Source organism: Lepisma saccharinum, chromosome 15 (assembly GCF_977018435.1).
Source record: "Lepisma saccharinum chromosome 15, izLepSacc3.1, whole genome shotgun sequence".
Classification (NCBI taxonomy): Eukaryota; Metazoa; Arthropoda; class Insecta; order Zygentoma; family Lepismatidae; genus Lepisma; species Lepisma saccharinum.
Genome location: NC_139243.1, coordinates 8,148,378 through 8,200,310, shown reverse-complemented (window position 1 = coordinate 8,200,310; position 51,933 = coordinate 8,148,378). Strand labels below are relative to the sequence as shown.

General features: G+C 41.0%; 1 protein-coding gene across 1 annotated transcript; it reads left to right on the top strand.

The window, feature by feature from the left end:
- The first annotated feature begins 17,949 nt into the window (after window positions 1–17,949).
- LOC145999558 (endochitinase-like) lies at window positions 17,950–50,563 on the top strand. The gene is made up of 9 exons (XM_083136565.1): window positions 17,950–18,052; window positions 20,874–21,046; window positions 41,619–41,796; window positions 42,801–43,023; window positions 43,801–43,927; window positions 44,710–44,871; window positions 48,055–48,133; window positions 49,081–49,280; window positions 50,436–50,563. The coding sequence occupies exons 1-9, from the start codon at window positions 17,980–17,982 to the stop codon at window positions 50,442–50,444; spliced, it is 1,224 nt and encodes a 407-aa protein (XP_082992691.1). The 5' UTR covers window positions 17,950–17,979; the 3' UTR covers window positions 50,445–50,563.
- Window positions 50,564–51,933: the final 1,370 nt, after the last annotated feature.

The following is a 51,933-nucleotide window of genomic DNA, read 5'->3' as shown; positions in this document are numbered from 1 at the left end:
TTTTAAAAAAATATATATTATCTATATACGATATCAGATGATGCCAATCCACTCCAGATCATGGGCTGGGGAAAGGGATAAAACCTCCACCCCTAGGGATGCATTTTTAATTATTTGGCAAAATCGAGTTGCGCGTTAACATCATACGAGGGGAGATCAAGAACTATGTGACTGGAGATTTATCGACCCAGTTTAAGGAAATCATTACGCATACGTATAGACCTACATATAAACACACACACACACACACCCTACTGAAGAATTTTGGTGAAAATGCCTATGACTATTATCTATCTTCTTTGCTACTGCTACTGAATACTCCTATCTTCTTGTAGTTAAGAATCTTGCAACCCAAAAGAAATAGAATTTCATCGTGCACGTAAAACCTGACAATCGTGAAATTCACTAACTTCATCGTGGCATCTGTAAATTGGTAGTCACAGTAACGCTTTCGTAAGAAACGAAGCTGTCCTTTCACAATAATCAACATAAACGTGCAAGCTAATTGTTCAAAATACTGGTACGTATAATGTGATCCACCGTGACCGTGCGGTCTCGACCTGTGTATAGAACCAGTGGTAACCCACCATCATGAGGAAATTGGGGAGCTACGAATGAGCAGCGTAAATCAGTCGTGCTGACCACACTTGGATGATCTTCCACCTCGGATGAGTGAGTAGGATCAGGTGGGAGTGAGATCGGCAGTCGGTAGGTAGGCCTTGGTTCTCAATGGGTCGTTGCGCCACGGGTTATTATTATTATTAATTGGAAAGTAACAGTGCAGCGTGGTTGCATACATTCAGGATGAGGGAGCAAACACAAACATATTATCAAGAAAGCTGTTTGCTTTAATGAATGGATGGATGTTTGTGCGATGGACAATCAAAGTGGAGATGAAATCGAGTACACTGGTCTCGAGTCACCTTCGCGTCATGCTTGTCTTATAAGGTGGTGCAGAATATTTCTTGAACATCCAGGTTTCAATGTCAAACATTGCTTGGTCCAACCGTGTCACGAGAGGGTCCAGGACATTTTCCACATATACTTTTGCACGGCTTTTAAGCCATTTTCTAAAAAATGAGGCCTGGTGGAACTCTCATAGCTCACCCCCCTGCCCCACCAAACCATGACTGAGGACGGCTGGTGGCATCTCTAATTTTTGGGAACTCTCTCACAAACTTCTCGAGAGTTTGAAGCATACACCCTTTCATTTGGGCGGTTTTAACTTTATTCAGTTATGAACAATTTGTTATCAGTGAAGAGAATCCTGCAATGCCCATTGGCAACGTACCGCTGCAGGAGCCGTCTCGATTTCAGTTCCCTCTGCTTCTTCACTTATGTCGTCAGGAAATTTCCAGTACTCCACCAGTAAGCTCCAATTCCAAGGTCTTTATTAAGTATCCTGAACGTTGATTGTTGTGAAATGTTCAGCTTCTGTGCCATTATCACTTGCTTCCGGCGGATGCGAGCCACCACTTCTTTAACAGCCGCCGCTGTTCATATGATGTGAACTCGACCAACTCTTGGGCGATCTTTCATGCTACCAGTCTCCGTGAATCTCTGGATTGCCTGATACACAAACCTTTTGCTGATCTTCTGGATTTTTAGGGGCTGGAAAATCTCAGTGAGTGACTTCCCAAGCATATGCAGAGCAATTACGGTTACTCTGTTTTCATATTCGCCCCGCTCCATGCTAAGCACAAGAAGATATACGCTTGATCTTTTACAGCTGAACACACACTGGTCACGAGTGAACTTCAGCACAAGCATGGTTCATGAGCCTTACTACCGGATGTATAGTCCAAGCCGAAAGTTTGTAACAGTATTTATAGCCAGACTAGGTATAATTTATGTCGTATCCCTTTGTTACATTTTTTGTATGTAACTACAATTTAATTAATACTGCATGTCGTTAATAGTAAAAATAGTAATACAGATTTTTTTCATTCTTAATAAACGGTATGGTGGCGGCAAAGCTTGTTTGGCCTAGGGGCGGCAAAGAGGTAAATCCGGTCCTGCTAACCACTCCGCCACGGGGATCGACATGTAACTTTGAAAATCACATTCATTGATAGCATTCTCAATCATATTCTACATTTTACACAAAATTACATGTATTTAACAACACCGAAGTAGCGATTAAAATCCATTATATTTTACAAATATCCACGCATTTTAAAGAAATAAATTACATTTCTCTGCTCATTTTTGAAACCATGGAATCTTTGATGAAGTGGTTGCCCATCTCCCAGGGGATCTGGGTTCGTGAGTGAAGCACTAACTTTTCGTTGCGTTGTTACCTCATTAATACATTGTCAATTTTCATTCAAAACTCGTCTGACAATGCCCTAGTTTGTACATCATATATCCCATAGCTTTAATTGATTTATGATTATCTAACGCAAGTTAGCAGGAAAACCCCACAATATGAAGAATTGATTGGAATATATAAAATGAAAAATAAGACGAATGGACTGCTAATGTAATTCGTCGATAGCTTGTGTCTACAAGTACGCTGGTAAAAAAAAACAACATGTAAATCCAGACTCTTAAGTTATAAATAATTCAACAATCATATACATCAATGTAACTGATGAGTCATTGTGGACTTCGTAACGTCCATGTTAATGATCCCCTCTTGCCCCCCTTTGTGTACGTCTATATCTATTATATTGCATCATCGCAATACTGCATTGTGTTACTTCGGACATGTAAATATTGACTAAGAAGTGGTCAGTTCTATTCGGCCTGTCAAGAGGAAACACAAGTGGACAACAATGAAAACTAGATGGGTGACAAGATAAAAGTTGGAAAAAACACACTTCACACGAAACAATTGAAACTTACCCACTTGAAGATAACTTTGAGAGGGGACGTGTGGCCCCACACAAACCGTTGAAAATAAAAACGCCTCCCCTCATTCCCATCAGCGTATTAGCTACCTGGTAAGGTAAGTGACAATAGTCTCTCAATAGAAAATTTTTGAATCTAGCCTCCTCTAACATGAGTCTGATTCAAAGAACTGGGTGTTTGTATTCAATAGATTTCAAATTCCATACTCTACCAACAGTTACCTTATGACTCTTAAATCGTTAAATTGAAAATTTGTGACGCGGGAAAAGAAATGAATTTGGTAACTCAGTTTCTAGCTATGCGTCTCCTCTGGATGCTAAGGTGAAAGTATTCTCGTTCGTTGCTTGCTAAATTGAGAACATCCACGCTTTATTACAATTCATGTAATTGTACGCGAAGACTGGAAATGTGGCAGAGTATAATAAGTCATTGTTTAATAAGGGAAAGTGTTATGGTTTGTTCATATATAGAGATAGTAAAATAAAATAAATGATCATTCAAGTAAAGATGACTCGTTGGTCCATCATATTTATTTGTTGTAATACTATAATAAAATATGAAGTCTTACATTACGTACCCGAAACATTAATAAAGCACATGTAAGTCTACATATTCTATTTTATTACAATGAATGATCATTGATTGTGTCTAATATGTTTGCAAGACTATTCCCAGCAGAAAGTAATTGTAACTTGCTACGTTTTTAAACCAGTAACTGGAACTGAGTTACTTTTTGAAGCAGTAACTGCAACTGTAGCTTAGTTACTTTTCAAACCAGTGACTGGAACTGGAACTCAGTTACTTTTCGAAGCAGTAACTGCAACTGTAGCTTAGTTACTTTTAAAATCAGTAACTGGAACTGAAATTAACTCAGTTACTTTTTGAAGCAGTAACTGAACTGTAGCTTAGTTACTTTTGAAACTAGTAACTGAAACTGGATTTCAGTTACATTTTGAAGCAGTAACTGCAACTGTAGCTTAGTTACTTTTCAAACCAGTAACTGGAACTGGAACTCAGTTACTTTTTGAAGCAGCAACTGCAACTGTAGCTAAGTTACCTTTAAAACCAGTAACTGGAACTGGAACTCAGTTACTTTTTCAAATCGGAACTGCAGCTGTAGCTTAGCTACTATTAAAACCAGTAACTGGAACTGGAACTCAGTTACTTTTTGAAGCAGTAACTGCAACTGTAGCTTAGTTACTTTTCAAACCAGTGACTGGAACTGGAACTCAGTTACTTTTCGAAGCAGTAACTGCAACTGTAGCTTAGTTACTTTTGAAACCAGTAACTGGAACTGAAATTAACTCAGTTACTTTTTGAAGCAGTAACTGAACTGTAGCTTAGTTACTTTCGAAACTAGTAACTGAAACTGGATTTCAGTTACATTTTGAAGCAGTATCTGCAACTGTAGCTAAGTTACTACTTTTAAAACCAGTACCTGGAACTGGAACTCAGTTACTTTTTCAAGCAGTAACTGCAGCTGTAGCTTAGCTACTATTAAAACCAGTAACTGGAACTGGAACTCAGTTACTTTTTGAAGCAGTAACTGCAACTGTAGCTTAGCTACTATTAAAACAAGTAACTGGAACAAAAACTCAGTTACTTTTTGAAGCAGTAACTGCAACTGTAGCTAAGTTACATTTAAAACCAGTAACTGGAACTGGAACTCAGTTACTTTTTGAAACAGGAACTGCAGCTGTAGCTTAGTTACTTTTAAAACCAGTAATTGGAAATGAAACTCAATTACTTTTTGAAGCAGTAACTGCAACTGTAGCTTAGCTACTTTCGAAACTAGTAACTGAAACTGGATTTCAGTTACATTTTGAAGCAGTATCTGCAACTGTAGCTAAGTTACTACTTTTAAAACCAGTAACTGGAACTGGAACTCAGTTACTTTTTGAAGCAGCAACTGCAACTGTAGCTAAGTTACCTTTAAAACCAGTAACTGGAACTGGAACTTAGTTACTTTTTCAAGTAGTAACTGCAGCTGTAGCTTAGCTACTATTAAAACCAGTAACTGGAACTGGAACTCAGTTACTTTTTGAAGCAGTAACTGCAACTGTAGCTTAGCTACTATTAAAACAAGTAACTGGAACAAAAACTCAGTTACTTTTTGAAGCAGTAACTGCAACTGTAGCTAAGTTACATTTAAAACCAGTAACTGGAACTGGAACTCAGTTACTTTTTGAAGCAGCAACTGCAACTGTAGCTAAGTTACCTTTAAAACCAGTAACTGGAACTGGAACTCAGTTACTTTTTCAAGCAGTAACTGCAGCTGTAGCTTAGCTACTATTAAAACCAGTAACTGGAACTGGAACTCAGTTACTTTTTGAAGCAGTAACTGCAACTGTAGCTTAGCTACTATTAAAACAAGTAACTGGAACAAAAACTCAGTTACTTTTTGAAGCAGTAACTGCAACTGTAGCTAAGTTACATTTAAAACCAGTAACTGGAACTGGAACTCAGTTACTTTTTGAAACAGGAACTGCAGCTGTAGCTTAGTTACTTTTAAAACCAGTAATTGGAAATGAAACTCAATTACTTTTTGAAGCAGTAACTGCAACTGTAGCTTAGCTACTTTCGAAACTAGTAACTGAAACTGGATTTCAGTTACATTTTGAAGCAGTATCTGCAACTGTAGCTAAGTTACTACTTTTAAAACCAGTAACTGGAACTGGAACTCAGTTACTTTTTGAAGCAGCAACTGCAACTGTAGCTAAGTTACCTTTAAAACCAGTAACTGGAACTGGAACTCAGTTACTTTTTGAAGCAGTAACTGCAACTGTAGCTTAGCTACTATTAAAACAAGTAACTGGAACAAAAACTCAGTTACTTTTTGAAGCAGTAACTGCAACTGTAGCTAAGTTACATTTAAAACCAGTAACTGGAACTGGAACTCAGTTACTTTTTGAAACAGGAACTGCAGCTGTAGCTTAGTTACTTTTAAAACCAGTAATTGGAAATGAAACTCAATTACTTTTTGAAGCAGTAACTGCAACTGTAGCTTAGTTACTTTCGAAACTAGTAACTGAAACTGGATTTCAGTTACATTTTGAAGCAGTATCTGCAACTGTAGCTACGTTACTACTTTTAAAACCAGTAACTGGAACTGGAACTCAGTTACTTTTTGAAGCAGCAACTGCAACTGTAGCTAAGTTACCTTTAAAACCAGTAACTGGAACTGGAACTCAGTTACTTTTTCAAATCGGAACTGCAGCTGTAGCTTAGCTACTATTAAAACCAGTAACTGGAACTGGAACTCAGTTACTTTTTGAAGCAGTAACTGCAACTGTAGCTTAGTTACTTTTCAAACCAGTGACTGGAACTGGAACTCAGTTACTTTTCGAAGCAGTAACTGCAACTGTAGCTTAGTTACTTTTGAAACCAGTAACTGGAACTGAAATTAACTCAGTTACTTTTTGAAGCAGTAACTGAACTGTAGCTTAGTTACTTTCGAAACTAGTAACTGAAACTGGATTTCAGTTACATTTTGAAGCAGTATCTGCAACTGTAGCTAAGTTACTACTTTTAAAACCAGTACCTGGAACTGGAACTCAGTTACTTTTTCAAGCAGTAACTGCAGCTGTAGCTTAGCTACTATTAAAACCAGTAACTGGAACTGGAACTCAGTTACTTTTTGAAGCAGTAACTGCAACTGTAGCTTAGTTACTTTTCAAACCAGTGACTGGAACTGGAACTCAGTTACTTTTCGAAGCAGTAACTGCAACTGTAGCTTAGTTACTTTTGAAACCAGTAACTGGAACTGAAATTAACTCAGTTACTTTTTGAAGCAGTAACTGAACTGTAGCTTAGTTACTTTCGAAACTAGTAACTGAAACTGGATTTCAGTTACATTTTGAAGCAGTATCTGCAACTGTAGCTAAGTTACTACTTTTAAAACCAGTACCTGGAACTGGAACTCAGTTACTTTTTCAAGCAGTAACTGCAGCTGTAGCTTAGCTACTATTAAAACCAGTAACTGGAACTGGAACTCAGTTACTTTTTGAAGCAGTAACTGCAACTGTAGCTTAGCTACTATTAAAACAAGTAACTGGAACAAAAACTCAGTTACTTTTTGAAGCAGTAACTGCAACTGTAGCTAAGTTACATTTAAAACCAGTAACTGGAACTGGAACTCAGTTACTTTTTGAAACAGGAACTGCAGCTGTAGCTTAGTTACTTTTAAAACCAGTAATTGGAAATGAAACTCAATTACTTTTTGAAGCAGTAACTGCAACTGTAGCTTAGCTACTTTCGAAACTAGTAACTGAAACTGGATTTCAGTTACATTTTGAAGCAGTATCTGCAACTGTAGCTAAGTTACTACTTTTAAAACCAGTAACTGGAACTGGAACTCAGTTACTTTTTGAAGCAGCAACTGCAACTGTAGCTAAGTTACCTTTAAAACCAGTAACTGGAACTGGAACTTAGTTACTTTTTCAAGTAGTAACTGCAGCTGTAGCTTAGCTACTATTAAAACCAGTAACTGGAACTGGAACTCAGTTACTTTTTGAAGCAGTAACTGCAACTGTAGCTTAGCTACTATTAAAACAAGTAACTGGAACAAAAACTCAGTTACTTTTTGAAGCAGTAACTGCAACTGTAGCTAAGTTACATTTAAAACCAGTAACTGGAACTGGAACTCAGTTACTTTTTGAAGCAGCAACTGCAACTGTAGCTAAGTTACCTTTAAAACCAGTAACTGGAACTGGAACTCAGTTACTTTTTCAAGCAGTAACTGCAGCTGTAGCTTAGCTACTATTAAAACCAGTAACTGGAACTGGAACTCAGTTACTTTTTGAAGCAGTAACTGCAACTGTAGCTTAGCTACTATTAAAACAAGTAACTGGAACAAAAACTCAGTTACTTTTTGAAGCAGTAACTGCAACTGTAGCTAAGTTACATTTAAAACCAGTAACTGGAACTGGAACTCAGTTACTTTTTGAAACAGGAACTGCAGCTGTAGCTTAGTTACTTTTAAAACCAGTAATTGGAAATGAAACTCAATTACTTTTTGAAGCAGTAACTGCAACTGTAGCTTAGCTACTTTCGAAACTAGTAACTGAAACTGGATTTCAGTTACATTTTGAAGCAGTATCTGCAACTGTAGCTAAGTTACTACTTTTAAAACCAGTAACTGGAACTGGAACTCAGTTACTTTTTGAAGCAGCAACTGCAACTGTAGCTAAGTTACCTTTAAAACCAGTAACTGGAACTGGAACTCAGTTACTTTTTGAAGCAGTAACTGCAACTGTAGCTTAGCTACTATTAAAACAAGTAACTGGAACAAAAACTCAGTTACTTTTTGAAGCAGTAACTGCAACTGTAGCTAAGTTACATTTAAAACCAGTAACTGGAACTGGAACTCAGTTACTTTTTGAAACAGGAACTGCAGCTGTAGCTTAGTTACTTTTAAAACCAGTAATTGGAAATGAAACTCAATTACTTTTTGAAGCAGTAACTGCAACTGTAGCTTAGTTACTTTCGAAACTAGTAACTGAAACTGGATTTCAGTTACATTTTGAAGCAGTATCTGCAACTGTAGCTACGTTACTACTTTTAAAACCAGTAACTGGAACTGGAACTCAGTTACTTTTTGAAGCAGCAACTGCAACTGTAGCTAAGTTACCTTTAAAACCAGTAACTGGAACTGGAACTCAGTTACTTTTTCAAATCGGAACTGCAGCTGTAGCTTAGCTACTATTAAAACCAGTAACTGGAACTGGAACTCAGTTACTTTTTGAAGCAGTAACTGCAACTGTAGCTTAGTTACTTTTCAAACCAGTGACTGGAACTGGAACTCAGTTACTTTTCGAAGCAGTAACTGCAACTGTAGCTTAGTTACTTTTGAAACCAGTAACTGGAACTGAAATTAACTCAGTTACTTTTTGAAGCAGTAACTGAACTGTAGCTTAGTTACTTTCGAAACTAGTAACTGAAACTGGATTTCAGTTACATTTTGAAGCAGTATCTGCAACTGTAGCTAAGTTACTACTTTTAAAACCAGTACCTGGAACTGGAACTCAGTTACTTTTTCAAGCAGTAACTGCAGCTGTAGCTTAGCTACTATTAAAACCAGTAACTGGAACTGGAACTCAGTTACTTTTTGAAGCAGTAACTGCAACTGTAGCTTAGCTACTATTAAAACAAGTAACTGGAACAAAAACTCAGTTACTTTTTGAAGCAGTAACTGCAACTGTAGCTAAGTTACATTTAAAACCAGTAACTGGAACTGGAACTCAGTTACTTTTTGAAACAGGAACTGCAGCTGTAGCTTAGTTACTTTTAAAACCAGTAATTGGAAATGAAACTCAATTACTTTTTGAAGCAGTAACTGCAACTGTAGCTTAGCTACTTTCGAAACTAGTAACTGAAACTGGATTTCAGTTACATTTTGAAGCAGTATCTGCAACTGTAGCTAAGTTACTACTTTTAAAACCAGTAACTGGAACTGGAACTTAGTTACTTTTTCAAGTAGTAACTGCAGCTGTAGCTTAGCTACTATTAAAACCAGTAACTGGAACTGGAACTCAGTTACTTTTTGAAGCAGTAACTGCAACTGTAGCTTAGCTACTATTAAAACAAGTAACTGGAACAAAAACTCAGTTACTTTTTGAAGCAGTAACTGCAACTGTAGCTAAGTTACATTTAAAACCAGTAACTGGAACTGGAACTCAGTTACTTTTTGAAGCAGCAACTGCAACTGTAGCTAAGTTACCTTTAAAACCAGTAACTGGAACTGGAACTCAGTTACTTTTTCAAGCAGTAACTGCAGCTGTAGCTTAGCTACTATTAAAACCAGTAACTGGAACTGGAACTCAGTTACTTTTTGAAGCAGTAACTGCAACTGTAGCTTAGCTACTATTAAAACAAGTAACTGGAACAAAAACTCAGTTACTTTTTGAAGCAGTAACTGCAACTGTAGCTAAGTTACATTTAAAACCAGTAACTGGAACTGGAACTCAGTTACTTTTTGAAACAGGAACTGCAGCTGTAGCTTAGTTACTTTTAAAACCAGTAATTGGAAATGAAACTCAATTACTTTTTGAAGCAGTAACTGCAACTGTAGCTTAGTTACTTTTGAAACTAGTAACTGAAACTGGATCTCAGTTACATTTTGATGCAGTAACTACAACTGTAGCTTAGTTACTTTTAAAACCAGTAACTGGAACTGGAACTCAGTTACTTTGTGAACCAACTTTACTGTAACTGTATCTGAGTTAATTTTGAAAGGATACTTTCCTCACTGAGGTAGACAGATAGTCTACGCGCTACGGCAATGACTGCTGGCAAGCACACGTTCGGTTGGGGACAGCTTAAAGGAAAAAAAATCTCTCTGGAGAAAGAAGACACACATCACAAGCACACAATACAAGTTCACCGAACGAGAAAATCTCTCCGTAAGACAGCTTCCACTTCCAGATGAACAAACAAGGAATATGCGGGTGGATCATTGTTCTAGCCACTTGCGCTTTCGAACAAAACACCCGTATCACAATGACCTACGGGGAAAACAACTAAATTCCATTTATTTACACAGCTTTGAAGCGTCAATCCTTCCTACTAGAGCAATCTTTTCGAGCACGGGGCCAGATGTCAAGATCTGCATAGGAAAAGTACACAGACTATATGCAAATAGGAAGGGGAAATTCTGTAGATTTCTATAAAAGACGTTTATACTAGAACTTGACTGTGCAGTGCTATTTTTGCTCTCTGTAAGTATGTTATGTATTTCTCATTGATTTAGTCTATGGATAAAACACCACCCAGCTGAGTGCTCGAATTGCGACCACAACAATCAAGATTCTGCTTCAAGTGTAGCAAGGGGTGGGGGAGGTGAAGCCTAGGGCGCCATGCACACAGGGCGCCATTCAAAGCTTTTCTTTTTCCAAAACAACAAAAATCAGAATATTAGACTAAAAAATTTACATTAGTAGGGGTAAGATGAGAAGGTCCTCGATACTATCTTCGAGGAGTTACCACGTGAAAACAGATGCCACTATTCAACTCGGTACAATTATTATTCTTACTTTTTCTTCTTTCTATTTGTACATTCATATTCCGCTAGCACACTGCTGGAATAGTTTGTTTCCCAAAGTAGTAGTAATAGTACGTTTTTAAAGACGTTCTTCAGATACTATGAAATAGCTTAAATATTCTTAAATATGCTAAACTTTTTTTACTCAGAAATGAAAACTACGAATGATAAATACAACCTATATTCAACCTGAATACATACAACCTGAGTTCGTATTCTGTCTCACCTGTTTCTCCTAATAGTCATTCAACCTCACTTACACGGTTAATCTAAGGAGGTACAAAAGTAACGTAAGATAAGTAAAAATATTTCATATCAACACTAGGCCAACGTTTATTAGTGACCAGTGACCATTATCTTGTCGGTGTATCAGTAAATCGAAGTTTCGACAACTTCGTCGACCTGCCTTCCAGTTGACGTTTTGGCCTTATTTTCATGTCCTGGGTTTTATTTCTTGTTATTGTCTTGACAAGACATTCCGTTTCGCACTACTTGGGCATATGAATCTTGAGAACACTATACATTTGCATTTATGTCGACACTTATTGCTTTATGGTCAGATAATAATAGCAAATAGGCCTGATTTTTTACTTTAATCTAAACATGTTTTGTTTTTAACTTTTAATATTCAAAGTTATGTTTAAAATCTGAATATCTGTGTATATGTGAGGTCAGCCACTCAAGACGTAACCAGACGTAACGCTGCATAATTTTAGATCCTTTATCTAATTGGCTGTTGAGCTTGTCTCGAATTTTGTGGAGGTCTTTTCTGATTGATGGGTGAGAGCGCACACTCATTTGTTTTGGTATTGCAGATGCAATATATATATATATATATATATATATATATATATATATATATATATATATATATATATATATCCAATTTTTTGTTACTATTCCGCTTCTATAAGTTAATCTCAACGATAACAATGCCTGATGAAATTGATGAGCAAACCCACAAATAACGACACATAAGGCCTACATCATTACATCTCTGAAGCTGAACGTGGTGTGGTGACAGTTACCAGTTACCAGTTACGAGTCTTGGCTTGCTTTGCGCAATATGATGTGGAGTACCAGCGTCTGTGGACACCTTGCCTCCTCTTTGAATTGTTTTTGAAATGGCGTGCGATGTTTTCGGTGTTGAATTCCACTCCTGCAGCTGTCGCTTGGGGTGGGAAAGTGAGGGTGGCAGTGGCGGTTAGGCTATGGTCACTTTTCACTTGTCGTGGCTGGTCGGCTCAGGGTCTTGGTAGACGATGACTGTGTCTGTGTGGGTTGGCGGTACCAATGGCTCGTGCCGTTGGATTTGGGTTTTCCTGGAGTTTGGCTCAGAACGTGGCGGTTGTCCGATGGATCACGTCATCTAAGGGTGGAATGTCGAGGTCTTCGTGGAGTTGGACGTTTGTTGTATACCGTCCGTGTCCGCTGATGATACGTAGGACCCTGTTCTGTATGACTTGGAGTCTGCGGAGGGTCGTCTTGGGTAGGTGTTGCCAGGCAAGGTAGGCGTAGAGCAGAGCTGGTCGGATGATTGCCTTGTACAGTTGAAGTCTGGTTTCCAGCCGCAGTCCTGGCGATCGTAGCATCGGGTAAAGTGCTCCCACGCGTTTGTTTCCTTGGTTGACGATTTTGGCTATGTGGTCTCTGAGATAGAGCCCTCTGTCTAGTAGCATGCCGAGATATGTTGTGGTTTGTTTGTGGGGAACAGGTTGTCCTTGTAGTCTGAGATGGTATTCGCGCGGACGGCGTCTACGAGAGAACACGATGGCGGTGCTCTTGTCGGGATTCACTCGCACTCTCCATTGTTTTGCCCAGCGATCGTATTGTTGCATTTGTTCTTGCATTCTGATGTAGGAAACACGAATATCCTTGGCTGCCGCAAAGTATGCGGTGTCGTCTGCGAAAGTGGCTGGGAGGCAACCAAAGGCTGTTGGTACATCCGCTGTAAACAGGGCGTACAGCAGCGGGGAGAGGGAGGATCCTTGGGGTACTCCAGCCGTGGTTGTTCGAATGGTGGAGATGGCTCCTTGAAACACTGCGAAGAAGGTGCGTTGATGTAGGTAACTGTCCAGCAAGCGTACGTAACAGTCAGGTATTCCAAGTCTGTGTAGCTTGTATATGAGTCCTTCGAGCCAAACCTTGTCGAAGGCCTTCTGTATGTCGAGGAATATGGCTAGTATGTGGTGTTTCCAGTTGAAGCGTACCGAGAGATGGTCGACCACCCTCACCAGCTGGGTGGTCGTGCTGTGGTGTTGCCTGAAACCAAATTGGTGGTCTGGGAGTAGATCAAAGTGTTGTACGTGGTTTTGTAATCGGTACAGGAGGAGGCGCTCGAAGACCTTGCTGACGTGAGACAGTAAGCTTATTGGCCGATAGTTCTGTGGGTGTAGCGGGCTTTTCCCCTTCTTCAGGATTGAACATACTCTGGCGGTTTTCCAAGCTCTCGGGTAGTAGCCAGTGAGAAGAATGGCGTTATATATTTGGGTTAGGACAATCAGGAGTTTCCTTGGGGCTTGCTTCAAGGCTTCTGTCGGTATTTTGTCCGGGCCTGGCGCTTTATTGTTTGGCAGCCGTCGTATGACTGTGTGAATCGCTCGGGGAGTAATTAGGTGTGGTATGTCTGCATGCGGCTGCTCTCTGAATGTGTCCAGGAAGTTGTCCACCGTTGCTATTTGTTCCTCGTCGCATGGTTCTGTATTGGGAGAAAACTGTTCTTCAAGGTTGTGAACGATAGCGTCAACTTGTTCTTGTGGTTGAAATAGAAGATTGCCCTGTGGGTCGTGGAGGACTGGCGTCGTTGAGCTGGCGGTGTGTCCGCGGAAATTTCTTGCGAGCTTCCAGAATTCGTTATTTGGCTTGTCCGAGCTCTTCAGTTTTTCGTCCCAAAGGTGTTCCCTTGATCTTTGAAGGTGTCCTCTCACTCGACGTTTCAAGTTCTGGAGGAGCTGCCTGTATTGTGGATGTCGTGTCTGTTGATATTTGCGTCTGATCCATCGCTTTAGGTGCAACAGGATGTGTAGCTTGAGGTCCGTTGTGTTTGGTTGCTCTTGACGGTTTTGTTTGGTGGTACTATTTCGAATTGCTGAAGTGATCTTGGCACCAATTTCCTCAACGGCCGTGTCGATATCTTCCGGGGTTGCAACGTGGAGAGGCAGCTGGATTGCTTCGTGAAGAGTTGTCTTGTACTGCTGCCAATTTGCAAGCGGTCGTGTTGGTGCGGTCGTGAGATGCGTCAGTAGTCTATGGGCGACAACACATATAACCGGCTCATGGTCCGAGTCGAGATCGGCGACGACATACGGCGCTACGGTGAAGTTGATTCCTTTGTGTAGTGTGATGTCTAAGACATCCGGCCTAGCTCCATTTTTGGGGTAGTGTGTCGGATCCTTTGGTGCTGTTACCGCAAGGTTTATAAATGGTATGTGGTTGAACAGCTGTACTCCGTTTCGATTGGTGACCCTAGAATTCCACTCTGGATGTTTGGAGTTCAAATCTCCAGCTATCAGCACTCTGGTGCCTAATGACTGTAGTGTTTGAAGGTCTTGAAGCTCTACCCTCGTTTCCGGTCTTTTGTATGCTGCAACAAGAACCAGCGGTTCAGTTGGTGTGATGATTTTGATGGCCAAGGCTTCAATTGTCTGCAGTTGTGGGATGGTGATTGTCTCTGTGGGAAAATCTCTCTTTATTGCTATCATTAGGCCGCCTTTTGGGGTAGGTCTGTCTTGTCTGTGTATGATGTAGTTTCGTAGGGTGAAACTGTTCTTGGGTTTCAGGTGGGTCTCGTTTATTAGAGCGACGTCTATCTTTTGCTGGTGTAGATAGTGTAATAGTTGCAGTCTTTGGTTGAAAACTCCATCCGCATTCCAGTAGAGGAGAGTCATGTGCCGGTGTACTTGGGTTTTCTTAGAAGCACCCATCGTTGAACATGGCGATGACTGTTTCAATGCACACCGTGATTTTGGTCAGAGTGTCGTCTGCTGATCGGAGTTTTTCGAATCCATTTTTGATGTGCTGGAGAATTTTTTGGATATCCAGGCCATTGATGAGAGTTAATATTTTCTTTATGTCATCGCCGAGGGTTCCTTTTGTAGACGTCGTTGCCGGTGTGGAAGCTACAGTATTTTGTTCAGCTTGTGTGGTGCTCTCCGCTGACGTGGTTGGCTGGGGTACATCGGGTTGGGTTTCTTTTGTTTTGTTTTTCATGACTGGCCATGCCGGAACTGGCGGCAATTTCTTTACTGGTTGGTTGTGATCAGGGGCTGCTGGTTCTGTCGTGGGATTTGGAGGTTTGTAGTTCGCCTTTGTTTGTTTGTATTGTTGGAAGGCTTTGCATCCTCTAAAGTTGGCTGGATGTGGCTGGCTGCAGTTTGCACATTTGGCCGGTGTAGATCGATCTGTTTTTGGACATTCCCTCGTATGGTGATTGTCTGCGCATTTGACACATCTTGGTGTCGCATTGCAAGTATGCTGACCATGGCCTATTCTCTGGCAGTTGTAGCACTGCAGGGCATCCCTTGCTTGGTACGTCTCTATCTTGACAGGCATATGCAGAAGGCGTGTGACGTCGTACATCTCCTTGGTTATTGGAGACCGTTGGAATGCGGCGAGGAACAGTGGCATTTTTACCCGTTCGTTGCTTAAGTTGTCTTTCTTTGATATCTGGGTTACTTGGATTACCGGGAAATTCTCGTCTCTGAGTGCTTCCTCTATGTGCTTTGGGTCCGTGTCGTATGGTAGGCGTCGGATGACCACTTTCATCGGCCGATCTGCCTTTGGGACTCCGGTGGAAAAGGACCTTCCCGTTTGTCGCAGAAAAGCTATCATCTTGTCGTAGTCGCTGTAGTTGCGGCAGGATATTTTAATGTACTCCGCTGTGGGATGTACTTGCGGATTGTCGAGATTTGGCGTGAGTGTAGATATGAAGGTGTACTTCGATATTATATCATATATGAAAACAGGAGGTGGTTTGCCTGTCCTCCTTGTGTCAGGCCTTGTTTGTATTTCGTCTTGTGTTAGAGGAGCGAATCTGTTTGGGTGGAAGAAATCCTGCTCAACTGTTCCTTGCATATCCGGTTTCACTGTTTTTCTTGGTGTCAGGAATTCTCCCTCCTCTGGGTCGTCCTCTTCTGTGGTGCTGGATTCGCTATCGCTTTCTGCTTCACTTGGTTTTCCGTGTTTTTGGTTTGCCAGTGTGCGTGTATTGGTCTTCGTCGTGCTGGGAGTTGGTAGATTGTCTCTGTCTGTGTCTGCACATGCCACTTTGTTCTTGCTGTTCGCTTTATTGTTGACCTTTTCCTGGCATTCTTGTAATAGCGCATCTAATTGTTGGTCGAAGGAATGTTCACTGGCTGTGTTCTTGGGCTGGATCCCATTCGCTTTTGCAGGCGTCGTTGGTCTGTCCGGTGTTGATTCTGGGTCGTTCTGGGGCATTCGTGTGCCTGTCCACCGCTGTTGACCTCTGCCTCTTGATAAACCACCTCTTGTACGCATTTTTCCTCTTTCAGTTCTACCTCTTTTTCTTTCTATTCGATGATCAGTCTATTTACCCCCCTTGATTCTATCTCTCCTCTTTCTCGCACGTGGTTCCGTTACAGCAGGCAACGTTCGCTTGCCCGGTGTCCAGTATCTTCCTTGTTGTTAGTGTGAGATATCGCCTTTGTTCACTTTACCTCCTCCGCTGATGCTGTTCGCGGTAATTTATTCCGCTCGCCCTGCCGGACCGAGAGGGGGGAGGGGGGGTTTCTGTCAAAGTTTGCACACTCTCCTCTCACCTGTCGCAGACGTAGACTAGCTAATACTGTTCCACACCGTCTCGTTACACAAAAACGCTCACTTGTTGCACTCTTGCACTACACTACTACACACTCATCGCCACACTGTCCTTGTCGTTAATATGAGTTTTCTTTTTTTTTCTCTCTCTTTCTTCACTTTTTTTTTCTCCGCTGGTGCGGTCGGTGGGGGGGGAGGTGATGGTAGGGCACTGACAGTAGGTGTGCGTTCTCTTCTCTCCTGTCGCTGGTCGACGGTAACACTGACGCGTTTCACACTACAACTTGCTACCCTTCCTTCTGCATTGCACTTTTACACTACACGCGTCACAATTTTTTTTTTCCCTCACTCTTTGGACACGATTTTTCACTTGGGACACTTGACACTACAAAACACTATTTACACGAAATTTCATAGGTTGGGGTGGGGGGGGTTGACTTCTGCTGCTGGGCACGTTCACTACACTGTTTCAACCACTAAACACTTTTTTTTTTTTTTTTTTTTTTCCACACACTACACTTTTCTATTTCCCGCCTACGAAACACAATATGAATCGCGATGTCACTTGTTCCTTCCGGAAAGGCAACCCAGCTCTATAACTACGCCTTTTTTTTTCTCTCTCTCTCTCTCTCTCTCCGACTCGGCGCTTCGGAAGAAGAGAGCTGGCGTACGTTTCAAATTACGCGGGTATGGAACCAGGTCCTTTCGGCGACGAGCGGACCTGCGGTCAGTTCCAGGTTGCCTCTTCCCCTCCTAGAAGGGGCTCGTGAAAAGTGGGGCTCGCGACAGCGACCACGGCCGGCTGCGTAAGCAGGCGTTCTTAGTTTTATCACTGTGTTGGAGAAATCAGAGTAAAAACACTCACTACTTATTTACCGCTTAGTATCCCGACTTGGTATGTATATATTACTGTTCCTACTAGTTTCACGTACTCGTGGGTCACTTTCCAAGAATACACACGCACGTTTAACCGCGTTTATGAAAGTTAGAACAGCCAGCGTCTCGTGAACGCATGCGCAGCATGCACCGCATGCGTTCATGTGCCTCTGCACAGAGCATAGAATTGTTACCGTAAATTTTGATTAAATATGAGAAATCAAAAAGTTATGTACTCAGTTAATTTGAGCACGTAGATACTGAAAGTAACCTCAAATTCTTCACAATAATTTTTAGCCTCTATATAACAAACTACTCATCATCCGCCGATATTTGTAACGCAGTTTACTGATAGTAAAAAAGTATTTGTGTTAAGTTAGAGAAACATTCTAACTAACTACGTTTTCTTGTTAATCTAGGCTATCACAACTGGCAGCATGAAGGCAGTACTCCTCGTCGCCATTTTAACGGTGTTGTTTCCGAACTTCATCCAATCGAAAGTTCTGACAGGTATTTGTCACTTTCATTAATAGCCTTATAATATTCTCCATAGTTATTTTCTCTTATTAATTATGTGTTATTAGAAGTTAGATTAATTTAATAGCATACTAAGGATCCGGTACCCCTTTCTACACCCTCGATTTCTGGCACATTTCAAATATTTTCGTGAAAATACATAATCTTCATAAAGAAAAAAAGAAATTTTGAAAATTCGAGGGTGTAGAATAGGGTACCCGACCCGAAAACAGTGAGAAATAGTGTTGGGGGCAGGTGACTGTGGGCAATTTCTAACATGCCTTTAAAAGGGACTCTATAGATAAAGGCGGGGCCGCGGTAGCAGGCGGTAAGTCAATTACCCCAGGGGTGGAGCCCGGAATCGGTGGGAAATTTGGACAGAACAATTTCAAACGACAAAATCTCAGCTTTAAACGGCTGTACAGTCGTAAATACTTCTTTCCGCGCTCCAATTTTTTATTCACAATTAGAATCACATAATGTTCATAAAGAAAAAAAGAAATTTTGAAAATTCGAGGGTGTAGAATAGGGTACCAGACCCCATACGAAGATTATTTTCAAGGGTTGAACGTGTTTCGTTCTTAAACTTAGTTGAAAAGTGGCCTTCTCAGGATAAAATGGTTAAACCTGTCGTCTTATAATGAATGAGCTCTACATTCGTTCCTGACTACCCCCACTTAAAACTATAGGTCCAATCTAGATTATTTTATTATCTTTCAAACACATAAAGAGAATAAGATAAAATCGCTTACCTTTAGTTGTTCCCAGGTGCTATGAACAATATTTGAAGGTTTTCATACTGCATTAATGTTTCCTTGTGATTATTACTTGAACGTTACCATGAAGTTATCCATTGTTGACCTACAATCAAAATTCGTTTGTTAATGCACATTTTTGTAACATGCTATTAATAACAATAACTTCTTTAACCAATGAATATTATTATTATAATGTTGATTGATTGAATTAAAAATTTTGCAGGACCGGAACCTTTTTTAAAATTCGGTCCAAGTTGCGTATTCTTACATTCAAAAAATGTTCCTGGACCGTATTGAAATTCTTCCAAAAAAAAGTTCCTGGACCGAATTTAAATTCTTCCATAAAAAAGTTCATGGACCGAATTTAAATTTATCCTCGAATAAAGGCTCCTGGGCCGTATTTAAATTGATCGGGAAGAAAGGTTCCTGGACCGAATTGAAATACTTCACAAATAAAAAGGTTTTTTACGGTCCTGAACCAATTTGTGCTTGCTGATTTTCTCTCCTGGACCGGAATTGAATTTATTTAAAATTCCTGGGCCTTTAACAACCCTGGTAAAAGTACCTTAAGAAAGGTTAAAAACGCAGGTTGTAAATGGACTTGCATAGGACAGACACAACACAACACATTAAAAAAGGTGAGGATAGTTTAAAAACTACCTCAGAAACAGTAAAAAGGCCTGCTCTTCTCAAGAAGCTAAAAACATTGGTTAAAACACTGACATCGTCTCCCAAGAAGACAAATCGTTGGGAAGGTTAAAACACTGTCCGAGGTATTTAAAATCGGCACACTCGAGAAGAATGTGTCGAACACTTAACACAACGTTGCAAGTACGGCACAAAGGAGAGTCCAGTCGGCCCAGTCCTTGCAGCAAAAATTTCCAAAGAAAGAAAAGGTTACCTTGTAGTGATCCATTCCCTCCCTAGGCATTAAATTGTGCTTATAGTGAAAATTCCTAGATGTGGGTTGCTTGGCGGAGGTTGGGTATAGGTGAGGATGGATACAGTGAAGCAACTGGGGGTATCATTGCCAGGGCCATAGCTAGAATTGATCTCCAGGAGGGGTTCACGGGTTATCAGGGGGGGAGCTTTCTAAAGCAAGTCCATTTAAAAAAATTAAATGAAGGTAAATTATGTGTGGGGGGGACGCTCATTCATTTATAAATATCATATACTACACAAATATTACATTTTTCTACATCTTTTAAAACATCTCTTGAAGTGGTAATTGACTGATACTGAAATTATCCCTTACACACCTCATACTATTTTAGATGATACATATATGTATATCACACACAAAAAACGCACAATATTCAATCACAGTGCCTACAGTATATTCCACCCCCGGCCGAAGCAATTAAACTCCCCTTCCTAACCAATACTGGGGAGCTGTTGTTGACCTTTGACGCAGATGCGGATGGAACTTGCATGATGACATCAAAGTCACAGATTTCTGTCTAAACGGGAGGTTGCAACAGGGACAGTGAAGGTACATATAAAGAAGCTCCCTTTCTGAAGTCTAGAGAATATTCTAAATACTTGCAGCTACTTCTGCTCATAAACATAATGAGCGAATGTAATAGATACTGTTCATATTCTGTGGATTTATCCTTAAAGTTGTGAGTTGTCTACATTTTCACTCTTCACTGCAAACAAATCATGCAAAATAGTTTACCTAATGTAAAGGGGGGGGCTGATGGCAGTGCAAGGGGGGGCTGACGGACCTAATGATTGCGCAAATTATCCTAGGCTTTACCATTTATTTATTTTTTAACTTGAGGGTTGCACTCTCTCGTGCATCACCCTATTTCGAGCAATACCTTCACTATACCAAAGGATTTAATTCGCACAATATGCTTACTCAGTATGTGCAGTATTTTCAATCGTAAGTAATTACTTCAGTCATAGGGTCGTAAAATTCACTCGACATGTTGCTCTAATATGTAAATATTAACACAAGAGTTTGACATTAAAACACTCGTTACAGAACAAATCGTGTAAACCATATGCTGGAATAATTTTAATCAAGTAATTACTGATTTGATTTCTTTCAGCATCGAATCAGACCCGAGCAGTTTCAGGACGTCGCGCCTGCTACTACGAATCATGGACTGCATACAGCGGTTATGACGTCACAGATATTCCCATCGACTTGTGCAACTACATTCTGTACTCGTTCGTCGGAGTCAACTCCGCAACCTGGGAAGTGAGGATAGACGATCCTGATGTAAGTTACATTCTATACATGAGCAAGCAAGTAAATTATGCACCCTTAGTAGACGTATTTAGACAGTTGAACGCCCTCTTGTGGTGAGCTGAAGTGGTGAGCTTGCCTTAATGGATTTTTCTTGTAAGGCATGAGCTCTATTTGATGGCGCAGTGTTGCCAGCTTCTTACTTGAAAAAATCACCAAGGTTTTTGGGGTAACCTAACCTAAAACAAGGAGCTGGCAACTTTTTTCTCGCAGTGTTACCAGCTTCTCACTCGAAAAAATCACCAAGGTTTTTGGGGTAACCTAACCTAAAGCAAGGAGCAGGCAATTTTTTTTCTCGCAGTGTTGGCAACACTACACCCGAAAGTAAAGCTCGATGGGGCTTGCTTTAATGGTTTGCTCTTGTAAGGCATAACCCCCCCCCCCCTATTTTCGGACACAGTATTACCAACATCTTACTCAAAAAAAATCACCAAGGTTTTTGGTCTAACGTAACCTAAAGCAAGGTTGCCAACCTACTGGTACTTTTGCCATAGCTTTTTACAAAAAAAAAGAGAGAGAAGAGAGGGAGGGGAAGAGTTAAACAGCCGGCAGCCTACCTACAGCTTTTTTTTTTGTCTAACCTAACCTAAAGCAAGGGGGGCTGGCAACTTTGCTTGAGGTTTGCTTTACAGTGCATAAAGCAATTTTTGCCAACCCGCATATACTAAACAAAGAGAGCCGGCACTGCCGTAAAAGAGAGAGATGGATGGATGGGAACACTGCACGGGTTCAACGTCATCAAATAAAAATCGCCTTAATGGTTTTTTCTTGTAAGGCATGATTTCTATTTTCTCGCAGTGTTACCAACTCCTACCTACATTTTTTTTAGTTGGCAAGGGCTAGAGAGAGAGAGAGAGAGAGAGAAAAACTTATAGCTGGGAACGGTAATGAGCGAATGCACCACATCGTAATTTTCCAACTCTGTATATCGCGACCTTTGTAAACCTCTCTCTCTGGGGAACGACGTGCCGCGCACACGCACACACGCACGCACGCACGCACACGCACGCACGCGCGCGCGCGCATGTATTGTAACACAAACAAACAAACAAAATAATAATTGTTGTTTTTAGGATGCCTGGCCCCTAACCTCGCCAGGGTGCGTGGTGCCCAACCAAAAATGTAAAAATTTTCTAACGGCTGCGGTTATAGATTACCGCACCTCTGTAGAGTTTCACGTGTTTTTTTTTTTTCCCCAAACTTCCATGAAACCCTACGGAGGACCTCCGTAATGCATGCAACGTGTACTAACGACTCTAGTGTTATTTGATGTTGTGATATTTTTGGATATAGAGTTTTATTGTGAGATATAGATAAAAATAATTATGTTTATTATTAATATTTTCTTGATGAAGATGGAGAATGTATGTGTATGTGTTACAAATAAAGTTGCATGTTTATTTTTTTTAGTGTGTGTGTATGTGTTTTTGATGTTTCGACAGCATCTGAAACGACAAAAAAAAGAAATTTTATTGTTAATTTTCACGTGTAAAAACAACAACAAATTTTTTTTTTGTGCAAATTTTCTGATTGTCTCTTGTGCTATAGTGCAAAAAGATATTGTAACTGATAACTAATGAAATTGATATTTGTAACTGATCTGAACTAGTGAAATTCGTATTGTGCCATTGTAACTGATTGTGCTAGTACAAAAAATTACTTATTGTGCAAGAAAAGATGTTAAAAACCTGTTAAAACTGCTCTGTGACTCTCTCATTCTTCACGTCGTAGGCGAAGGACTTCTCTGCAATCAGGATGACACTGCATAGGGTATCCTCGGGCAAGGCATCGTGGAACTCGCAGACGACCTTGATGTTGGTTCGATCGTTGACCACAACCTTTTTTCTTTTAGATGTGTTGATGACGAACATCGGCCTGTGGATTTTGAATTCGCTGGGGGTGTAGTACATGTCCACACTTCCCTCGGTCACGCGTTTGTAAGCTGTGTAAGCTTCGTAAAGTTTGAAGTAATCGTTTTTGGCCACGTCGAGGTTGTAATTTTCGCGCGGGAACACTTCGTTGCGCCCATTCTTCAGATAAACGTTCTTGATCTTGCAGTCGTCGAACTTGCTGGAATTTTTTTCCTGGTTGTTATCGCGTCCGGTCTGAAAGAGCACTACGACGAAATCTGGCATGTCGAACTGTATGTTGTTGAACTGCGTCGTCACGTCGAATTCCATGTGACTTCCCGACGCCATCTTCTGCACGCACTGGTAACCGTGAAAGTGAATCAACACCTGCGGACTTTTCAAGATCTCCGCTTTGTACTTGAGGGCGTAGTTCGTTTCGTATTCCACCACCGGCATTCTCAATTCCATGCTTCGGATGACGCACTTGGCTGCTTCGGGTAAAGTGTTGGCTATCGGCGTGGTGCCGTCCGGACCCAAAGTAGCGTATCGCATCAGTGCGTTGTTGTCGTTGGCCGCTCTTCGAAACGTGACGCGCAGTCCTCCCTTCCACATGATCTCCTTGTAGTCCGAGAAGAATCCCGGCAGCAGACGCATGGGGAAGAGCGCCGTGTGACTTCTCGTCGATATTTTGGTCCCGGCTTCGAATCCCCCGGCCTGGTAGTACGCTGCGTCCGTTTTGGATAATTTCAACGTTCCCACTGCCGTCGACGTGATGCCTGGATAATCTATTCTGTCGATGACGGTGTTGTGTTTCCTCACCTCCACCTGCGAGAACAGGTGAGGCACGAAGTTGTCCACGAGTATCAAGTTTGCTGCTGCGGGAAACGCGTCTCCGCTTTCCTTCTTCACCACGTCGAATTGAAGGTAGAGGTCTGCTCTGTGAGGATGAATGAACCCGTCGCCTACGTCCACGTCGTATTCGATCTCCCTGTTCGCTTCGTTCAGATTGGCGAACGTGCGACGGTTGGGAGGGAAAGATTGCAATTCGTAACTTTCGATTTGCTCCATTTTACATGTATGGTTATTTATTATATGTTGATCTCCACGATGGCCGTCGTAGTGGCACCTGCGAAATCCACCACGTCTCCTTTCTCGTTCGTCACCACCAACTCTATGTCGTCTATGCGGTTGCGACATACTGGAAAATAGATCGGCGAAGAGGGCGTGTAGATGATCGGTTCCATGAACTCGGAACTTGGTTTGAAAGTGGCTATGATTCCCGTCTGCTTGTGACTTCCTAACAATCCGTCCGAAGATTTCGTGATCATGCCTTCCGCCACGTTACAATGTACGTTCAGAGTCTCTATGGCCAAGAATTTAGGAATGTTGGTTGCTACGTGCTTGATGCCAGCTTCGAGTTTGGTGTTGTTCTCGAAACCTAAAAGTTCTCCCATGGTGCCCAGGTCCACGGTCTCCGTCGCGGATAGGATTTCCACTCTGTGCGTGACCGAATTTTGAGAAAGGTATGTGCCTTTGGGTAATTGAGCTTGCAAAGTGGAAAGATTGTATTGTCCTGGCGTGACGACGATGTGTTCGCTTCCGACGCTAATTTTGTTGTTGTGCTGCGTAACATTGGGTATGAGGTACATGCTGTAGAATGCACGCAGAGCCACGGATTTAGGATAGACGATGTCGTCGTGCAGCGTGAGTTTCAAGATTGAAGATTCACTCGTGAGATGGAACACGCCCATCCTAGTGATGCTGTTTGAGGTTCCACAATGCTTTCTGGAAATCTTCGACCGTAGGGTTATTTATTTTAGAAAGAAACGCGAGCACGGAGAGGCAGAGATGACCGCAGTTCACGTCTCCGAAATCTTGAATGCGTTCGTCGTTGTAGTATATGGAGGTTTTGTTTGTTTTCAGATAATAAACTAAATTTGTAGGTGGAACACCTCCGAAAGAATCGAAAACGAATGCTTTATCATCGTTGTTTTTGTGGTAACATATCCAATGCGTGCCTGGATTTTCTTGGCCGTCCAAGTTGACTACTCCGCATTCTTTTTTTTTAACGCTTGAAGGTAGCGAGTCGGACATGAAAACTCCTCTGAAGTGTTTGATTTGTAACGGTCCGATCAGAGATTCAATGTCTCGGTTGGTGAGTGCTTCTGTTTCTTTTTTTTAAACTTTTTCATTACGCCCTTCCCTTTCTTCTCCATGGCCAGGTTGTGACGTTTCTGTTCTTCCAATTCCGCCTTGTTCTTCTTCGAGTCGATGACGGTTTTCGCGATGGCGGCACTTCCGCCGGCCAAACTTCCAACGGCCCCCAATGCTGCCAGGATGGCCGGGATGCTGAATATGAAACCTCCGATCTTTTGCTGTTTCCGCGAACGCTGCAATCTTTTCAATTGAGGTGTACTGAGCAGCAATTTCATTCCATGTCCTTTCGACAAGCAAGAACGTTTCTTCTCGCGTTGTTTCTTGGTGAGTAACCCATCGAGGGCACCTAGATTTTTTAGATTGGAGTATGGTATCTGGTACACGACACCCTTGGGCTTCATGTTGATGCTCTATGTGTTATTTTCACGGTATGTTATTTATATATATATTCTGAGATTTTTTCTTGTGTAGTTTTTTACGGTATGTTATTTATATATTTTCAAGGCCTCGCAGTCGTTACACAAATTCTATTACATGCTTTGTTTTCTTGCCAAGAAGTTCCTTTGTCCCCTTGTACACAATTCGAGTTTTGTTCTCGATTAAAATAGATAGCTTCTCGTCGGATAACATGTTAGCGTATCGATCTGGTAAAAATAGACTGTATTGTGCGTTGAGCAACAGGCGTACCTTGGGACCATACTGGGTAGAAACGATTGAACCTGAAGTTATCGTGTAAGGTTTGTCGACTTCCAATTCCTGAATTTTTACATACTCGACTGACAAATTTAGCATTTGTTTTAATGCTTGGAGATCACTTATTTTTTCAGTCGTCATATCAAAAAAATTTCAAAGTGTTAGAGAGAAATTTAATTGTTTTTTCACGATGTGTGTTATTTATATATACCGAAGATTATTTATTTATATATCAAGTTTTTTTGACACGTATATATATTATTATTTTTTAACAAGGAAGAAAGTCCGTGCTTCGGAAAACGCGAGGATGTGCGTAGTGATATCTTCCTTCTCCTGCATAGACTTGTACCAATCATCAGTATACCGTCTTCTTCCCTGCATCGCCTCGTACAGTTCGTCCGACCTATCGTTTAATTTTTCCCCTGCAGCCGAAAGCAGAATGTTGAGATCACCGCACCTCAGGCCGCTGATCTCCCGAAGATGGTCCTTGAGAACCATTTCACAAGGGATGCGAAATTCCGGCATTGTTTTTGCCATGATTACAAGTTTATTAACATCTCCGTTAACTACCTTTTTGAATATTTTAGATAGTAGCTCGGGTGGCAAATCAGTTATGCAAGCCATGTTGTTTTTTTTTTACTGTATGTTATTTATATACCCCACCCCAATTTTTGTTTTGTGTTCATGGCGATGGTGGTACCCAGTGCGGCGACCCGTTCACCCAACGATGCGTCTCTACTCACGAACCTTTCGAAAGCTGCGTGCTCTAACTTTCTATCTGCTTCGTGACGTGCATCCAGATCCGTCTGCGTGGTGTTGTAGGCGATGTCGTGATCTTTGCATGCGGCGTCCAACGGATTCACACCCTTGTCTCCTCTCTCCAATCTTTTCTCGAGTTTGGTACCCGGTCCACAGTACTGGTAGCCAGGTAGATGCATCTCGAAAGGTAACTTGTTGATGATGTCGTTCACAAGTCCCTTTCCTTCGGCCACGTTCCAAAATTTCGGAGGCAGCGTGTTGATGATTTTGATCAGGTAACCTATACCCTTGACGTCGTTCACAATGAAGTTGGAAAGTTTCGTGCTGATCATGTCCACGATGCCAACCTTCTCGTTGTAGAAATTACGGTTGCCTGCATTCTCTTCGCCGGCTATCACCAACAATCGGTCCACGAGCTTCCTAACGTCGTCCACCCAAACGAATTCTTTGGGTAACGTGTTGTAGCGTTTGACGCCGCTGCCCGTTTTGACCTGGTTCCAAATCGGTTTGATGAGATTCCTGTACTTCTCGCCGCTGCTCGATTTCACCCTATTCTGCGAGGCGTCGTTGTTCTGGTACAAGGCATCCGTCATGATCAGAATTTCCTTGTAACTCTGGTAATCTTCGTCGGTGTAATCTTTCGGTTGCTTTTTGGCGACGAGTTCCCACAGTCCCACCGTACCTGGATACCTGTTCCAACTATCCTTGTCGCCTAAATTGACTTTAATGTCGTTGCCTTCGAAGGTCACCTTCGATTTCCCAATCTTCCACACCACACCGCCGCCTTCGCTGGTTTCCATGCTGGGATACAATCCGAACACTTCATCCTTGTCGAATTTCCCCGTGCTCAGGTAGTCTCGTGCCAAAGGCCCCAACTCGATTTTATCCGAAGACGACGACGTGCTACCAATGGCTCGACGTCGTGCAGGTGCATCCTTCAGTTCGAACGGCGTCGAAGGAATGCTCGAAATGGGCGTGGGTACGGCGTAACTTTTAGCTGCGAGCGGTACGAGTTCATTAATCAAATTTTTATTTTGTTCCGTGACACTTTTAATTTCTTTACCTAGACTGCTGATGGCATCGATCACGGGTTGATCCTGTCGTTTCTTCTCTTCGTAGAATCCGCGATTCTCGGATTTCCAACCTTTGAAGCGTTTCGCGAGGTATTCTCGCAACTTGAGATTTTCGTCTTCGATTTTTCGTTTCGTCATGACGTTATTTATATACGTCGTTTCTCACAACGTTGCAACGTTTAGAAAGTCGTTGATTTTGTTTCTGTATTTTCCGTCGTTGGGTTTCCTCGTCATGTCGATCGTCGCGAATCCGAAATCATCACCGTTCCAGCAAGTAGAGCAGCAGCGTTCCGAAAATTGATTGTAGTTCATGTCTCCGCCTACGTAGTCATCGTACGCGTGCTTGAGGTTGGTGTGATCTTGGCGAAACAAACATATGAAATTAGCGTTGTCGCGTACTAACTGTTTTGGAATTTTGGAAAACGTTTGAGCTAGGTAAAAACAATCCATTCCTTTGTGACGACCTTGCGTGAAAAAGTTGCGAATTTCATTTTGATTTTCCAGGATGGCGTCGTCGAACACAACAACTGAATTTTCACGACAATCGTCGAGTGGTTTTATTTCCGAGGCGAACGTTGCAATGTCCAGACCATCGTACAGTTTCATCAGTTGTCGGTATTTGGATTGCTCCAAACTTTTCGAGAACACGTACAGGTGCCTGTTCTTCCAATCTAACCAATTTGGTGCGAGGAGAAAATTGTCCACGAGCAGTGTCGTTTTCCCACACCCCGAAGGACCTACGATCAGACAACGGATGCTGTCGGGAAGCAACTCACCGTTCTTTTTCTTCGTTTGACTTTCCGGATCCGGTAGACGCTTCACCACGTTCCACGTACTCACAAGATCACTTCGTTCGCGTCGATCCAACTCTTTTCCGGAAGTCCCAGCCATTTGACAAACAGTTTGTCACCTTTCCTACGCAATACTTTCTCGATGAGGTACGTGTCGGGGTGTTTCGTTTTAGAGAGTTCCTCTTCGTAAAATCTTCCTTTCAAAATCTCACCGCTACTATCTTTTATTATATACGTGTGTCGGTTTCCGGGTAGAACTCGAACCACCGTAAAGAGTTCCGTGCTCCAATTTTTTGTGAACCCCTTCTCGAAGGTGCGTTTGAATTTGCTGATCCTCACCCGGTCTCCAATTTTGAATTTAGCTTTCTTTGTCGTGGGTGTGTACTTTGGACAGTAAACGGTAGAAATTAAACGCTGCTCGTCGGACTTGGTAACGTCGGCTGGCTTCATGCCTATCGTTCCGTGCACCGTGTGATTATAGGTGTCGACGAGTTCCGGCAGGATGTCGACCCATTTGTAATTTCCCCGAAGCGTGAATCGTTTCCACATGTGTGTTTTCAAGGTTCGATTGAATCTTTCCACGATGCCGGCTTTGATGTGACTGAAGGTCGAATAATGTCGAATCTTATGTTTTTGAATAAACTTTTGGAATACGGCGTTGTAAAATTCTTTACCGTTGTCCGTTTGCAGAAACCGTGGTCGTCTGCCACCGCTTTCGCGAAAAATTAATTTGAATGCTTCCGTGACGCACGTCCCTGTTTTCGCCTTCAAAGGTAGAGCCCATGCGAATTTCGAAAACGTGTCTATGACGGTGAGAAGGTACTTGTTGCCCTTGTTCAATTTATGCACGTTTTTCAAATTGCCGCTACTCATCTCCACGAGGTCGCTTTGCCAGAGGTCGTCGATGCCCTTGGTTACCACAGCCAAACGTTCGTAGTTGCGGCGTGCAGGTTTATGCAATTCTTCGACGATGGCTTGCCTAGACATTTTTTGTTTAGAGATTACGTTTCAAGAGAAGCACAAGCGTGATGGGATTCAAAGAGGGTGGCACTTCGCTCGTGTTTTGAACGATCAGCTTATCGCCGGCACTCACGTCGAAAACGGTGAGATCTTCGTCTTCGTGTATTTCATATATGTTGCGCGTTTCGTTCCAACGCGCCAGAGGAATGTTTCCTGCTTTTTGGACACCACGATTCGATATCAAAGTCATGGTGGGAACGCTAGCTTTTCTACCGTGAGACCAGTACGAAAATTCGTTTATCTGAATCGTACCATCGAGGAGAAACTTGTAGTACGGATGATAAGGATGCAACATGTACAGTTTGTTACCTTCGACGAACGTGGAGATTCTCTGTTGATTGGGTACGCTGTTGATTTCGATGGCTTGCAGAGAATGCAGTTTAGCGAATTTAGTGTCGACGCCGAGCAGATTACTGTGAACTTGTCCGAGTTTATTTTCGATGGGCAGCAAATGCTCGACTATGGTATCTGTTACGGCAGAAAACGACGGTTTGATTTTCACTTCCACGTTCAACTGCTTGTAGTTTTCGTTGAGTTCTTGCAACTTGGCACCGAAGGAGGTCAGCGTCGATTCCTGCGTGGATTCCAGCACTCCGACTTGATCTCTGATGTTGACGACGATGTTCTGAAGGTTCTCGACTTGATTCAATTTCGAGCTCTTCTCGGTAAGATCGTTCACGATGCTTCGCATCTCTGTAAACTGCGTGTGAAGGTCGGCTACGCTCTGCGAAGTGGGCAGCGTCGACACCAGCGAAGCAAGTTCGTCTCGAATCTGTTCCACGTTCGCCGTTTCCGTTTCCAGTCGTTTCAGCATTCGAGATATGTTTCTTTTCAAAGTGTGCAATTCTTTGGAGGTGGGGAGATTGGCCACTTTACTCTCGAGATCGCTCAATGAACTTTTGATGTCGCTCGATTCGGGTAGTGCCGTCACCGCCGTTTTCAATTTTTCCAAATCTTCGCTTGAAGGCACACTCGTCCGTAACGATTCCAAGTCACCCTGTATGTTGTCGAGTACGTGATGAAAATGAGCAAGATTGGATTCGACGTTCAAATTTTCTAAATATTCGATCTTCTGCTGAACCGTGCTTAACGTGTCTTGAATGCTCGTCAACGCTCTTGCTTCGGCGTGAATATTTTTAATTTCTTCGTTGATCAATTCCAAGGATGCCTGAAGCGTAGCGATGGTGGTTTGAATGTGTTCGAAATCTTGATAGGCCTCCAATTGAATTTTTATGTTCGCGACGCTTTTACCGATGACCTGCAGTTCGTCCGACGATGGTAGGTTCGTCATTGTATCTTCCAAAGTCTGCAACTTGGATTTAATTTCTTCCAACGTGCTGGTGAATTCTTCTTGTAATTTGGAAACGACGACATGCAAGCGTTCTGCGTCTATATCGCTCACGACGGTTTGAAGTTCAGAGAAATTTTTTTCTATTGCGGAAGTTCGTTCTTCGATTTCGAGTTTCAATTTTTCCAAATCTTCATTTTTCGATTGAAATTGCTGTAATTTGGCCAAATCATTTTGAAGCGAATCCACGCTCAACTGTATATTTTGAACGCTGTCGTAAGAAGGTACGTCGACATAATTTTTTATGAGCGTCTTCAGTTCGGAATCGATTTTCAGAATGGGGTCGAGACATTGCGTTTGGAGCGTAGCGATTTCCGACTCTAAACTTTTGTTTAAGGTCTCCTGCAAAGCGATCAAATCGGTCCTCAACTTCTTAACTCGAATGTCCAACATGAGAATCTCTTCTGCGTGGTCTACACGCTTGGTGTTGCCGAAAATGTCGTTAGGCATTTTTGGTTAACGGTTATTTATAATAGGATAGACGATTCGTAATTCTACGAAGAGAGGAATAAGTTTGTCGTAATCTCCGAGGAGTTCCACGTAAAGATAATCTCCTGCAGAAACATCGTACGTAATGTTAGAAAGCATCTTGTCGTGCTTGATTCGAAAAATATTCTTGCCGGTAGAAATTTTGATTTCGCCTGCGTTTTCCGGATTCACGGTGATTTGAAGTTTCCCGTCGATCGGAATTTCGTAGAAATGTAAATTGTTATTAAAAACATAAAACATCTTGCCCACATCGTCATTCAGTTTCGTCCAAATGCTGTTGAGGTGAATGATCAACAGACCGTTGAGTTTAGGTAACACGGAAGGTAAGACTTCATGATCTGGTATGGTTTCCATAATGATCTGTTTTTTGAAACCGAACAAATTCATAGGCATGCTGGTTATTTAAGAATACGGTCAAAGTTTCTTGTAATGACAGTCAAAGTGTTTTTTTTTTTTGTTTTTTTTTGTTTTGTTTTGTTTTTATGAATCTTCTGTTGAAGATGGACATATGTTGCAGGTTTTGCTTTCTGCTAAGCGATAGTGCCCCCACGGCAATGTGTGAATACCACACTCGAGGACGCACCTCTTGTCGTCGTTGGGATCCAGGGCAATTTTTCTAACTTTGTTTGTGGTCAACACATGGTCAACGCTCTGGATGCGCTGTTCTTCTCTTAGAACCGACGACCTGGTCTTGAGGCAATCCACAAAGTCCTCGAATGCGAGATGCTCCCGAACCACCTGTCTGCCGACACCCTTGGCCTTCTTGGTAACGCTGCCCTCGGCTTTGATGGCATAGGCCTTGGCGCGAAGACCTGCAAACTCGAGAATTACATCACCATCCTTCTCGTCTTTGAGTTTGCCAGGCACTTTTTTGTTTCGGGGCAGGATGCCGTACTGGTTCGGCTGGGGATAGCCCGAGGTGTCGAAGAGGTTAACCAAAGCTGGTACCGTGACTATATCCCCGTATGCATCGGCTGAGTGGACGTGGTACACCAAGCTGTCCGTGTCCGTGTAGAGTAGGCTAATATTGTCGTTATAGTGCTGACGTAGTTTCCCATAATATGTTTGAAACATGTGCAGCTTGCTCAGGTCTAATACTGAGGCGCCAACATAAATTGGCTTGTTGAGCTTCACCTCGCTTTTCCTCATATGCACCAGAGCAAGCTGTTCGTTATAAATCGTCCTCGATTTGAATAACGGGTTTGCTACGAGCCTGCGACATTGTGCTTTGTTTGACATTAGCCTCACATCTACACGATTCCGTACATTCTCCATGGTTTTCCCGAACACCGCATTGTTCATAAGCTTGAAGAAATCCTTATCAAGCTCGGACGTGGCTGCGGTGCGGTGTTTGGTGTTGACTTCAATATATGGACGCAACCACGGAGAATGCTCGAACTTGAGGATGCGGTGAACTGCGTGGACGGTAACCCCTTGCTTCATCAACCACCGGAGATTCTGGTAGTGCAGGACATAACGCTCTTTGGACTCGAAATCCATGACGAGCTTCTTCTGGTTGGAATCGGGTGGACACTTGAACTCGGGTGCAGGGGGAAGATCGCTGAACAAATCCTGCAGCTTCTCGGAGAACTCAAGGTCCACCTCGGCGAAGAACCCATGTTCCGAATCGTCAAAGCTTTCGACGTCGAAGTTGGAAGGGTCAGCCCACTCGAAGCCTCTAAAGGGGAGTGGCTGCATCATGGAGTGTCCGTAGAGGTTATTGACGTCCGTGTACATGATGTAGCTGGACGGTCGTGAGGGGTCGTAACCGGTGGCCATGTGGTGATTGTTGGCGCGCGAGTGTCGCTGCGACACCTGGACCATTCCACCCCGCACGGCACGTTCTACAAACAGCATCATGTCCACGTCCGAAAGAAGCTCCAGCTCGATCTTCGTCACCAGAAACATGGCCGACCACGCCAGTCCGGGGAGACTGTAGAAGTATGCAGGGTCCAGCTTGTAGATGGTCTTCGCCGTCGCACGGAACGTCTGGAACACGTCGGCGAGGAGCGTCACATCAAGTCTGAGGTAGGCGTCGTGGTAGTCCCCGAGAGTTCGACAGCCCAGCTCGCGCCACATGGACTGGGCATGGTGATATTCTTCGTCGGTGATGTTCGAGCCTCGCAGCTTGCTGTAGAAGTTTGCTCGAGGAGGTAGCGACGTCTCTGCGAACTTGGAAGGGTCTGTGATGTATTCGTAGGGGTAGACCCCCTTACGCTTGAAGAGACCGGCGTCCAAGTTCGGAAAGTTTGCTGAGGTGATGAGCATTTGCTCGTCGCTAAGCTTCCCCGCGAGAGCATCGAGGCTTGCCGGGAGGAACCTCAGGGAGTCGAGAAAGCGAAGCTCGACGGTAGAGCGTGATCCTGAGATTCGCACCCACTTGCTCACACTGATGTAACGCTCCTCGTTCTGCGCCAGGACGCTGATTCTCTCGTTGTCGTACCCAAGATGCTTGACGAGGTGGTGGAAGTCGTATCCCGAGCCATTGTGAAAAAACACAGGGATGAAGCGCGGGTCCCGGGCATTGAGGTTGCATCCGTTGCACCATGGACCAACATACCTACCGTTAAAGTGATCATGGTGTTGAACTTTACGGCTGTTGGTGGTGTACTCCTTGACGCAGACAGGGCAAGCGATGGACTCGTCGTGTCTACGCTGATCGTCGGGAGACAGTGGGAGCATAGACTTGGGGGCCAACAGTACCTTCCCTATCTCAATAGCCTCGACAACCATCCTCTCGAGGAAGTGTTTGGCTGCGTCGGGACCACGGTATACGTAGGGCTCGGGGGCGATATGCTGGTCACGTCGCACCACAACGTATGCGAAACTCGAAGCCTCGTGGAGTTGGTAAGGGGTGGTGGAGGAAACTTCGGGATCGGGATCGCAAGTGGACAGTGGTTTGAGGAAGGCCTCGAAATCCGCGATGATGATAGCGGGGTGCTCCACCATAGCACCGTGCATGCGGAAACGCTCCACGGTGCCAGGTTCGGGCAAGACTGCCACACCCGGCTCGTTGGCATTGCAGTAGATCTTGTGGCGAGCGAGCTTCTCTGCAGCGATGTTGGGACCTCTGATGTGCTGATAATCCTGCTGTTTTTGATTGTCAAAAGTTGACAGGCATCTTCGACAAACTTCTATGCTACCATCATGCTTGCTTTTTTGGCTCGACACCAACCGGGAGAGGGAGCGGATGAGGGTGTAGTGGTGATGGGTCTCGTCCTTGATTAGCAGAAGGTGAATTTCCTGCGCACCATCGTCCTTTACGTCGCTCACCCGGATGGGGTACACCGCATTTTCGTCAGTGAGACCGTAAACGTTGATGGCCAACCGAGGGTTGTGTGTACGGGCCTCAAACTTTCGAATGTCCGGGACCTCCACCGGGTAGTCCATCCCAGCCATCGCATCTTCCAGCTCTGCCTCGTAGGGTAGGTAGTGGTTAACTCGGTGTGGATGGTTTTTCCAGTGGACAGGGTGCAACGCTGCAAGCACCGACCAGAGAAAGCACTTGGCGTCACTGTTCTGAATGTTCAGGACAGCCTTCTTATCCACAATGGCAGATGGTAAGGGGACGTAGCTGGAGGCGGAGAGAGGTATGAACTTACAAAATTTGACGCACAGTTCGTGAGGCTCGCCACACAGCGAACCCCCCGAGCCTTTAGCTTGATGTTCCTCCTGTTTTGCCACCAGCTCATCGGCAAACTGGTTGTAGATGACCTCGAGGTTGTCGACATCCGCCGGATGCAGCGTCTTCGCCTTGGTGTTGTGGCAGAAGCTGTAAATTTCGTCAGACGGCTTCTTGTACTGGCAACGTAGCGATGCGTAGAATTTGGTGGAGTGTATTGCAAGCGCATCGTCGAGGATGGAAATAATTTCAGCTCGCACGTTCTCCAAAAAGCTACGCACGTCGCATGAGCCCTCCGAAGTGATGACAAAATCTTCTAACAACCGCTCAAAAGCAGACTGGTTAGCTTTCGCCACAGGCTTGACGCGTTTGGCGGATGGTGGCGAGTCGGCTTCCGCTTTCCTCTTGGTCGAGCTGGTCGACGGTTGTGGAACAGGTGCTCCGACGACAACTTTGCATGATGTTATATGCCTCTTCAAATTATTAATAGTAATATGTATACCGCACCTGGGACATGGTTTTTTAGCGGTTACACGCTTACCAGGTGCGCAGGTACGACAGTGTCTTGCAAAATGTGCGCTTGATATGGTTATCTTGCACACAGGGCAACTTTTCTCAGATTGCATCTTGTTGAAAATATTTGTGGGGTATGTTATTATATATATAGTGGAGTGCCACAAAATAAATACTGTGCAATAATATACAATAGTGTTGGGTTTGGTGGGAGTGTGCTATTTATGCTACTTCTTGCTTCTTAATGAATCCTGTAAATAATTGAAAAAAAATAATTAAGCTTGAGTATAGAAAACACAAAAATATTTATGTGTGCATAATTCTACCAAACAATTTTTTTTTTCTAACCCTCAGCCCTCTTGGCATATGAAGTATAAATTATAATTTCAGAAAACATAGTTATTTTCCGCTCGCTATTTTTAAAAATCAAACCATAAGCATTATTTATGTTTATAGTATTCGTCGAGCGATAGCAGATAGAGCAAGAATCGTTTTCCTGCAACCCATAGTTGATGAATTACAAAACATCTTAGAAATTACATCTTGAAATTTTAATCCAAAATAACTCGAAAACAGTAGGCAGTAGTCATCATCCCTCCAATAAGTTGTAGAGTACTTCTAATTTTGTATCGAATGCTATTAAAATTTTCGAATTAGGGCAAAAACTAAGCCTGCAAATCAAGTTTCTCAAAAAAATAAAAAATTGTCTGTATTTCCGAAACTTGAGGGGGTGGAATCGATTTTATTTGCTAGTCGAATAGTTCACGTCGAATCCTATCCAACAAACCTAAAATCATCATCCTAGCTCAATTAGGAGCCGAGAAAATCAATATCTTGGAAAACGTCTTAAGATTTTTGTCTTAAGAAAATTTTCTTGACAGACCGGAAGTAACATCTTGAGATACCGGAAGTCGACTTTCTTAAAGATTGAGATATTTGTCTTAAGATGTTTTCCAAGACATTGATTTTCTCGGCTCCTATGGGGCCTAGAACCATGTAACTTTGGTCTATGTATATACCAACACTTGCCCGACCCTGTGGCCGAGTGGTTAGCACATCGCGCTGCGACGCCAAGAGTCCCGGGTTCGAATTCTGGTCGGGCTTGGTTGTTTGTAAATATCCATTTCATCACTCATCCCCAATCTTCGCAAATTAGCCAAGAAGTACAAAACATAAAATAAAATAAACTAAATCAATCATTAAGTTCCGTGTTGCAATCATGAAATTAAATTTTAATTAACTTTTTTTTTATCCATCTCTCTCTCAAATCTATATAGCCTGTTCATATTTGGCATGTCAGCCATTTTGTTTACATAGCAAAAAAAAATCTCAATGCTCGTTGTAGCCATAAGTATAATTGGATATAATTGCCGGATTTTATTTAATTTTAGGTTTAAAATCAATAAGCGTGCATAAAAAAAAAAAAAAAAACTAAATATTTTAAATAAATAAGATTCGAATAACTATGTACTTCCACTAGCCTCTGCGTTAGCACAGCGGTAGGCTTGTAATCAAGGGTTCGATACCCGTACAAGTGGTTCTTAAAACTGTAGGTCCAGTCCCGATTAGTTTTACTGTGCATAAAATAGACTTAAAACATCAAATCAATCAGTACTTCCACTAGCCTCTGCGTTAGCACAGCGATAGCCTTGTATTCAAGAGTTCGATACCCGCACACGTGGTTCTTGAAACTGTAGGTCTAGTCCCGATTAGTTTTACTGTGCATAAAATAGACTTAAAACATCAAATCAATCAGTACTTCCACTAGCCTCTGCGATGACGTAGCGATAACATCGTTGTCTTGTAATTAGGGGTTTGATACCCGGTGAGTAGTTCTTGAAACTGTAGGTCTAGTCCAGATTAGTTTTACTGTGCATAAAATAGACTTAAAAAAAAAAAACGCCAACTCAATCAATCAATCAGTACTTCCATTAGATATTAAAAACACTTAATTCTCCTCTATTTTTCCTGTCTTCCTCTAACAATTTAACACATTTATTTTTTTTGAAATATGCCCCCGCACACATATTTCCTACCTACCAACAACGGCACACGGAAGAAAAAAAGTTATTCCAGCTACCAAGATGCTTGCTTCAAATATATAAAAACAGAGAGAGACGTGAAACACCTTCTATATTCTCTCTCTTTTTGCATGTTTTGTGAGTATATTTTCTTTCACAAAAAAAAAACAAAAAAAAAAAAACCAACTTATGCGAGCTAAGAAACAAAGTTACTTACTTTTAGAAATTCTCCAGAAATGCTCTTCACTAACGTTGAAACTAAAACAAAACTTTATACACTAGCGCTTTAAGTTTTTATACGGTTTTCTAATTTTTAGAAATTCTCCAGAAATGCTCTTCACTAACGTTGAAACTAAAACAGAACTTTATACACCAGCGCTTTAAGTTTTATACGGTTTTCTAATAACGTCAAAAATGATATGTTAGCCAACGCAACGTGGACCAATAGAAATCCAAGAACCAAATTCTCTAGAACATTCCCCCTTTTTTTTTTTTTTTTTATCTCTTTTTTTCTTTCTCTCTCCCCTATATTTCAGTCACGTTATTTTGCGAGTTCAAAAATTCACGAGTCATCACATCGCATCATTGTTACCTATGCTGTTAACTGGCATCACTAAAAACAGGAAGTATAACTTCCGTCGTCCCAAGGCCTGCGGCAAATAGCAATCTGTGACGCACGCGATGACTATCAGAGCTATGAAATAAATAACCGGGAAATTCATTGTATTTTTTCTCTGCCACCAGACTACATATTTGTTGAATTTGTGTTATTGTGTCAACGTTGATAGTATATGCAGAGAGAGGGGACGAAATTGTCGTTTTTCTAGATATCCACAGGCAAAAGCATAATATTTTTTCAAATACAATATGACAGTCGCTTTTCGATACCGAAAAACTAAATACAATATATATATTTACAATATTAATATTTATTTAACAATATCTACCTACGAATTTGCTTCGAACGAAAACATGTCATAGAAAAACATTTTTCCAGCCGTAAATTCAAAAATTTTGGTCCCCGCGCGCGCGCGCGTGCGTGCGTGTGCGTGTGCGTGCGTGCGTGCGTGTGTGCGTGTGCGCGGCACGTCGTTCCCCAGAGAGAGAGAGGTTTACAAAGGTCGCGATATACAGAGTTGGAAAATTACGATGTGGTGCATTCGCTCATTACCGTTCCCAGCTATAAGTTTTTCTCTCTCTCTCTCTCTCTCTAGCCCTTGCCAACTAAAAAAAATGTAGGTAGGAGTTGGTAACACTGCGAGAAAATAGAAATCATGCCTTACAAGAAAAAACCATTAAGGCGATTTTTATTTGATGACGTTGAACCCGTGCAGTGTTCCCATCCATCCATCTCTCTCTTTTACGGCAGTGCCGGCTCTCTTTGTTTAGTATATGCGGGTTGGCAAAAATTGCTTTATGCACTGTAAAGCAAACCTCAAGCAAAGTTGCCAGCCCCCCTTGCTTTAGGTTAGGTTAGACAAAAAAAAAAAGCTGTAGGTAGGCTGCCGGCTGTTTAACTCTTCCCCTCCCTCTCTTCTCTCTCTTTTTTTTTGTAAAAAGCTATGGCAAAAGTACCAGTAGGTTGGCAACCTTGCTTTAGGTTACGTTAGACCAAAAACCTTGGTGATTTTTTTTGAGTAAGATGTTGGTAATACTGTGTCCGAAAATAGGGGGGGGGGGTTATGCCTTACAAGAGCAAACCATTAAAGCAAGCCCCATCGAGCTTTACTTTCGGGTGTAGTGTTGCCAACACTGCGAGAAAAAAAATTGCCTGCTCCTTGCTTTAGGTTAGGTTACCCCAAAAACCTTGGTGATTTTTTCGAGTGAGAAGCTGGTAACACTGCGAGAAAAAAGTTGCCAGCTCCTTGTTTTAGGTTAGGTTACCCCAAAAACCTTGGTGATTTTTTCAAGTAAGAAGCTGGCAACACTGCGCCATCAAATAGAGCTCATGCCTTACAAGAAAAATCCATTAAGGCAAGCTCACCACTTCAGCTCACCACAAGAGGGCGTTCAACTGTCTAAATACGTCTACTACCCTTGTTGATTGGCTTGTTTAATTAAAGTCGTTTATTGGCAGCATTAAGTTCATCACAATGACGATTAAGAACAATAAAAGGGGTACTGACTAGACTACTGCATCGAGACCCTTTTGCTCGATCGTCTAAATAGTTCGCACGCATGACGCTAGATGGCTTACGGAATGGACAGTTTCTTCGCTCGAGCGAATAACGCTCGAACATTTAAACGATCGGTATACGCTCGAAGCTCAGTACTTCAGGTGTAACCATAATATTTCTGTGGTACTGGGCCTTCAAATATGGATCGTGAAGTGAAAGACGCAGTAAAATTGAATCTGAAGTGAACATAGTCATCATCTTCATGTAAAAATGTAATTTAGTCTATCTTGCCAATACATAGCAATATATGAAAATGAATAGATGCTTATGGGCTGAAACTTCCAGGACGAATATTTTCACATATATTTGTACGATTATTGTCCCATTTAAATGATATTTGATATTCTATATATTCGAGCGTATCACGCTCGAGCGTGGGAGATTCGATCGAGTATTTTCGAGCGAAAGTGGTCCAATGCAGTACTCTAATAATCCAATAGCGCAACAGCCCAATATCGGGCCAAGGCTTACCTACCGACTGCTGGCCTCCCTCCCACGCGAGCCACCAAGGGGGCGTGGAGATCAGCAGCCAGACTAGGGGGACGGGCGACCGGATTACGCTCACTCACTCGGAGCTCCCCAATTTCCTCACGATGGTGGGTTGCCAGTAGGCCGAATAAATTCCGACCAGAGCCGGATTCGAACCTACGCCGTCCCGCAGCGAACGATCTCAAGACGAGTGAACGCCTTAACCCGCTCGGCTACGGAAGAGGACAATGCAGTACTCTAGTACTGACAAAATTTGCATAAATGTCCGTGCCATTCATTAAAGATACGCAGTGTAGTATTTTAAAAATTTCCAGTCCACTAACGTGAAGCATTGAAATATTGCATATAGACTAGTGTTGCCCACGAGACGAGACTTTGGCCTGTCTCGTCTCGTGGAATTCTCGTGGAAATGCTGTCTCGTCTCGAAAATATTAGTTTGTCTCATGACACATGGTCAATCTCGTCCCGTCTCGTCCCGTGGACAACACTAATATAGACTAACATTGCTCCCAAGGGTTTAAAAACGTGCAGCCGGGGGGGCATCCGGAACAGGGTGTGTTCCCCTTGATCCCTCTACAAATATCACTCTGGCTGTACGACGTTGGCATTTCATGGAGTGACTGTGAGCAGCAAAGGTAAACTTTCGATCAGGACAACCGACTACAGGATTTGAACCTTAGATCCTCTCTAATACGAGACATGTACAGTCACCGCCAATAAAAATGGGACACCTACATCCTTAAATGCTGGCTTCTCTGCAGCAATGCATTATTTGTGTTGCCTAATTCTGAGGCGATAAGAACTTCCTATTGAAGTTGTCCCATCGCCATAGAGTTAGGCAACACACATAACACGCATTGCAGGGAAGGCAATATTTCAGGATGTAGGCGTCCCACTTTTATTGCCGATGACGGTACCCATAAAATAGAAGACAATAGCATAAGCTTATTCCATAGGAAATCATATAATTTCATACAGAAAAAAATATATATGTTATTTTTGTCCCTTTGCTCATTTCTTCACATTAACATAGCCGAAAAGCAAAATATTTATTGCATATTTCATGATTTCGTGATACGTATTTCTATTTATTTCTGTACCCAATAACTTTAATATAGCTACCAAGATTTCAAGACTCAAGTTGTTATTGTCAATATTAGCGTAACTGAGAGTTTATTTTCGAATGGGGGTCAAAGTTGATGGATTCTTATTTACAAATTTTTTACGTATATGTGAAATGAAAAATTTATTTTTCCAAATCAGAACTTTCGGTGTGGGTGTCAGTTGCGGGTCACGGAAGTCAAGTCCCCCCCCCCTTCCCCTGCAAGCTACGCCTACGATTGAGACCATTAAAAACACTTTTGAGATTTAGTATAGTTTTTTTTTTTTTCATTTTTGGCTAATCCTGCAACGAATGGATGAATGACATTCTCAACTAATTCTAATTCAGTTGACAGCATGCACCAAGTGAAACATATAATAGCATGCATGCATGCACCAAGTGAAACATAAATTCCTAATTTGTGTTGATTATATTCCGTAGCTCGACCTGGACCAAAATGGACAACCTGGAAACTTTAGAAGATTTACAAATTTGAAAGAACAGCAACCTGGTCTCATAGCTTCCCTTTCTCTTGGAGGGTGGGCTGAAGGAGGGGAAGTATTCTCGAATCTTGTGTCAGAAAAAGAACGACGCGATTCCTTCATTGCCAGCATTGTTGGTATGTAGACTAAATTAACGTGCACTGTAAGAGTTAAAAAAAAACTTACAGCAAATTAAGTTGCTCTATACAATAGGCAAAATGCTTTATTTTATACCTACAAACTTCCTAAAATTTGTATTTGTTTAAAGTTACTTTCTACGATCCTGTACAGGAATTAATCATAACGGCATTAATTTCAAGTTAGGAACAACCTGTGCACTGCAACTGCAGTTGGCGGGAACAGGAAGTAGGAAAAATTTGAAAAGTCACAGACATCGAGAAACAGATGAGAAATAATAAGTAAATAATTTAAGCAATACATCGTATTCACGTGTAGATTATAAGACGGCGATGGCAGGTTCGTCGTATAGTTGTTTTTTGTTTTTTTTTTAATTTGGAATGCTCCTATGACTATAAATAGTAACTCAGTGGTGTGGCAGTATGAGTGGGTGGAGTGGCGGCGATTAGTGAGGCGCGGGGGTGCAGTCGCCCCAACTTTTTGTCCCCTCACTATGGCCTCTTAATGCTAAGCCTTGTAACAGTTTTGGCAGCCAATCGCCGCTACTGAGTGGGTGTTATAAACTCTTTGAACCTGCCTTTCTTAAACATGAACTTCTGGACAGAGGAGCATGATGTATGATGAATGTTAATCTAAATTATATATTTCAAGCATATAATTTCATTTCAGTCACAGTAATTTATTCAGGCTTAAGGAGTGCTTTTTGAGGGGGTAACAACATATGGGCCCAAAATATGTCTCGCTTGCCTTCTCCCTGAAAACAATCCTGTGGGTGTTTTTTTTTTTAAAAAAAAAAAAGATTACTATAAACCAGAAAAAGCTGCACTTATTACTATTTCACAAAATTCCTGGGCATGGCACCGGCGGGTATTGTTTTTCTACTCTAGGCATGCTAATTCACAGGAGGATGAGGTAGAACCAGTTAATACACACTCAGAATTAAAGTAAAGTCTGGAGAAGTCAGTTCATAAATAATCTAATAAAATGTCAAATTAATTTGTAGATCTGTTAAACGAGTACAACTTTGATGGTCTTGATCTGGACTGGGAATATCCCGGAAATGCCGAAAGGGGTGGTAAGCCAGAGGACAAAGCGAACTTCTTACTTTTTGCTCAGGAACTGAGAGCTGCTTTTGATGAAGTGGGTAAAGGCTGGGAAATTACTGCAGCTGTACCTGTTACAAGATCTGCACTGGAGGATGGATACGACGTTCCTGGATTATGCAGGTAAAGCATTTACAGACAATAGACAATAGCAAGTCAATTTTTAAATGGGAATTCCCTCTCCAATGTCAGAGATTCAATCTACTATCAGACTGTACAAAACAAGGTATTATGGTTTTAATCCCTCTTGAAGGTTAGTGATTTAGAATGGATGCTAATAAATAAATCAATCAATCACAATCTACTGTCAAGATCCTAATGCTGGCATTTTTAAAAGAATGTGTCATGTTCTGAATTTTTCTCAATGACAATCCAACATTATTTTTTGTAATTCTGCCCATGTAACTTCTATGAACACCACTAATTTATCTCTCAAATATGAGGAGCTTAAGGTGCATTGTGTGTAGTGTAGTTCATCCTGGGAACTAAACCACAATAGATATCAATCACTTTTGGTTTATCTTATGCCATGATGGGGAAGGTGAATTATGACTTGATGGAATTCATAAAAAGAATAACTAAAAATAAACATCCATTACTTACACAGAACGATGTGCTATCTTATACACCTATTGATCATTGATTTATAAATTGCCAAGCTGAACACAACCTTTGACAGATGTACAAAAACACAGATCTTTTTAAAAAAATACTTTTGGAATATTGCAATATAAAAATGGGTGTCAAGATTTAGCTATTGTGTCGAAGGCATTCTAAATCTGAACCTGGCTGTCACAGATAACAACTTAAATAGGCTACTTAGTGATACATAGTTACCAGGATTTATTAGCTCTCTAACACAGTGACTTTTGCTTCCTAATCTGTATATTATTTCTTTAGCACTTTGGATGCCATTAATTGTATGACATACGATTTAAGAGGAGCTTGGGATGGTTTTGCAGATGTCCACAGCCCACTCCATGCCAGACCAGGTCTCGACGATGGAGCTTATGCTGAAATAAATACAGTGAGTACAAAAAAACAAGGGGAAATGAACGAGACCATAAAGTATGATGCAATTGTTATTCACTCCTCATAATAATAATCAAAAGTTTGTTATTCAAATGAAAAAAGTTTCATTTCAACACTGGTGTTTTCAAAGCATTCTTGAGGCAACCTGTTATTTAGTTAATTTAATTTGATAACTAAGTTTTGAATTGCTTGAAATTGCAAGTTTTGTATACATGTTACTCAGAAAGACATTTGCATTTTAGAATCCTTCGATCCCTTCATTTGCTGTAAAAAGCAATGGGAAAAGTATCTAAATGAAAAGTTACTTTTTGAAAAGTGACCTAAAGAATCAACAACTAATTGGTCCCATCATAGAAAACTTCTTAGTTTAGAAAAAGAAAAATACTGCTTTTTTAATAGTACCTATGTTAGATTATCTTTATCATAATAATACAATTTTTAGATATAACTTATAATTAAAATATAGTACATCCAATTTTACAATGCATTCACCTAGAGGGGCCTTCCTTATGGTGTAGTGGCAATGTACAAAATTACCTTGTAATCAAGGGATCCCGGGATTGATGCTTGATGGAGGCACATAGTAGTTCAGATCACACTTCGAACTGTAGGTCCAGTCCCGATTAGCCTATCTGTGAATAAAATGGACATGAAACAAAAAAAAACTAAAACTCATTCATCTAGAAATGCGAATGTATATATAATTAAAAAGAAAATGGCTTCTTTACAAGATTAAAATATTTACACAGACAAAAAAATCTTTTTTCTTTCATCCAGGAAGGAGGTTTAGCTGTATGGGAGGAGTTTGGATGCCCAGCCCAGAAGTTGGTGGTTGGGGTACCATTCTATGGCCATGGGTACGTGCTCCAAGATGCCAATCAACATGATCTTGGTGCACCTATTAATGGTGAAAGCAATGTTGGTTCATCATATCCAGAAGTAAGTATAAATTCTATTAATTTTATTTGGGTTATAACCAGAGTGATAGTTGTAAGGGGGGTGAGTGGAAATTCCCCCTCTCATTGCAAATTCTTCAGTACTTTGGGCCATAAATCCCTATACTTATTATAGACTTGATTATGCAAAATGTTCTGTTTTATATACAACTATACTAAAGGCTTTACTTGAATCGCCTGCAATGGAAACTTTTCAAATACCACACTGCGTATAATTTTAATAAATTCTGTTAACATTGTTAGTTATGACACTGTGAAGAAGAAATGCATTCTGAAATTTACTTGAGATTTGTGTAAATTATGGTTCAATATCACACTTATCCAGCAAGTGTCACATAGAAGTGTGTGGGGTTGCCAGAAAATTTTGTTAGAATGGACGAAATATTCTGTGGCCATAGCTATTAAACTTTTCTCTTCTTCCTTACTCTCCATATATTTTCCTTTCTCTTTCTCTTTCTCTATTTCTCTTTCTTATGCTGTTTTTCTATATTTGTCTGTGTGTGTATACTTTCTCTTCTTTCTTTATCTATTACTTAATTTTTTTTCTATGTTATTATTTTAAGCTTCCTTTCTCTCTCTCTCTCTTTCTTTTTCTTCTATTCTATATCCACACAATCTCCCTTCTCTTTTTTGCTCTTTGTTTGTTGTTGTTCTGTTTCTCTATTTCTCTCATTTTCCCCTCTCTTTCTCTCTCTCTCTCTCTCTCTCTCTCTCTCACACACACAGCAGTGGCGTATGCTGGTTCTAACGAGTGGGTAATCTCCGACCTTTTGATCCTCAAACTCCAAAAGTTTCCGTGCAAATTATGTCAAGCTCCATATTGGATTTAGGAATATTGTGTCGGAATGTTTGTCTTATTGCTACGACCACAATCAATTAATTCTCGTTATTGCAGTTTACTATACGTGTAGAATTTCAAATAATAAAACAAGACAGTATTATTATAAAGCTATAAAAAAACAGCCTGTGAAATATAAAATGAAAGACGTGCACTAGTGAAATAAAAACCCGCAATATTAATTTAAGTGCAAAATTCAACTTACTCCAGAACCCAATTACTTGTGCCATACCACATCCAAAGCAAAATGTTTGTCCAGTTCACGTCAATACGTGTCTGTGCGAAAGATTGCAGCTTAACAAAGGAAGTTATGTGACTTTTGGATTTTTCATGTTTAGCACAAGCGTTGCAAAGATTACAGTATCCCCCACGCGTCCATACATTCTTTTCAGCCCCGAAAAGTAAGCACGGCCAACAAAAATGCAAAGCTTATTAACACTTATACTTCCTGTCAACCATGGTGTTTTGTCATAATTTGCTTGCGAAAATGCCTCACATATTCCCGATTTTTGTCTTTGTGTGTAGAAATAAGTTCAAGCGATGACACTGGACTACCTGTATTAACAATTTGCAACTTCTCCTGAAAAGATCTTGTTCCAAAAGGTTTCACCAGCAAATCTTGTATTACATCCATTACCCTTTAACACAGCACTATCACGACAAACACTAACACCGAAATAAATAATAAACACGAAGCACAGCACGAAGCCAACGACTACACGCATTCAGTTCCATGCGCCAAACTTCTGTTGTTGTCTTCCTGGCTCAGAATGAAATTCCCCATGAATGATAAAAAAAAAATCACTTTCCGAGCTTGAAATATCAGGTTTTTAAAAGTTCGAATCATTGCAGGTCAGAGCCAGAATTTTATTTCGGGATGGGGATCATCCCTTATTAGCAGCCGCCACATAAAGTTGAAACAGTGGGGTTAGAAGTCCTGAAGATGAATCTCAGATTATTACAACGTATTATGCAAAGTGTTTAATCCTGCTAATGAAGTAAAATTAATTACCACTATACACTTTTTAAATTAGATATTTGTAGGATTTCGGGGATGGGGGTTTCAGCCCCCCCGAGTCCTCCACCTGGTTACATGCCTGATGTGCTTTTTCGTTTTATGTTTATTTCGTTCATCTTCATCACTATTAATCTAAACAGGCAGAATATAGCAACTTAAATTAACTAATATATATATATATATATATATATATAATTTATTTTTGATATATTTCCCTTTAAAAAATATTCAGTTCCATGAAAGAAGTATTCTCGCTGCTTTTGAAGATTAGAGAGGAGAAACAATTACTATTTTTGTAAATACAAGGATGTGGGGAGTCAGCAAATAGGTGCTTTAATTGCTTAAGCTTTGAATTTTAATTCAGTTTGCTTCATCTTCAATATTTAAGCTTTTCCCTTTTGATAAATTTATGTTCAAGTAACAGAAATCAGCAAGACAGAAGCAAATGTAAAGTGAAAATTAGCGTAGAATTGGTTTTCCCATGTTATTCAGTTTTCCTGTTCTTCGCACTCTACCGGGTATGTTTTCCCTAGTTCAGCGGAGGGAACGGGAAAGGCTCTGAAGGTTGAGAGTGTGATCGGTGGACTCTCACAAGAAGGAGCTTACCCTGGGCACGGAATCACCGCGCCTGAGAAGCAGTGTTTCCTCCCCCTCTTTCCTTTCACCTCCCTCCTCGCCAAGGGTTGTAAGGAAAGCGGGAGGAATGACGTCAGGGTGAGATTCCCTGAAGTTATTCCACCGGCTGGAGAAAGGTTCCCAGACATTCGGCGGCAAACGATTGGAAGTATTCACGCGCTGGAAGCAAGGAAATGTATGCATCGAAATTGGTTTGGAAGAATATTGTGAAGAAATATATATATATATATATATATATATATATATATTAAAAAAAGAAATACAGCCGGGTCATCAGCGATTACCTAGATGACCCAGAGTATACGCCGCTGACACACAGTGTCCTTCTATGAGTTCATGTGACTCTAGTTGTACTATAAATATTTTGAAAAGTTCCCATGTGGTCTATTTTGGCAGGCAAAAGCATGGCATAAAACTATTCACAATGAACTAGAGTCCACTCATGCACACTTTAACAAAGGCAGACATGTCAAGCCTTTAACAGAATATTCTTGTTTACATTATCACTACAGTGTTTGAAAGTGAAACTAATATTCAGTCATCTCTTTTTGCCAATTTCTTAAAGTAATGGGAAAAGTGCGAATGAAATATGGAAGAAAAATGACAAAGAAATCCATGCACTTCCTGTAAATGGTTTCACATTATTAATGGAAGTTTTATTTTTTTTATTTCAGCTTTGTTCACTCCTTCAAAATGATGATGGTTGGACAAGGGAATGGGACAGCTACGGTCTAGTACCATACATGTACAAAGGTAAGAAGAATATATAAAATTAAAACTTATTACAGTAATAGAAACCAAAGATTGGGGCAGAGTAAAATTAAAGTACATCACCTCAAACAAACGGAACAGGGATATATGTAAGAGGGTCTTGCTCCTTCCAAAAAATTAATTTGAATAATATGCAATAATTGGTTTCACAGAACTCTTTCTATAGAAACACTGAAGTTGTGCAAGAATATGTTTCTCAGGAGAAATCTTACTGTTCTCCTCTGAAACATTATCTTCCAATCTTAGAACATTTCTTTCCTAAATGTAAGACTGCATTACACACCTAAAACACACTGACATCAGTTAAGAGTGAATTTAAAAATAAACCTCATGGCTTACTCTGCAGGATGATCTGCAAGTGTGAGAGATTATCCTAAATGTATATAATCTTACAATCTTTAAGATCAATCAATACTTCAAAAGCAATATTTTTAGTACATTTGGGAAATAGAATTAAAATTTTCATTTAAAGAAACACAATGAGATTATCCAACAAAACATACCAAGCCAATGGACGATATTCAGTAAACAACTTCCCCCAAAATTATTTGTGCAAAATAATGCCTGCCACCATATTTATGGCAAAAATACCAGATTCTGCATTGAAAATATGCTGGTTAAGCATTGTGTGTTTGCCAAAATGATTCAGGGTATGATTATCATTATCACGTACGCATGTGAATGTATAAATTATCGCAAATTTCTTGCTGTAAAAAGGCTTCTCATATGCTTTCTTTAACAATGCGATTCTGTCTGCCAGACTTTGTGTGTGTATCTTTCCAAAGTGCACTGTGTGGCGATGTCAGTTGAATATCATTCATTGAGTTAACTTCACTAACTTAATATTACGATTATTACAAAAGGAAACATATTTTTCAAAGCTTTTAATAATTGTGCCTGTATTAAAAATTGTTCATTACATTTCTTAGATGACATATGGGTTGGATATGAGGACCCTGAGAGTGTTAAGTACAAAATGGACTTTGTAAAAGAGAAAGGCTACCTTGGTGCCATGACTTGGGCTATAGACCTGGATGATTACAAGAACACTTGCGGTGAAGGAAACAATCCAATGATGACTGTTATGTATGACGAACTGAAGGACTACACGGTGCCAGGAACTGTTTCCGTAAGTTCTTTTGTTACTACATATTGTATTTTATTATTTAATATTAGGGTTGAACTGATACCGATGCTGACATCACCAATTTTCACCAATACCGATGATTGAAAATTGTAATAATTAAAAGTTATTCAAAGTATAATGTGTAAGTATTACATCTAATTATATGCATCAATTTACCAAGATTTTTGCTTTAAAATATTCTAGCATTATATCAGAATATTAAATTACATGTTATATTATCCCAAAATCCAGTCTTTTCACACAAAACTGGTGCAAAATCGAAAGTAACTTCAAATTTTGCATAATTTCCAGGATAACTAGGCTTTGTGAAAGTGACACATGGCAGTTTTGCAGACTGTGGAAGATCAAAATGGCCGAAAAATATCTGCAGCTATTGGTAAATAAATTCCAACAAATTCTTTGCAATACTGATGGTATCAGCCAATACCGATACATCAACATTGGTATCGGCTCAGCTCTATTTAATAATACTTTATTAAATGCATTAGATACTTTCAAACAAGTTTAGTTGCTTCAGTCATGTTTTGAACCCTGGCCTCCACATAATGTATATCTTATATGTAGAGGCATATAATTTTTGTAAATAAAAAAGCAAAATTTCGGTATAAAAGCAGAGTCAATTTCGGGTTCAAAAGCAGTAAAGAAAATAAAATTTCAGTGTTATAGTGGTGAAAAATCGGATGAAAAGTGATATATAAAAATACATTTTGGTTTTAAAATTGTGAATATATTCCTAAATTTGATTTAAAAACTATACTTATTTCACTTCTAATAGCACATTTATGTAGTTAGCAGAGTATTAAGTTTGTTTTGTCCTCTAATTCCCCTTCATTGTTGCCATCTGTCTTCTCCTGGATTTCCCTATGGGCAAGTTCTCATTGTCTGCATAAAACCTATTTGGTTCTATGTCAATCCCTTGTGCATATGTCCTGTCTAATTCAGTCCTTATATAATTGATACAATTCTGTTTTATTATATCTTAACTTCAGAAATAACCCCCTCCCCATTTCTTTTATAATGTAGATAGTATTTTTTCAATACTTGGATCTACTCTTCAGTGTACTTGAGTCAATTATTTAGAGCACTTGAACCAACTACTGAAACAATACTAAACATGACAATTTTCTTTATTTTCAGAAATCTTAAGAAGACCTGTGTATGACACAAGGCAGCCAAGTTTGTCGAGGAGTACCAAGTTAATCATGAAATAAAATATCTTTAATACAAATAATACTTTTATTTTCCCTGTTTCATGTTGAATATTTTAGTAATTTCTCGATGGCATTTATTGTTTTGTCAACCTCACTATACTTGAATTACAAATGAAAGAACCAAAATTATTCTTGTGTGCTTCATTTGTAATCAGATTGAATTATAATGAGTTTGTATGCTGCCTATGTCGAATTTGTTAATAAAAAAGAGGTTTCCGTTACTTCATTTTCATTAACCTGTGGTTATTAAATGAACTTAAATCCAATTTTGGTTGCATGGTCCTTAATCACAAATATTTATGCTTTTTAAATGGAAGTCTACCCTAAAGGCAATCAAAATGGGATTTAAGTGATTGTACCAACCAAGGGCGTAGTTTGGTTAAGGGCTAGGGGAGGCTAAGCTCCCACAGAAGCACACATTAGCCCCCAAAACCCATGCACAAAATAATTGCGTAAAGGGAAACTTCATTGTGAAACTTGCATGTTTTACTCTTGTGATGTGTCAGTTACACTTAAGTAAAGAAGTTGAAATTATGTTTTGATGAAAATGCAAAGCAAGGTGCAATTTGTAGTGGGATGGGGGAACAACGATGTCACATTCAAACAAGAGTGGTGTCCAGAGTTAACATAAATGGAGCCTTTCAACAATGAGTTCCTACAATTGCATTTTCCTGAACATTAAGAAGAGAAGCTGCCATTATAGAGACTTGACTGGAACAGCAGTTTTAGTGGGAAAAGGCATCAGAACAAACAACAGAAGTGATGTTAGTTCACATAGATATGTACTGGCCCTCCTCCGTGGAGGTGCGGTCTAAGGCGCTATGCTTTGGATTCTGACTGTGGGACGGCATGGGTTCGAGACTGCCTGGGTTCAGTCTCTAGGTTCTCGGCTTGTATATAGGACCGGTGGCAACCCACCATCGTGAGGAAATTGGGAAGCTACGAGTGAGCAGCATAACCCGGTCTCGGAAATCTCCTATAACGGCTGGGGGTTCGAGGTGCTGACCCCACGTCACCCCATTACTGGTTGAAGATCTTCACACCTCTAGGTAGGATTGTGAGAGGGAGACTGCCAGTCGGGAGATCTGCCTAGGTCCTTCAAGGGCTGTCAAACCACAGGGTATTTTATATTTTAGATCTGCATTGTGTACACGTACACCAGAATGTCAAGTGAATCTTAATTTGCCGCGATCATGTAACAGTTGGGCTGAAAAGTTCGTAGGCTAACATAGTAAAAAATATTTTTTTGACAAAATTCGATTTTATTATTCAATATAGTTGCCTTCGAGGGCGATACAACGATTATAGCGGTCATACAATTTTTCGATGCCATTTTTATAGGCCTCAGTTTCGGCGTTTACCTCTTCATCAGTGCTAAATTTCTTTCCAGCGAGCATTCTTTTAAGGTCTGCAAACAGGAAAAA

Bases quoted from the DNA above. Each gene is read 5' to 3' on its own strand.
- LOC145999558 (XM_083136565.1), top strand. From the start codon at position 17,980: ATGAAGGCAGTACTCCTCGTCGCCATTTTAACGGTGTTGTTTCCGAAC. The intron at 21,047-41,618 runs GTAAGTTACATT...TATATTCCGTAG, and splicing joins TGAGGATAGACGATCCTGAT to CTCGACCTGGACCAAAATGG. The intron at 43,928-44,709 runs GTGAGTACAAAA...TCTTTCATCCAG, and splicing joins CTTATGCTGAAATAAATACA to GAAGGAGGTTTAGCTGTATG.